This window comes from Balaenoptera acutorostrata, chromosome 4, assembly GCF_949987535.1.
Source record: "Balaenoptera acutorostrata chromosome 4, mBalAcu1.1, whole genome shotgun sequence".
NCBI lineage: Eukaryota > Metazoa > Chordata > Mammalia > Artiodactyla > Balaenopteridae > Balaenoptera > Balaenoptera acutorostrata.
Genome location: NC_080067.1, coordinates 21,597,423 through 21,669,511, shown reverse-complemented (window position 1 = coordinate 21,669,511; position 72,089 = coordinate 21,597,423).

The window sequence follows — 72,089 nt, the reverse complement described above, 5'->3', positions numbered from 1 at the left end:
GAAAGTAGTATTATCTGATACATCCTAACAGGTTGAGGAATGCATATAGGCAGACATATCCTTGTTAGCAGACCCTGAAGTAAGGATAGGCAATGCAAGCCTGCTGGGAAAATAGTTTCCCCACCCCCAAAACCCTCTACTAAGCCACTATTAATAAAAATGGAATAATATTCTTAATATATATTTGTCACCTCAATTACTACCAATTACCAAAATGTGATATATCACATTTTATTAATTTTAAATTTGTCTTCCACATATACCTCAAAGGTTCACCATTTTCAAAAGCTGCTGATCTTCTGAACCTGGCAGCTACAAGTTCAACTGAGAAGAGAGAGGGTAATCTCACTGGCCCAGTGGCCTTTTTCCATTTTTCCTCATCAATTAGGGCCAGGTAATAGGCAGTGCCTCAGGCTTGGGGAGTAGGGTTATCTCCCCCAGCACAATAGCACAATAAAGCATCAGAAGAATGATGGAGAGCCAGACTGGTGAGACACGTGAGCAGGAAGACACAGCCCCATAGTTGGTGCAGGAAAAAAAGGAATGCTTGCTGGCTTGGGTGCCTTGGGTGTCTATGAACTTCCTCCGTCTTCTTCTTCATCTTCTTTTCCAATCCTGGCCCTGATTCCAGGTATCTAGGAATTGACAGAAGGCTTACCAGGGCAGCTGGTGGGTATGGAGAGGAGTAGGGAGTAGTGGGTGTTTAGGGTGGGGGATTAGTAGCCTGGATACCCTGGCTGCAGCCCAGAGCAAGGAGGACACTTGGGGGAAAACAGGATTTCCATGGGGGTGGGCTCTGGGGAGTATGTGTATGGGGGGAGACAGGATTAAAAGGATTGTGGTCTTCAGGAAATGCAGAGTTGGGGGAATACGGAGAACCCCACAGGCATGGCCCCATGGGATTCAGTGCCTCAGTATTCCTGCTAAATCTGTGCCTGTAATCAATCCATCCTTATCTTCCAGTCACTTTCTTAAACAGAGCAGTTCTGCTCCCCTCTCCAACCCAAACCAAGCTCTAGACCCAGGTTCCTATATCCAAACACCCACTGAAGTGTCCTAAAGCACAGGGCCATATATTAGGTCTCTATACTTTCATAGTTCAAAACATTGACAGGAGCTTAAAAATCACATATTTCCTGGTTACCTGATCATGATCTAGTCTGTCTCTTCCTGCTCCTCCTTCCAGAGCCAGAACCCAGGGCTTGTGGGATTTTTTTCTTTCTCTTTTATTCAAGTTATAGAAGCATCAGTAAAAGTAGAAACCAATGTGTAACCCAGAAAGTGTGACAATACCCCATATGACAAAAGTTGGACTCAGTGAATTTGTCCTCTTTCATTTCCTCTCTTAGTTCCTTCTCTGAAAAAGATGAGCTTTCTATGTCTGCCTGAAATAGTGGGTCACATAATAGCTGCCTTAGTCCTGCTGTAGTCTTTTCTCCTCCTCCCAAGGTATTGCTGCTTCCAGCAAACCCTCAAGAACAAAGAGATCTCAGAGCCTTTAAGACTGGCAGTTTATCTCTCAGTTTGTAATCAAAAGGACACCACCACCAATGAAATCACCCCAAAATTAAATACAATGAAAAAATGTGTATTGGTAATCTGGATGCACTGTATTTAAATAGATAATTAAAACAATCAGATTTGTTCTCCTCTATGAAAAGTGTTAATATTTCTCTGAGGATCACATGGCTGAGCCCCACGGAGGAAGGCCTGCTTCAGTCCAGGATGTTGGATAGGCAGAGGCTCCAGCCTGGACCCACTCTGTGCAGCTGTTGACCCGTCTTGCTATCCCTCCCATCATCTCTCAGCAGCCTGCAACCCCAGGCCAGTGAACACTCAGCCACGCTTTGGAACTGTTGGCATCAGAGAGACAGATGACCACAAGACAGATCCACAAACACCAGCTGATGAACCCTGCATGGTCCATGACTTCTCCCAACAGCCCATCGGGGTCCCAGGGCACTGGGCATTGTGGTCACAGTTCCTGCTCACTGCATCCTTTGAGTCTTCCTTGATGGGAATCATTGCCTGACTGCAGGGGGAGGACTTTTGTCCACTTGAATCTCTTGAGATTCAGATCCTCATTGTATCATGCGCTCTCTAAACATCCTCCCCTCCCCTTCCCCCAGTTCCAGGAGAGGGCAGTTCCAAGAGGACAGAGGAGGCACTGTTGGGTGGTGGGAGGGAGAGCGTATGGAGAAGCCATCACCTGCAGTCCATCTTCTTTAGATATCTCACAGTCTGGCCAGTGTTAGCCAATCCGATATTGCACACCTGTTTTCCTCCCATCACTGTCATAACCTATTATCTCGAAAACTGTTGAGAAATGCCACTTTTGGAGACTGTGCTCAGGGACTGTGACCTTTGTTTCTCCTCCCAGCTGATTGGGGACCACCCAGACATTTCAGTTCCCATGGTTTCTAGACAGATAATGATGATTGACACCTTCATCTTGAACTCTTCTGTGCCTTTTCCTGCTTTCCTCAGAGCACCCACCTGTCTAGAGCACTTTCAGGCCTGGGTTCACCACACTCTGAATCTCTAAGTCCTGGTCAGCGTCTGGGCTCTGGGCTCCTGGGATTCCCGTCAAGACCTCATATTTTACCTCTATAAATTTTGTGCAATTCTAGTGACTATATTTTGGGAACCCCAAATCAGAGTCAATATCTGATGCGTTTCAGTAGATATATGGGATCTATAGAGTAGAATATTTCAAATGAGTGCAGACTAGGAGAATCTGTGCCCTGTGATGACGCTGAGGTCACTGGCAAGCTGGATAATAATCACAAACTCAGCAACGGGGGCTCTGCCACCGTGACCACTCCCTGATGTTTCTGAGAACCTAAAGTAGGCTGCCATTTCTGGACTTTGCACAGCTGCACATGGGCCATATGTCCCCAGGCAGGCCTTACTCTTTCTGTGACCACATACCTCACCCATAAAACAAAAGAGAGAGTTTTAGTAGAAAATCCCTAAGATCTTTCCCAACTTTAACAACTGTTATGATCTCTACTTTTGATTTATCTTTCCTCTCTCCCATAGAGCCTTGAGAAATCCCAAGAATGAAGAAACTGGACCCTAGCTGATCACTGCAACTTACCAGAATATAAAGTGTTCCACTCTCTTCTCTCCTAAGACAAATGCAGGAGATTTGCAAAAGCTCCATTGGGGCAAACTGTCTCTGAATCGCTCATGCTGTTTATTTATTTGCATTAAAAATTAGTACTGCACTGCATTTATAGAAATGATATTTACAGGTTTAGCATGGATCCTGACCATTAATGGAAAAATAAATTAAAATCCCTCTATCCTCAAGCTGAAGAATCTTGGCACACGTACAGGAAGACTAATGTTATTAATCAAGGTTTTAGAGGAGATACAGGAGACTGTGTCCTTGACATAACTGAGCTGAATGTATTTTATTGTGAAATTCCCAAGGAACTGACTTGCAAATCAGAGCTCAGAAGCCCACAATGGTGGACAACAGAGCTGTCTGGTGAGAAATTCTGGAGGATGATAAGAAGTGGGGGATGAGAGTTCTCCAGACATCAGTGACCCAGGAGTGTCTGTGAGCCATTTCTTCCATGAGATGTTCTTGCAGGCCTTCACTTGGTGGTGTCCTTCTGAGAGGGTATCCTAAGCAGCCCATGCTTCCTCCCATTCTACCAGATTTTCTGCTCTGGGAATACATGGGGGGCAGTGTAGAGTGAGGACCAGAGAGAAATCAACACTCCTGCCAGTGTAAAAAACTCTCAAGATTTGGCCCTGATTAAAAGCAGTGCACAGTTTTCCTTCCAGGCTGCTTCCTCTAGCAAAGAGGGGTAGAGTCCATACACACTTTCTTTCAACCCACATTTATTGAGCTCCAACTCAGAACTGCCCTTGTTGTTGTCACAACCTGACGGGGCCACAGACCCATCAACAGAGAACTATAATTATGCAGTGTGGTTAGGGCGATGGCCAGTTAAACACACGGGGTTGTGGGAGCACAGAGTGGGGGCCTTGACCTTGCCTGGCCATTAGGGGAAATCTGGGCAGCCTCTTTTAGGGCAAACACTGGCTCAGTCTCTAAGGACAGTGTCTGTTTGTGAGAGAAAGAGCAAGATGAAGTGAGCAAGAGGTCATTTAAAATTCTACCGTTCATAAATTTGTCCGAAGCTTTTGGAAGGCATTTCTATTTCCTGCCAGCACCACCTCTTGGGGGTGATGAATTCCAATAAGTTCCAATCCGTTTATTACTCAGTGTGAGAGAAATTGCTTCCTTTTATGTCTGGAACTAAACCTGGATCACATTTCATAGGACATCTCCTAGTCACAGAGGTTTGGAATTTGGTGAGTCCCACAGCCCTCAAGGTTCCTGGTTCTCTGGATCCAAATCCCTTCTTTACTCAACCTTCAGACTGAAGACCCTAACCTTTCAGCCTGTCTGATATTTTCATTTTATTTGTCCTTCCAGAAACTCTAATTGTCATATTTTTCTGATTTGTGGTGGCCAGAATATCCCTCAACCATTCTGTTTTACAGTAAAACAAAAATCTGCCTTGTGTAAAGAAAGAAAATTATTTTTGCTTTGTGTTTCTGATGATGCAACATGGTAACACAGGACACTGACTGAGAAACCCTCCTGGGGCAGGGCCGCCTGCATCTGAAGCATCTTTATATCCCCAGGGTCTCACCCAGAGCCCATTGTATGATCAGGGCTGGATGGGTGTTTGCAGAGGAACCAAGTGATCTGAATGCTGGTAGGTCCCCGGTGTCCATCATTACTGAGAACCCAGAACCGTTTACATGACACTTAGAGTTCTGATTTTTTTATTATAAATTTTTTTCCTAAGCTTCCTAACCTCTCACCAGAGTCGTAGGTCCTTCCTCAGTGTCACCACTTTTTATTGCCTGGTAGAGTTATTTATTTATAATGTTTTCTTTAACAAATTATTGTGTTTTTATGATTATAAAGTGGAAAACATTCATGTAGAGCATTTGGAAAATACTGAAAGGATAAAGTAGAAATGTGAAATCATCCTCAATTTAAACAACCCTCAATACATTTCTTTCCAGTTTTTTCTATGATACATATATATCTTTTTCTTTTTACAAAACTGGAATCTTCCTGAGTGTTATGCACTGATTTTTCTCATGTAACACCACATCATGACCATTTTTACAAGTTGGGGAATATTCTTTGAAAACATTGTTTTAAACAGTTGCTTAATAATCTGTCAAATGCATATAAATTTGACTAGTTTTTCTCCTTTGGCTAGGCCAATCTCTTCCAATGTTTTGTTACCACAAATATTTCTATTTTTCTTAATATCATCACAGTCTATCACATCTGATTATTCCCTGTCCACTGGACATGACTAGAATGCTTCATCTAACTCAGTGGTCTTGTAAGGGAGGTGTGTTCCCCTGCTACACAAGATGATCTGGAATGTGGAATACAATATTATAACTCTAATTTTTGTTTCTACCTTTTTTTTATAACCATGCATTTTCCTGTTGTTTTTATTTTATTTTTATTTTTTTAACATCTTTATTGGAGTATAATTGCTTTACAATGGTGTGTTAGTTTCTGCTTTATAACAAATTAAATCAGTTATACATATACATATGTTCCCATATCTCTTCCCTCTTGCGTCTCCCTCCCTCCCACCCTCCCTATTCCACCCCTCTAGGTGGTCACAGAGCACTGAGCTGATCTCCCTGTGCTATGCGGCTGCTTCCCACTGGCTATTTTATGTTTGGTAGTGTATATATGTCCATGCCACTCTCTCACTTTGTCACATCTTACCCTTCCACCTCCCCATATCCTCAAGTCCATTCTCTGGTAGGTCTGTGTCTTTATTCCCGTCTTGCCACTAGGTTCTTCATGACCTTTTTTTCCCTTAGATTCCATATATATGTGTTAGCATACTGTATTTGTTTTTCCCTTTCTGACTTACTTCACTCTGTATGACAGACTCTAACTCCAACCACCTCACTACAAATAACTCAATTTTTATATTTCTACTACTTAAAGCCAGTTTGAAAATCATCATAATATATCAGTAGAGGAGGACATGTCTATAATCTACTAGGAAGTATCCCTAAGCAGAAGAAACAGCTCAGACTTTTTTCTTTCCTAGAGGGGATTGCAATCAAAATCATTTGGAGGCAATGATCTCAACCACCCAGAAAATATGTAAAGCTTTGTTTCTCTTGGAGTTTCCCTGAAGGTTAGGAAGACCTGTATCATCTACTAAACTCCTAGTATCTTTTCTCTGTCGCTGTCCACCACGGGGTCTCTCAGATTGTGAGAGGTGATGGCAGGGTTTCCTTGGTTGATCTTGCTCCCTTTCTGAACAGCCATCAGATTGCACCCACTCCTTTTGACTACTTATGCCATCTCTTGCCTCCAGATGAACCTGAGGAAGTTAGGTTTCATGCATGAAGCCTAGGCCTTATTTCCTCCAACCCCTTGTTCCCTCCCACCTAGCTTTGAAACACGTACTTGTTTTTATACCATTCTCTGAAAATTCTTTCATGATTCCTTCACTCTTTTAAATAATATCTTCAAAAAAATTCCTAACATAACAACTAAAAGCAAAACTACACTGTTCCTTTAAACTGTTTCTGGCCCTAGTACTTTTATAACTTTTGTTTTCATTTCAAGCAGCTTTATTGAGCTACCCTTGATGCACATTTTTAACAAGTATAATTTGATAAGTTTTGATATATGTATAATCCTGTGAAACCATTACCATGAAAAAAATAATGAACATATCCATCACCCCCAAAAGTTTCCCGAAAGGGTTGTAAATCTATTCCTCTACCCACCCTTACCTACTCCCATTGTCCCCAGGCAACAACTGATGTGCTTGATGTTGTTATAGATTAATTTGCAGTTTCTAAAATTTATGTGAATAGAATCATAGAGCTTGTGTTCTTTTTTGACTCTTTAACTCAGCTTAGTATTTCGAAATTCATCCATATTCTGAGTATCAATAGTTTGTTCCTTCTCATTGTTGAGTAGTATTTTATGGGTGTCCCACAATTTGTTTATCCATTTGCCCATTGATGGACATTTGTGTTATTTCCAATTTCTGGCTTTTACAAATAAAATTGCTATGAACATTTGGTTACAGGTCTGCGTATGGACACATGTTTCATATGTTTTCATTTTTCTTGGGTAAGGACCTAGGAAAAGAATGACTAGATAGTATATGTTTAAATTTTGAAATCCTAAACTGTTTTCCGAAGTGGTTGTACCATATTACATTCTCATCTGCAATGTAAGAGAGTTCCATGTGCTCCAGATCCTCATCACCACTTGGTATGGTCAGTGTTCCTAATTTCAGCCATTCTAATAGGTATGTAAAAGTATCTCATTGTAGTTTACATATACATTTTTCTAATGACAGATGATGTTGAGCATCTTTTCAGTTGCTTACTTGTTATCTGTATATCTTCATTGTTGAAGTGTCTTTTCAAACCTTTTGGACATTTAAAAAAAATGTTTTTTTCTTATTATTGAGTTTTGAGAGCTCTTTATATATTCTGGGTATATGTTGCAAAGATTTTCTACCAGTCTGTCCCTTGCCTTTTGATTCTCTTAACAGTGTACTTTGAAGAATAAGTATCAATTTTGATGAAATAAAATTTATCAGTTTTTTCTTTTATGGATTGGGCTTTTGTTGTCATGTTTAAGAAAACATTGACCAATCCAAAGTCACAAAGATTTTCTCCTATGTTTTATTACAAAAATTTATAGTTTTATGTTTTAAATTGAAGTCTATGATCCATTTTGAGTTCATTTTTGTATATGGTGCTTTTTTTTTGCATATAGATATCCAATTGTTCTAATACCATTTTGGAAAGACTATTCTCTCCCCATTGAATTGCTCTTGTACCTTGGTTGAAAATCAATTGTCCATATATGTGATATATGGGTGGGTCTATTTTTGGACTCTATATTGTGTTCCATTGATATTGCCTATCTTGAGGCCAATATCACACTGTCTTGATTACTGTAGATTTATATAAGTGTTGAAATGAGGTAGTTTTAGTTCTCTATTCTTTTACAAAGTTGTTTTAGTTATTTTTGATCCTTTGTGTTTTCATATGATTTTTCCCCACCTTATCTAGGTATAGTTGACACACAAAAATTACATGTATTTAGGGTATACAACATGATGATTTAATGTACATGTACACTATGAAATGATTACCTCAATAAGTTTAATTAACACATCCAACACCTCACTTTTTTGTGGTGAGAACACTTAAGATCTACAGTCTTATCAAAATTAAAGTATAAGATACAGTATTATTAACTGTATTAATCATAGTCACCATGGTGTACATTAGATTCCAAGACCTTATTCATCTTATAACTGAAAATTTGTACTCTTTGATGAACATCTCCACATTTCCCCCACCCTCCAGCCCCTGGCAACCATTGTCCTACTCTCAGTTCTATGAATTTGACTTTCAAATTCCACATATGAGTCATACAATAATTGTCTTTCTGTATCAAGTTTATTTCACTTAGCGTAGTGCCCTCCAGGCTCATCCATGTTGTTGCAAATGGCAGGATTTCCTCCTTTTTTATGGCTGAATGATACTCTGTTATGTATGTATATATATATTCATTTATGTATATATATAAGCATATATATGACATTTCATTTATATGTATTTTATTTATATATAATTGTTCATACATAATACATATCTCTGATATATTGGTTTCATTTCCTCTGGGTATATATTCAGAAGTAGAATTGCTATATTATATGGTAGTTCTATTTTTAATTTTCTGAGGGTCCACCATACTGTTTTCTATAATAGATGTACCAATTTGCATTCCCTCCAACAGTACTCAAGAGTTCCCTTTTCTCCACAGCTTCAACAACACTTGATATCTCTTGTCATTTTGATAATAGCCATCCTAATAGGTGTAAGGTAATGTTTCATTGTGGTTTTTATTTGTGGTTCCCTGATAATTAGTGCTATTGAGCATCTTTTCATATATCTGTTGGCTATTTGTAAATCTTCTTTGCAAAAATGTCTGTTCAGATCCTTTGCCCATTTTAATTAGATTTTTTTCGTTTTTGCTATTTTTCACAGAGATAGAAAAAACATCCCTAAAATTCATATGGAACCATGAAAGACCCTGAATAGCCAAAGTAATCTTGAGAAAGAAGAACAAAGCTGGAGTCATCACACGTCCTGATTTCAAACTATATTACAAAGCTATATTAATCAAAACAGTATGGTACTGGCATAAAAACAGACACATAGACCAATGGAACAGAATCAAGAGTCCAGAAATAAACCCATGCATATGCACTCAACTAATCTTTGACAAGGATGCCAAGAACACACAATGGGGAAAAGACAGTCTCTTCAATGAGTGGTGTTGAGAAAACTGTATATACATGTGCAAAAGAATGAAATTGGACCCTAATCTTACACCACACACAACAATTTATTTGAAGTGGATTAAAAACTTAAATATAAGACATGAAACCATTAAACTCCTTTAAGAAAACATAGGGAAAAACTCCTTGACAATGATTTTTTTGGATATGACACCAAAACACAGGCAGCAAAAGCAAAAATAAAAAAGTGGGACTACATCAAACTAAAAAGCTTCTGTAGATCAAAGGAAACAATCAACAAAATGAAAAGGCATCTATTGAGATGATCATATGGTTTTTCTCCTACAATTTGTTAATATGGTGTATCACATTGATTGATTTGCATATATTGAAGAATCCTTGTATTCCTGGGATAAACCCCACTTGATCATGGTGTATGATCCTCTTAATGTGCTGCTGGATTCTGTTTGCTAGTATTTTGTTGAGGATTTTTGCATCTATGTTCATCAGTGATATTGGCCTGTAGTTTTCTTTCTTTGTGACATCTTTGTCTGGTTTTGGTATCAGGGTGATGGTGGCCTCGTAGAATGAGTTTGGGAGTGTTCCTCCCTCTGCTATATTTTGGAAGAGTGTCAGAAGGGTAGGTGTTAGCTCTTCTCAAAATGTTTGATAGAATTCACCTGTGAAGCCATCTGGTCCTGGGCTTTTGTTTGTTGGAGGATTTTTAATCACAATTTCAATTTCAGTGCTTGTGATTGGTCTGTTCATATTTTCTATTTCTTCCTGGTTCAGTCTCAGAAGGTTGTGCATTTCTAAGAATGTGTCCATTTCTTCCAGGTTGTCCATTTTACTGGCATATAGTTGCTTGTAGTAATCTCTCATGATCGTTAGTATTTCTGCAGTGTCAGTTGTTACTTCTCCTTTTTCATTTCTAATTCTATTGATTTGAGTCTTCTCCCTTTTTTTCTTGATGAGTCTGGCTAATGGCTTATCAATTTTGTTTATCTTCTCAAAGAACCAGCTTTTAGTTCTGTTGACCTTTGCTATCATTTCCTTCATTTCTTTTTCATTTATTTCTGATCTGATCTTTATGATTTCTTTCCTTCTGCTAACTTTGGGGTTTTTTGTTCTTTCTCTAATTGCTTTCAGTGTAAGATTAGATTGTTTATTTGAGATGTTTCTTGTTTCTTTAGGTAGGATTGTATTGCTATAAACTTCCTTCTTAGAACTGCTTTAGCTGCATCCCATAGGGTTTGGGTTGTCGTGTTTTCATTGTCATTTGTTTCTAGATATTTTTTGATTTCCTCTTTGATTTCTTCAGTGATCTCTTGGTTATTAAGTAGTGTGTTGTTTAGCCTCCATGTGTGTTTTTTTTTTACAGATTTTTTCCTGTAATTGATATCTAGTCTCATAGCACTGTGGTCAGAAAAGATACTTGATATGATTTCAAGTTTCTTAAATTTACCAAGGCTTGATTTGTGACCCAAGATATGATCTATCCTGGAGAATGTTCCATGAGCACTTGAGAAGCATATGTATTCTGTTGTTTTTGGATGGAATGTCCTATAAATATCAATTAAGTCCATCTTGTTTAATGTATCATTTAAAGCTTGTGTTTCCGTATTTATTTTCATTTTGGATGATCTGTCCATTGGTGAAAGTGGGGTGTTAAAGTCCCCTACTATGATTGTGTTACTGTTGATTTCCCCTTTTATGGCTGTTAGTATTTGCCTTATGTATTGAGGTGCTCCTATGTTGGGTGCATAAATATTTTCCATTGTTATATCTTCTTCTTGGATTGATCCCTTGATCATTATGTAGTGTCCTTCTTGTCTCTTGTAATAATCTTTGTTTTAAAGTCTATTTTGTCTGATATGAGTATTGCTACAGCAGCTGTCTTTTGATTTCCATTTGCATGGAATATCTTTTTCCATCCCCTCACTTTCAGTCTGCATGTGTCCCTAGGTCTGAAGTGGGTCTCTTGTAGACAGCATATATATGGGTCTTGTTTTTGTATCCATTCATCCAGTCTGTGTCTTTTGGTTGGAATATTTAATCCATTTACATTTAAGGTAATTATTTATATGTATGTTCCCATTACCATTTTCTGAATTGTTTTGGCTTTGTTTTTGTAGGTCTTTTCCTTCTCTTGTGTTTCCTGCCTAGAGAAGTTCCTATAGCATTTGTTGTAAAGCTGGTTTGTTGGTGCTGAATTCTGTTAGCTTTTGCTTGTCTGTAAAGCTTTCAATTTCTCTGTCAAATCTGAATGAGATCCTTGCTGGGTAGAGTAATCTTGGTTGTAGGTTTTTCTCCTTCATCACTTTAAATATGCCCTGCCACTCCCTTCTGGCTTGCAGAATTTCTGCTGAAAGATCAGCTGTTAACCTTATGGGGATTCCCTTGTATGTTATTTGTTGTTTTTCCCTTGCTGCTTTTAATGTTTTTTCTTTGTATTTAATTTTTGATAGTTTGATTAATATGTGTCTTGGCGTGTTTCTCCTTGGATTTATCCTCTATGTGACTCTCTATGCTTCCTGGACTTGATTAACTACTTCCTTTCCCATAGTAGGGACATTTTCAGCTATAATCTCTTCAAATATTCTCTCAGACCCTTTCTTTTTCTCTTTTTCTTCTGGGATCCCTATAATTCGAATGTTTGTGCATTTAATGTTGTCCCAGAGGTCTCTGAGACTGTCCTCAATTCTTTTCATTCTTTTTTCTTTATTCTGCTCTGCAGTAGTTATTTATACACTTTTATCTTTCAGGTCACTTATCCGTTCTTCTGCCTCAGTTATTCTGCTGTTGATCCCTTCTAGAGAATTTTTAATTTCATTTATTGTCTTGTTCATCACTGTTTGTTTGCCCTTTAGTTCTTCTAGGTCCTTGTTAAACGTTTCTTGTATTTTCTTCATTCTATTTCCAAGATTTTGGATATCTTTACTATCATTATTCTGAATTCTTTCTCAGTTAGACTGCCTATTTCCTCTTCATTTGTTAGGTCTGGTGGGTTTTTGCCTTGCTCCTTCACCTGCTGTGTGTTTCTCTGTCCTCTCATTTTGCTTAACTTACTGTGTTTCAGGGTCTCCTTTTCACAGTCTGCATGTTCGTAGTTCCCTTTGTTTTTGGTGTCTGTCCCCAGTGGCTAAGGTTGGTTCAGTGGGTTGTGTAGGCTTCCTGGTGGAGGGTACTAGTGCCTGTGCTCTGGTGGCTGAGGCTGGATCTTGTCTTTCTGGTGGGCAGGTCCACGTCTGGTGGTATGTTTTGGGGTGTCTGTGGCCTTATTATGATTTTAGGCAACCTCTGCTAATGGATGGAGTTGTGTTCCTGTCTTGCTAGTTGTTTGGCATAGGGTGTCCAGCACTGTAGCTTGCTGGTCGTTTAGTGGAGCTGGGTCTTGGTGCTGAGATGGAGATCTCTGGGAGATTTTCACCATTTGATATTACTTGGATCTGGGAGTTCTCTTGTGGACCAGTGTTCTGAACTTGGCTCTCCTACCTCAAAGGCACAGCCCTGATGCCTGGTTGGAGCACAAAGAGCCTGTCATCCACACGGCTCCAAATAAAAGGGAGAAAAAAAGAAAGAAAGAAAGAAAGAAGAAGATAAAATAAAATAAAATAAAATAAAGTTATTAAAATAAAAAATAAAAAATAATTATTAAAAAAAATTTTTTTAAACCCCCTCTTCTTTTGACTCTGGATCCTACTCCACTGTGTTACCTGCTTTGCACAGGTAGACAGACCCACATGTGCTGCTTCACAAAATGAATTGTTGGACCTTAAGACCTGGGTGATTTTGCAATCAGGGGTGTTCACCCATCAATGAGATGAGGAATTATTTTGGGAACTCAGTGCTTCCCCTTGACAGTCATGGGATACCTTAGGCTATAATGCAATTTCCATCTTGGACCCCTGGGAAACTTCATTTCTGAGATATTTGAGGTAATTTCTTACACAGCATTATTGCCACAATAACTAATTGATACACCATGCTTGATAAATATTGCTGAACTGCTTTCCAAAAATGTTGTACTTACATTTATACTGGACCAAGCTTGACAAACTGAATATTATTTTTATTTAAGTTATTTTTCCTATTTTGCTGAGATGTAATTGCTATACATCACTGTATAAGTTTATAGTGTACAGCATAATGTATTCCTATATTTAAAGTCTGAAATTTTAATAGGCTTAATCATATATTTGTTACTGTTTTGTTTAAAGAAACATTCCTGAACTTCCCAGGCACCTGTGAGCCATGCTGGCATGTAGCATTAATAGGTCTCATTTCCCTTCTGGTGGGTGCACCAGGGGGAACCCTGCATGGCGGCTGGTTGTAGAAGAAGCCAAAAATTGAAGTTGACAGCAAATCATAAAATCTCTGGGATGGTGTCCTATTTAAATAGATCACCTTGTTTTCAAACATTCATTTATTTCCCTTCTGACTCTTAATCCTCCATTTTCAATCTTTTATTTTCAGTTTCAGTTTTCTCCTGTTTACCACGTGCTGGGCACCGTGCTAGCCATATTAGGCACTGAATCCCATAAAAAGCAGAGTTGCCTGTTCTCATTGTTGCAACCCTCTTCTCGTTGCTGTCTGGCTGCCATCTGCCCCATTGTCAGCCAGCTCAGAATCCATATCCTGGCCCTGGGCACTGTGTTGCTCCCTGCATCTTTCCTAGCCTACTAGGGACCTGAGGGCTCTTATTCAAACTCACCTCACCCGGCATATTGAAACACAGGAGCAGCAGCACATAAGTCTTGCTGCGAGTGGGTGAGGCTGGATGAAGGGGGTAAATGACCTTTCCTCATTTCTGGACTCAGATCCTACACCTTAATTTGTTTTAATTGGTAAGGCTGGCTATTTTTTTATATTTTTATTTACTAGCTAAGGTTCTCCTTAAACACATTTTCTGTTCCTATCCTTTGTCTACTTATCTACTGAGGTCTTGATTTAAAACAAAATCAATTCATATGCATTCTTTATGGAGCAGAGGTATTAAACCATTTCTGTAATGTTTGCAGCAAAATTCTTTCTCTGCCCAATATTTGTTTCCTTGGCTTTTGCTCTACAGAAGATATGATTTCTGAGTGTAAATTTTATACCCATAAATAAGAAGGGGCCTATTTAAATGTGTGTACCTTTCTCTTATCTTTACATAGCCTATAATATGTTTTCTCAGGCAGTTTAAGTCTTATTCTGGAATGCTCAGATTAGCAGCTGGGGATGTTTTCAGAAGGAGGGAGAAATTGCATCCTTCTGTGACAGGAATGGCTAATGACATTTTCTCCCTGATGAGGCTCATGAGCCACTCTTCATTTATGCATTCTAAAATATTTATTGAGCATCTACTCTATGCCAGGCACCACCACTTGGGACATTCTGGGCCCTGATTTAATGGTTACTGAGATTTAATTGAGGTTTGATGAGATGGCTGAACTATACACCATATCAATAAAGTTGAGTATTACCTTAATCACATTCTTAAGAGTTATTGACTTTAGGGTCTAGGGAGACAGTTTTGAGTGAGCAAAGCAGATATAGTCCCTGCTCTCCAGAGGGTCACAGAAGATTGGAGAAGGCAGACAAGTAAAAGACAATTACAGTGAATTGTGGCAGGAGCCGTGATAGAGGACATGGGGTGGGGGCTAGGGGCTTGGCAAATATACAGCAGGGCGCCTAGCCCAGATTTGAGGGACCAGGGGAAACTTCTTGGAGACGGTGATGCCCCACCTGAGACGTGGAGGATGAGTAAGAATGGCTTACAGAAGAGGGTTGGAGGTGAAAGTATTTTTGCAAAGGCAACTCAAAGCAGTCCTGGGGTGAGAGAGGAAACATGTGCCTTTGAGCATCCAAGGTGCTGAAGACTGTCTCCTACAGGTAGTGTTTGAGAATGGGTCAGATAGTATCATTGTTATTCTTTGCAGTATTTGACCCCCTTTCTTTTAATCCCTACCCCTTTGTAAAATATACCACCATGATCACTTACCGCTGCAAAGGGGGTTGGCTTGAAAATCAGGATGCTTGGTTTCCACTTCTAGTTCTGCTATGAGAGAGTGAGGTGACATTGGTGAGTTTAAGGTCCCACCCTGGATCTCTGTCTCCTGTCCCATGAAATCAGGGACCAGACAGAATTACGTCCCAGCAAAACATACTGTGGGCGCCTCTACTGTCTTTGAGGTATGGCCGCTGAGTGGCCTTCGATCCTATCTTCTTTGCATCCATCATGTCTGTGTCTAATGCTCAAGAGAGGCTCCTACCTCTGAGAACACTCTCAAGGAGCTAGAGTCCAAGAAGAGGTGTTTTTCCTAAACCCAGTGAATCAAATGCCCCGGCTGGAATCAGACCAGCAGTCTCTACGCCCAGCTCCATCAAGTATTGCCCTGTGGGCTATCAGTTTCCACAGACAGGAGTCAGGATGATGAGGAAGAGCTCCTGGGAGGTGGACAGGACTGCTTTGGGGATTTTCCAGGCAGTGCCTAGTACATTATGGGTCCTCGGTTAATATTCATTGAAGTTTCATTGAGGTTTGATGAGATGGATGAACCATACAATATGTCAATAAAGTTAAGTATTACCCTAACCACATTCTTAAAGTTATTAAAAATGTCAAGAGCAGGGTGATTTATTTCCTCATTCTATGGAAATACTGCAAAGACAGTATGTATAAAAATGTTCAGGGCTTAAATGATAATGATTTATCTTTCTGGCTCCACCTCAAACTTACTGTCAGTGACTATTTCTGATGTTGCCTGCCTCTTCAAGGTCTTTGGCCTTTTGGACACCAGTTTTGGCCCTAAGAGTGATGGGAGATTGCAGTATAGGCTGGAGGTTCAGGAGCTGATGCAAATTCCTTCCCCAGCTGTCTCCCGTCTGGATAATGTCAAGAAGCTGCCTCAGTGTGACCTTTCACATTTGACATCTTGACCCCCGAGTGCATACTAGGTGCTTCAGCAGGGGGATAACAAAGCTTGGGCCCAGAGCCGAGACCTGAAAATTGTGGTTCCTGCTTTGACATAGCATGTCTCCTGAGAGAATTGTACGCGATTGCAACTGTGGGAGCTCAGGAAGGAGTGGGAATTAGAGTTATTTGCTTTGGGAGTATGTGTTCACGTTGCATCACTTGCACCTGACTTGCAGCACAGCCTGCTGTGGAGTAAGGCCGGCTTTAAGATTTTGCTTCCTGGGTCTCAGCCATAGCTTCTCCAGGGCGTGGGGGGACCCTGAGCCTCAGGGTGTGTGCTCTTGCTTTTAAGACTGCACATTCCACAGGGCAGGTCTGCACAAACAGCTCTGCACAGCCACGTCCAAGCACCCTGCACAGAGACGTGCTTGGTAAAAAATGATCTTGAAGCTTTGTAATAACTATGTGATTAAAAACCACGTGAAAAATGATAACAGCGCAAAAGCCAGCCCTGCAAGCTAACGTGCTGCTTTGGCAAAGTCCCTATCCCCCAACCCCCTCCTCAGCTGCTCTCAGGTGCCCACCCTCTCAGGAGCTCCCCTCTAGACACGCTGCAGGGGGGGGGCTTTGTGTGGGAGAACCCCCTCTGCGCCTTCCTCCAGCCCTGCTTCTGCAGGACCGTCCCAGCACTCCGTACCGTTCTCAGCCTCTGGGGGGCACCAGAGCTTGCACATAGCAAGGTGGTTGCTTCTTGAGACAAAAGAGGAGGATTTTGGCTGCCAATTTCTCTCAACATCGTTTAAGGTCTGTGTTGAGGCAGAGGAGGCCATATACCCGAATCAGGGAGCGCATTGTTCTGGCTGTTGTGATACTGCGGGCTGGGGCCTGATAAGTGGTCCACGCCCCGAGGTGATGAGAAGCCAGATTCTGGTGCCTGAGCCAGATTCTGCATGTGAGTCCAGCCTGTGGGGGCTGGTGGCTGGGGGAAGAGATCCCTGCAGTAAGGCCTTGCAGGACAGGAGGCTTCCTTCACCCCTGCTCCACATGCCGGGGAGCCGCATTCATCAGAGAAACAAAAGGTGCCAGAGACACAAGGCAAGTGAGGCTGACAGGGGGAAATAGCAGAAGGAAAGGGACAGGAAGAGAGAAAGAGAGAGAACAAGAGCTGGGGGCAAAATCGAGAAAGAGATGGAGGAAAGCTAACATATGGTGATTGTTCTAACCAGTGTTATGGGCTTTGGAGCAAAACAATTTGTAAGAAGCAAACTTCCCAAATGTGAGTACTTAATAAAGAAGAAAACAGAAGGATTGATAATGGGAATTAGGCTAATGAATAAACAAGCTGCTTAAAAAATGGGCTCCTCTCGCAGTCCGTTATTTTTAACTTAGTGGCAATTTGCATACTAGTTAATTTGCATATATTAAATACTGTTCCCCTTCTCCTCCGTCCCACCTCCTCCACTTCAGAATAACATTTCATTATGGTGCTGCTGGGCCAGAGGACTCGGAGGCTATGGAGAGTTTATTAATTTATCCAACACATGCTGTGTACATTTTTATCACTTGCTGCATGGTGGACCTGGTATCTTTGAAGTCATTAACAACATGAGGGGTGTTCTGCTCGAGGTATTCAAACGGGAGTGAGAAAAGCCAGCCTGCAAAAATGTACCCCAAACCAGGGAGAGATCATGTTTGGTTTATGTTCTGTCTAGGAAGACAAAAATGAGCAATGGATGACTCTCTCATCTGCATCAGAGAACCTCTGCTTTGTTTAATTTTTTTTTGCATTTCAAAGTGAAATAGAACTGGTTCCCAGTGGGGCACAGATGCCCAAAAAGAACTAGCCACACGTGACCTTTCTGCTGCTGCTGCCTGCGGTGGTGGAAGGCAGAGGAGAGCATGGTTCCTTGGGAGCCTCTGTTACTGCTGAGGGGAATGATGAACCAGGAGGCAATGACCGTGGGCCCCTCCTCTGCGCTCCCTGGACTCACCTCCTCCGCATCGCCCTCTCCCAGGGAGCCCTCCCTCCACTTCCCCATCCCCTTGTGACTTCTAACCGGTGGGAACGTCTAGCTCGAGCTTCTGGTGGCTTAGTTAGTTGCTCTGTAGTGGGTCGTGACACCACCCATGGGACTAGAAGAAAGCCACCATGCCTACAAGGGGGCTTGTAAAAAGTGTCCGGATCTGACCACCTGCATTAATCCTATTGTCATTTTCCAATGCCATCCTATCAGTTTGGCTGTTAGACCCCCTTTCTATTGTCCCAGATGCTTAAGCTGAAGAGAAGCCTGTGTATTTGCTGAGAGCTTGTAGAGTTTTCCCCAGGTGCCGACGCAAATTTAAATTAAATTAACTAATTTGTTTGATCATTCATTCATCAAATATTTATTGAATGCCTACTGTGTGCCAGACATTCTAGGCACTGGGGGCGGAGACAGGCAATAAACGTACAAATGACAAGAGTTATAAATACTAAAAAGAAGGATAAGGGGAATGATGGCTTAGCAAGTGGCATGAGGGAGGGGCATTAGCTAGGGTCATCAGGGAGGCCCTCCTTAAAGTGGTGGTCTTTGAGCTATGACTAGAGGGATGCAGGATTCATTCAGGGTCTCACAGCCATCGCTGTGCTTGGTCCTAGATGGTTTCCGGCCTAGCGACTTTGCACTTGGCTAAAATAATCTGCTCATCCCAATGTGCTCGCCACCACTTGGTCCCAAGGTGTGGCCTGGCCTGCAGTTCTGGGCTTGGTGAAGCAGCAGTCCTGGGAACTCTCACACCATTCAAGTGATCTGTTGTGCGGGTTCAGATCCTGTCTCCAGGAAAAAACCCCTTTGGAGGAGACAGTGGTGAAACACGTCAGGCACCCTGGGTTTGAATCTTACAAGTTTTGTGACTTTGGGTAAGTGACATAACCTCCTTGCGCTTTAGTTTCCCAATCTGCAAAGTGGGTATAATAATTGTAAGAGGCTTGACATGCAATGAAGATTCAGTAAATGTGCCCAAGTTTTATTGCCCAGAAAATATAGACTTTTCTCACTCCATTATCCCAGAGGGTAAGGATTAGTCCATGAATGGAAAGTGTGGAGACTTTTTATGTGAGATACTAAACATATAGAGAATAGAAAATCATCCCAGAGTAGTCTCTAAGTCCCTTATGGCTTGTAGTTTCTAAGCCTTTATGGCTTGAGTCAAGGAATTAGGCAGCCTGAGGTATGAAACCCAGTTCTACTAACTTACTAACAAAATTATCCCTAAGCAAGTTACTTAATCTGATTATGACTCATTTTGCTCATTTATAATATGGGGATAATAATAATGTCTACCTTATAGGCCTGTTACAAGGATTAATGAGACAATGTCTATGAATGTGTAACACATAAATGTTAGCTGCTATATCTAATATTATTTCACTGACCTGATTTGTGGCAATAAGTAGTTTGATCCTCTTAATTAACCAGATATTGTTACGTTCTTCACATATTGTATTGACTTTTTTTTTGGCCAAATTATTCTCAAACTGACTGCCCCACTGGCACTTCAGTGTAATTTTCTCCATCACCAATGCCTTTATCCCAGTCGAAGTCACCATCATTTCTCCCTGGGACAACTGTGATGGCCCTGACTTGTCTGCCTACTTTTACTTCTGCCCTCTTCTAAGCCTTTCGTCACATGGCAGGTGGATCTGTAGAATAGATATCAGCTATCAACTGGTTTCCATTCATCCTGAAAATAAAATTCAAATTCCTTACCTGGGCCTGTAAGGCTTTAATTGACCTGTCACTTGCTTCTGTCTCCAACCTTAGCTGCCCTCACTTTCCTCTGTGTCTGCTATACTCCAGTCACACTGGCCTTCTCTCTGCTCCTAAACATGCCAAGCTCATTCCTGCGTTACGGTCTTCGGGCATGTCATTTCTTCTGCCTGAAATGCCCCTTCCTCTGTGCTTTGCTTGTCTGGTATATCAGTAAGGGATTTCATTTGACCCTGCATAACAGAAAATTCTGATATAGTGACTGCAGTACATACAAGGGTTTTTGCTTGTTTGTTTGTTTGTTTTGTCATTCAATTAGAAGTCTGGAAAAAGGTAGCATTGATCATGACTCAGCAACATCATAGACAAGGTTCCTGAGGTTCTCTGTTTTGGCTTTTTCCTCATGGTTGCAAGATGGCTGCCATAGCACCAGGCATCCTATCCATATTTCAGATAAGAAGAAGGAGCTGAAGGGGAGCAAAATAGGCAGTACTTATATTAGAGGAGAAACACTTTCCTCTAAACCCCAGCTTATACCTCATTGACCAGAACACTGTCACATTTGCTATCCCTTGCTACCAAGACGGCTGGGATAGGGTGTTTTAGCTAGGTACCCTGTGCTGAGGCCCTCCATAAAGTTGTGGCTGGGTACTTTTAGCTGTGTACATTGTGGCCCTAAACCATACAAGGAAGAAGTGGGAAAGTGTTGGGTAGGCAACCAGTGGTGCCTGTCACAGCTGGCCTCTAAATTTTTAGGTCTGATTTTACCCATTTTCTCCTCAAAGAGGCCTTCTTTGAACACCTTGTCTAAGTATCACCTCTCCACCACCATTATTCTCTATTGTAAGCCCTTCCTGTTTGCTTCATAGCACTTTTTATGATATAATTGTTTAATTCCTTGTTTACTTGTTTGTCATATATCTTGCTAGAAGCACCGTAAGGGCAGGGAGGCTGTCTTCTTATCTAGCCACTGAATTCCTTGAACTCAGCTCAGAGCTGGGCATGTCATGGTTTCTCAAGAAATTATTCTTCCAGTGAATGAGTGAATCAGCTCGTAAATGAATATAGAATACTTCTAGGATGCTGGAAAAGTTCTCTGTTCTTTTCCTAGGCTTCCCCAATCAAGAGGAGCCCCCCAAAACAATTGCTAAATAGAAGTGAACACAGTAAGCTAATGTTAATAGTGACTTTGTCAAATTAATAAACAACTGAACGTCCAGAAGATGAATTGCTGGGTTCTTATTCTCACATGTTATCACCAGCACTGAGCTGTCATCGGTTGAGAGTTTCAGTAGTTGCAGGTGAATCGGGTGTGGCAAGTTGTAGAGATATTCTGAATAACGTAGAAGACGGGAGTCTCAGCTCAGAGCTGTCCTTTGAGAGTGTTAACGCATACATTTACCAACGTTTGGGTTGGGAACATGCTGCACAATGACCATGTTTTTCCTTCTCTTTAAAAAACCAAACCAAAGCACAATAAACCACTTACTCTGTATTATATGTATTAACTAATCAAATCCTCAAAACAATCCAAAGAAAGAAGCTGAAGCCCAGGGAAGTTCATGTTTGGGGAGAGGTGATGGAGCAGCCAGGCTCTAGAACCCACACTGTCAGCCAATATTACGTCACAGTGCTTACTGTCTTAATTTAATGCAGGATTTCTTTCAGGCAAATTGGTAAATACCAAATGGAAGCCCATATTGTAGCATACCTACGACCCTTCTATAAATGTCAGCAGTTGGGCAAAAGTAAAGAAAATGACTTTTTGGTGTATCACAGCAGAGACGAGGGGCACACTGGACCACAGGGAGTGGGGATGGTTCTGCAGGAGGCTGTACCAACTCCTCCGTCCTCTTCCAGCCCTCGTATCTGTAATTGGAGTGTTATCACCTTGAATTTAATTTCAGGACTAGCTACCTTGCATTGTTCTAATCTGTCTTTTCTAAAGAAATGTTCGTATTGCTAATCAAAGCCCTGCGGAGTGACATTTTTTTTCCTGAGTGTTGCTGCAAAGCAAACTTTTTGGAAGAATGAAATTCTACAATTAATTTAAGAATGGTTGCGGGATGTAAGCCTGGTAGATTCCAACTTCTTGAATCAAAAAGCCCTCGGGTGAGGACAGAACGGGCTGTAAAGTCCTGCAGACCTGAGTTCAAATCCTGACTCCAGCGAGTTCAACTTGCTGGCAGTGTCGCCTTGAGCAGGTGACTTAAACCTGTGAATCTCAGTTTCCTCCCATTTAAAAAGGATTAGTAGACCTAAGTAGACCTTGCTAATTGTGAAGAATGCATAAGATAATGTGTCACAAAAGCACTGACATGGTGGCAATCACAGAGTGGGTTCCACCCAGGCTGATTCCTCTCCCCTCCCCTCTCAGATGCCATCTGGTTCACTCACTACCCCTCTCTGATAAATCTTTACAAAGGAGACTCCTGTTTCGGAATAGCTTCAGGGAAGAGGTTTGCCGAGCACTCTTGGTCACCCATCCCACTGTCATTAGCATCCCTTATTTTCTAGCTTTCAATAAAGCACTGGACTCTGTGGGAGCCTCACAGCTAAATGAACATGGAGGGCTGGGGGAAGGGAGGGGAGCAGAGACAGCCAGGGAGAAACCAAAAAGTTGGTTAAGAAGGCCCTTGAGAAAAACTGGAGATACTGAAACCACTCAGCCTGAACCTTCAGGACCGGCTTAAAGGATTTATTAACAGTACTAGGGCCATGTGTTTAGTGCAGGCACTGGTCAGGGGCCAGAAGGGTCAAGGATGAGTGGACCAACCACAAAGACAACACTCAGTGCAAGAGAGAGCTGGTCAGCTCCGCCCACCACCACTGTGGTGATGGGCCACCCGCAGGGGAAGCGCCTTGTGTCCCAGCTGTGTCTTGGCTCAGAGCACTCAGCTCCTAGAAGCCCACCCTAGTGGCAGCTTCTCTTGATTGTGGGCCTGTCTCATCCTTGGTTCTGTGCTTCTTTGGGCCAGGTAACCTTATCTGGAAAATTGCAATCTTAGAGTCCTCCTCCTAAAGTTGAACAAAAATCTGCTTCCTTTCAACTCCTACCCACTGCCTCCCACTCTGACCCTACAGTTCACATAGTAAGAATATTCTTCATTCCAAGAGATAATCTTTCAGATAGTCAAAGGCAATCATCATCAGGCTAAACAGCTCTAGTGCCTTCATTTGTGATGCAGTTCACATGGTTTCCAGCTTCTTTTCCCCAGTGACCCTCTTAACCACACATCTCAGGGCCACTGGGAGAAGCAGACTGGACCTTGAAAACTACTCTCCAAGCTCCTATTAGCTTCCTGGACCAGAGCCCCACAGGGCAAAGTGAAGCTGCGCCACCTGCATCTAAAATCAATCCCGAGGTCTTTTCCTTGTGAGTTGCTATCAATGTACATCTCTTCATCCTCTATTTGTGCACTTGATTCTTTGAATAAAACCCCAAGGCTTGGGCTTCCCTGGTGGCGCAGTGGTTGAGAATCTGCCTGCTAATGCAGGGGACACAGGTTCGTGCCCTGGTCTGGGAGGATCCCACATGCTGCGGAGCGGCTGGGCCCGTGAGCCACAACTGCTGAGCCTGCGCGTCTGGAGCCTGTGCCCCGCAACGGGAGGGGCTGCGATGGTGAAAGGCCCGCGCACCGCGATGAAGAGCGGTCCCTGCACCGCGATGAAGAGTGGCCCCCACTTGCCGTAACTAGAGAAGGCCCTTGCACGAACCGAAGACCCAACACAGCCAAAAATAAATAAATAAATAAATAAAGTAGCTATAAAAAAAAAAAATTTAAAAAAAAAAAAAAAAAAAAAAAACCCCAAGGCTTTTGAAATAGTGAAATATCATCTCGTTGGATTTGAACCAATATATTGGTTTGTCAAGACTGCTTTTGTCTTGCCTGTTCTGCCACTCCACCCCTCAGCTTCTCCTGTCAGCCTTAAGCCATGCAGATGTCCCCTAGGCAGGCTCTAGGGGACAAAAATTTAATAACATCTGTTAAAAGTTTTGGACTGGAAAAGGCAGGGGTCAACTTTCTTCATTGTATCATTCAGAGCATCCTGTAAGATCACATCACCCATTAATCATCATCTCCGAATTCATTCAACCGGTTGTAAATCCACTGAATGGTATTATCATGAGGTCCATATCTCTATAATTTGTTCACAACAATATTATAGGAAACTCCATCAAAGACATTGCTAAAATCGATAGGCACTCTATCTACTGCATGTATTTAATTCTCTATTGTGGTTGTCCCACCAACAAGCCTGTCTAAAGTGGCTTGTTCTTAGTGAGTCTAAGTTGGTTCCAGGAAACAGCATGCTCCCCCTTCTAGGAGTTCACATTCCCCCTATTACACAATCTGCCTAACGGTCTGATAGGGACCACCTTACTCCTTTGAAAATCAAGACTTGTTCTCCTTCCAAAGAATATTAAGCAGATAAGAATGGGACAAAGGAGACTGAGATTAAACTTTGTAGAAGTAATTTCAATTAGGCATTAAGAATAATTCCCTGAACAGACATTGTGCTAAAATTCTAGAAAAATGGCTATGATGTCACTTGCACAAATTATTAATAACTTGGCTGTGCATTTGATCATTTTCTTTTGTAGACCTAGAGACAAAGGTATGGGTGAGGTCATGCAACAGCAAGGGAACTGCTACTGTGAAGGAGTCAAAGCCAAGGTTTTGCTTGTGGCCCCTCTGCTACCCACTAGCTTTATTGACATGTTATTCTGAGATAGTCTTTTCTCTCTGAGGCTCTATTGCCTGGGCTTCAAAAGGGGATGGGAATACTTTCTATCCCTATCTCATGGAGTCATTGTGAGAACTCAGATGAAATGCAGCATCACACAAGAGGAGGCAGTTATTATTATGGCTTCTGGAGGAGTTTGTGTCTCCAAGCAGGACCCATGGCTGTCAGATCCATGATTGCAGTTGTAAATACTGTGGGATGTGGAAGCACACACTGTTTGGGGTTGATCATATTCTCTAATTGGGTGTCACCTTTCATGAGCCAAGCAGCTGCCAAAACTGACTGCCTCTGATTTAGTTTCTTGGAACTGATCAGCATATTGTTTTGTTAACAACTATCTGAGGTTCAAGAAGTCTTCTGAGTGACACCACTTGAAATATAACAGCTGGCTAAGGGGCTGTCTCGTGGTACACTCAAAGGGGATTTATGTGCTATTCTCTTCTTATGAGCAAATGTGGTAACAAGAGGGGATTCAGTGATTCCCCACTGCCTTTGGTACTCACTAAGTAATTTTTGTATTTCGATACAGAAAATACATCTTCAGTTCTTTTTAGACCAGTCTGCCTCTTGTCATAAGCTAAATGGGATACACAGAGCCAAGGAAGAGAGTAAACACAAGATTCAGCATCACCTCAATAGTAAGACATCTATCCAGGGCCTGTCATTCTGCTAGTTATACTCCTGTCCACCCATCCGTCTTTCCATCCATCCATCCATCCACCCAACTACCCATCCATCCATCCATCTACCCATCCATCTACCCATCCATCCATCCACCCATCCATCCATCCATCCACCCATCCATCCATCCATCCACCCATCTACACACCCATCCATCCATCCATCCACCCATCCGTCCACCCATCTATCCATCCATCCATCCACCCAACTACCCATCCATCCATCCATCCATCCATCCATCCATCCACCCATCCATCCATCCATCCACTCATCTACACACCCATCCATCCATCCATCCACCCATCCATCCATCCATCCACTCATCTACACACCCATCCATCCATCCATCCACCCATCCGTCCACCCATCTATCCATACATCCATCCACCCAACTACCCATCCATCCATCCATCCATCCATCCATCCATCCACCCATCCATCCATCCATCCACTCATCTACACACCCATCCATCCATCCATCCACCCATCTATCCATCCACCCAACTACCCATCCATCCATCCATCTACCCATCCATCCATCCATCCATCCATCCATCCATCTACCCATTCATCCATCCATCCATCCATGCATCCACCCATCCATCCATCCATCTACCCATCCATCCATCCATCCATCCATCCATCCATCCATCCATCCACCCATCCATTCATCCATCCATCCATCCACCCATCTACACACCCATCCATCCATCCATCCATCCACTCACCTATCCATTCAACAAATATTCAGTATGTATTTACTATGGACAAGACACTGAATGAGACTTAAATCCTGCCCTCAAGGAGTTTATGACATCGTATATGAGATAAATTGTGTACAAGTCACAGTAAAAAATATTATTATAAGATCAGAGAGAGATGGCTTCCACTCAGTTGGAGTTGGGGAAGCATTTAAGCTGAACCAAGAAAGTTGGGTAAGATTTAAATACATGGAGATGGGAGGTGAGGTTTTTCCAGGTAGAGGGGATAACCAGCGGTAAAGACATGAAGGAAGTGAACTGTGGAGACTGCCTGGGGAATTCTGTTCAGTACTGGGCTTTGCAGGAGAGTGATGGGAGGTAAGCTGGGAAGGTAGCCTGGGACAGCTGGTGGAGGGCTTAGAATCCCAGGCTAAGGAGTCTGAACTTCATTCAGAGGGACATGGGAGACATTGAGGGTTTTTGAGCGTTGTAGTAAAGGTGATCAGAACTGTGCTTCAGAAAGATGACCCTATTGACCAGTGTGTTAAGTTGGAAGCAACGTGTAAAAGCCTTGCCTCTAAGTTCTGCCTTTTGACTTTCATGTGGCCGTCACTGCTGCCAATAGCAGGGAAGAAGGTGGCTCTATTTAACCCTGAAGAGAGAAGGTGGGCGCAGTGGGTCTGTGGGTTCTAGTCAGATTCTCCTTTCAGGACTGACATTCATCGGCTTGTGCTGGGAGTGCTGGCTTCTGATGGGTCACCCCTGCATCCTTCTCTGGGAATTGCCTTCTGCTGGAGAGAGCTGCCTCCCTCAAGTTTAGTTTCTCTCCTTCCATGACTGGCTGATACAGGAGGTACAAAGACCTGGCCCCTTTGCCTCAATACGAGAGACAAATCTGAAGGGCCCTGCAGGATCATCTGAGGCCTCTCTGTTTCCCGGTGCACTCCCCAACAAACCTCCTGCACACACATCTCCATCTCAGAGTCTGTTTCCAGGATCTGGACTGAAGGCAATGGGTCTTCCTCCTCCCCAGCTCCATCTGCATTGACCTATCCAGTGGATGACTTGTTTCAGCCGCGTGTCATCTCTTAATAGGGGGCTGGAAGTGGGCAGTGCTGCTCCAATTTCAAAGAGATTCCCTCTGTGAATGCAGGGTTTTGTCTAGGTTCTGAGGGTCTCTGTGCCTTCACAGGTTCTGGTCCTCAACATGTCCTCCATGGGATATTTACGGAGGTGCTCCCTGCGAAAAGTGGTGGTCAAACTAGCACTGGGTATCCAGAGGTTAGAATTGTAGACAATGCCCAGATGTATTTGATTATAAGGGCCTCTTTCTCAAAAAACATAACAGGGATTAAGCAACTGTTGCTCTGTGCCTTTGAGGGTTGTTTGGGGCTGAAATACTCACTAGTAAAGGGTGAGGCCAAGGTCCACTTGAGATGTTGGTTTTAAAGCAGCTGTTGACAACTCAGGTGACTCAGCATCCATTCAACATAAACAGTGAGACAATCAGGTGGGGACCATGGGGACCTGGAAATCAGACACATGCCCATCTGAAGGGGGTTACTGCCTCACGGCCCCAGACAGATCCTGTTGGCACGTAGGAACTCTGGCCCCTGTGGCCAGGCCTCAGATTTTGCAAGAGAAGCCAGATATTTGCATTTTTTAAATTTAAATCTCTTGAGTTTTAATTCACCTTTTAGAAAACACTGTGTTTGTGGAGCAAAATAGATCTGTGAGCCAGATGTGACCTGCGGGCTGTGGTCGTCTGCCTCTGTTTTAAACCACTGCACACGCCTCAGAGAGGACCAGAGGCAAAAAAAAATAAAAGTGAGCACATACGTGTGCTGTTCTCTAGAGGGGGCTCTGTCTGGGAACGGCCAGTCAGGGGTCAGGGTGGGCTAGAGAAGTGGGGAGAGGGCCACTGCGCCTTTGCATGAGGGGTCTGAGGAGCAGACAGCTGAGAATACGCTTCCAAGTGTGTACTGGCCTCTTGCCTTCGTGGGGACTGGGGAAATCTGCAGGTTTTAAAAAAATCTTATTTGCAAATTTACTTATTCCTTAAATTCCTTCCTAAAACATTACTTTCTGTTATTTAATCTTCACAAAATCCTGCAAGGATTCCCAGTTGTACACAAGGTAACCGTTGGCACTTAAGTCCCTCTGTATTAAGACTACACATTCGGGGCTTCCCTGGTGGCGCAGTGGTTGAGAATCTGCCTGCCAATGCAGGGGACACGGGTTCGAGCCCTGGTCTGGGAAGATCCCACATGCCGCAGAGCAACTAGGCCCGTGAGCCACAATTACTGAGCCTGCGCGTCTGGAGCCTGTGCTCCGCAACAAGAGAGGCCGCGATAGTGAGAGGCCTGCGCGCCGCGATGAAGAGTGGTCCCCACTTGCCACAACTAGAGAAAGCCCTCGCACAGAAACGAAGACCCAACACAGCCATAAATAAATAAAAAATAAATAAATAAATAAAAATTTAAAAAAAAAAAAAAAAAAAAAAAAAAAAAAAAAGACTACACATTCAATCCATTCATTCATTCGGGTGTGAATTCCTTTGTTTGACACATAAACGAATAATTATACCAGTAATTACTGAATACTGTATTGTGCAAGCCACTGTATGAGATGCTCTAGAACAAGTGAGTGAGATACTGTCTCTCCCCTCCAGGGATGCAGACGCCAGCACGGCAGGATGGGGTGATGGTGACAGGTCCCATTTACTGACCACCTACTAAGTGCCTGGTATGATTCTTATTATTCTTGAATGATAGTTCAAGTGATTGAATTCTCATATCATCCTACCAAAGAAGCAAATATTATTTCTGATCTCAGTTAGGGAGAGAAATGGAGGCACTTGGCCCGAGGTCAGAGGGTTAATTGTAGGACCTGGAGCTGACTAGGAGCCTGGTGAACACCTTCCTAAGCTTATTCTACTAGCTGCCTGGTGCCCTGGGAAGGGCTCTGAGCACCTCTGAGCTCTGGTGGAGAGTGTGGTGGAGACAGCTGGATGCCAGGAGCTGAGGATATGCCTGGGACACAAGAGGAGAGGGGTGCACAGGGAGAAAGTTCAGGCAAAGGCAGGAAGCAAAGGGTCAGCAGTGGGGAGGCCTGAGTGGGTCCTGGGACCACAGTGAGCAAAGGGAAGCAGTATCAGACAGCTGGACAGCTCCTGGGGCTACAGGGCTGACTGAACTGGAGCCCGTCATAGTAGAGGACACTTAGACCTGATCAGGAAGGAAGAAACAGAAGGATGCAAAAAGCTTCATCCTCCTAATAGATGCAAAACCACTCATCCTCTTTAGCGAGGGAACAAGGGCAAATCACAATGAAATGCCACATTTTCCATAACAGATTAACACGGATTCAAAAGCTTAATACTACTTAGTGTTGGCCAGGGCTCTTTTTTGCACAACACTGATGGGAGAGTTGATTGGAAAAGGCTTTTTGAGTGTGTTTTAGTTATAGGTGTGTATCTATATTTTTAAATGCACATACCTTTCAACCCAGAAAAACCCCTTAGGATACACACATACATACACATATATATATAGGAGTATGTATCCTATATTACCTGCACAAATGCATTCTCACACACACACATGTTAGGGTGTGGCATTTTTAGAAACAGAAATGAGAAGTGATCTTCACCATTTGAAGAGTCAGGTAAGTAAATTAATGTAATGCAAACTAGAGGAATATTGTGGCTTCCCATCACTCTGAAAATAAAACCCCAAGTCCTTCCATGGCCCACAAAGCCTGTCATGATCTTGCCACTGCCTCCTTTTTCAACCTCATTTTCCAGAACGCTTTCCCTCCCTGGCTCCAGCCACATGAAGTTTCTGGTTGCTCCTCGTTCAGACCAAGGCAGTTCCTTGGGGCTTTGCTCCTGCTGTTCTTCCTCTTGGAAGGTTCTTTCCCCAGATACTCACATGACTCACTCCCTCACTTCATTTATGCCTCTGTTCAAATATCAGTCTGTAGTAGGCAGCTTCTAGAATGGCCCCCAGCGATCCCTCCTCCTGGTATTTGTACCCTGTATGATCCCCTCCCTTTGAGTGTGGGCTGGACCCAGTGACTTGCTATTAATGAATAGAGTATCACAAAGATGGGGGGGGTGTCACTTCTGAGATGTGATTGTAAAACACCGTGATTTCCATCTTGCTGGCTTGTTCTCTCTCTGGCTCTTCTCTCTTGCTTGCTGTGATAAACCCAGCTGCCATGTTGTGATTTGCCCTATGGAGAGACCCACATGACAAGGAACTGAAGGAAGTTTCCAGCAAACAGCCAGTGAGGAACTGAGGCCCTCAGAGAACAGCCTGTGAGAAACTAATCCTTGCCAACAACCATGTGAGTTTGGAAGTGGATCCTTCCCCAGTCGAGCCTTCAGATGTCCACAGCCCTGGCTGATACCTTGACTGTAGCCTGTGAGAGACTCTGAAGCAGAGGATGCAGCTAAGCCACTCCTGGATTCCTGTCCTATGGAAACTGTGTGTTAATAACTATTGTTTAAACCACTAAGTTTTGGGAACACTTGTTACACAGCTATAGTTAATGGATACAGAACCCCTTGGAAAAGTCTTCCATGACCAAACTAAATGTGTAAACTACAGCAGGGTTCTTTGTTGCACTATGTTCCCTTAATCTGCTTTGTTTCTCTTTATTGCATGTATCTTTTGGAGATTTTATATTTTACTTGTCTGTTGTTTGTATTTTTTTTTTCCTTGCCACTAGCATGTAAAATCTCATGAGGGCAAAACTTTTGCTTTGTTTACAGTTGTGTTCACTAGTGCCTACAGCAGTGCCTGACATGAAGTGTGTTCTCACATTCAATGAGTATTTGTGAATGAATGAATAATGCAACCCATACAGCTAGTCATGCACATCCAGACATGGGAAAGGCTTCCGAGATATAACCTAATGGGGGGATTGGGAGGCAGAGAATTGTAAGGCAGTCTACATAGAGCATAACCTCCCTTTCATGTCTAAAAGTTTGTATATCCATCAAAAAACATCTGAAAGGGACACATATCAAAGTGTTAATCGTTGTGGTTTGCTCTGGAAGAGGAGATTACAGGGCTACACTGTCTTCTTAAACATTTCTATAATTTAAAAATGTTTTACAAGAATTAACAAGACCTAATTGTTGATTGGATAATTGACGTGATAGAGAAATGAGAGTTTTGAGTTTTCTGCATTGGGTAGTTAGGTGTAGAGGATAGTGCTATTGACTTATTTTAGGAATACAGAAGAAAAATCAGGATTGGAGGAGGTGATTATAAAGAGTTCAAGTAAGGACATATGTTGAGTCTAGATTTCCTGAGATTCATGACAGAAGTTTAGGCTGAAAATGTAATTTGGGGATTTTTTGATATATATGAGGTATAACTGAGAAACAAAGACTAGGTTCTTGGATTTATGAAATTAGAAAAGGGAGAGATAGCAGAGTCCCAGAGATACCTTGATTAGTTTATAGTCATGGCTATCGCCAATCCTACTGATAGACACTATCAAGTTTGTTCCCCCAAAAAAGTCATTAATAAAACATCTTCAACCTAAGACAATATAATGCATTTTTAGGAAATTAAGGGAGTACCTTTGCCTGTATATTTTGCTGGTATTTGTTTAACAGCTAAAAAACCACAGCCAATATGCAAGCAAAAAATACACACACGCACAAAATTGGGCAAATTAACATTTTAACACATTTTAAAAACATCCTATAAAGAATAGTGAATGTGTATTAATGTTTCTCTTTTAACAAAAAGATGAATTACAAATATATATAATTTCCTATGATTTTTAATATTAAAGTTGAGGTTTTTTTAAAGTTAAAAAAAAATAAATAAAAATGTTTTACAGTGATTATTTGGGATCACAAAAAAATGAAGACATTTCATATAATTTGCAAGGCCAACCAGCCACTTGCTTTGCAGCGTTCTGGTGTAGTGTCTGGGGAAGCCCAGGGGACCAGCCCACTGCTGCTCTGGACAGAGCGACCTTAGACTTCTTCCTTATGGGAGCCAGAAACCCCTCTCCCTGCACTGTCCCCAGTCAGATTTCAGTCTCTGGGCAGCGCTTAGGAAAAGCTCATCTCTCTCCCACATGACAGACTGTCAGAAATCTAGCAGGTTTTCTGCGAACATTTCTTGGCAATAATTACAGAATAGGAAATAGGAGGTTGAAAAGAAAGAAAAAGACAGTACAGCAAAAATAACTGTTTTCGCAGCTCAGCCTTGCGTGGATCCAGGCCTCTGAGGAGCTGATGGAGGGAGCAGAGGGCTTTCATCCTCCGTGCTGCTTGGGGGTGTAGTTCTCATGGGGGTGCTAAGGCCGGGCTTCGGGGAAGGCACCCGGGCTGGTTTCTCCTCGTCTGTGCTGAGTGTGTCAGTGCAGGAAGGTACCCAGAGCTGTTCCATCTAAAGCTTCAGGGTTCCCCGTAGACTCAGAGCCAGTGTGGCACAGAGAGGCGGGAGGCAGCCTTGTCATCACATCATCCCGCACATAACTTGGCTTGGGTCTAGCTTTTCACCAACCGCCATGCAATCAACTCTCCACCTCCACCCCCTAGATCCCGTGTACTCTTAAGGCTGTTGTGTGCATTGGCTGGGATAGAAGCTGAGCCTCTGAGAGCAGGGACTCAGGGTTTCTGTCCTCCGTGGTAGCCTCAGCGCCTGGTATGGTGACGGCCAGGTAGGTGCTTGACTGAATGAATGGCCACACTCACATTTGCGTTATGTCCTTTTCAAAGTGTGCTCAGGCACTGTCTGACTACTCCATATAGAGCAGGGATGTGGACACCTTCTTTCTACACTCTATACTTCATGAATGTGACCTAAAATATATTTTTGGCAGCCAAATTGAGCAGTTGTATAACTTAATCCTCTTGTTTCACTGACCTTTTCTCCTTAATTTAAAAGAGATGTTAGATATTCTTTCTTTAAATGTTGCTTTAATTATGAAATATTTCAAATGTACAATATTCCACATATTTCAAACATAGCAAATGCTCATGGACCTATCTCTTGAATTTAACTAATATTCTATTTTGTCATAGTTACTTTACTTTTTGAGAAATAAAATGCACAGATAAAATTGAAGCCAATTTTATTTTGCATTCTTTGCTCTTCATCTCTTTATCCAAGAGACAAATATTATTCTGAAGTTGGCATGTGTCCTTCCCACTGACGTTTTTTACTTTACTATCTATGTATATATCCATAGAAATAAAATGTCTTATAAAATGTATTGAATCTTATTGTCTGATGATTCTATAACTCAGAATTGTGTGTTCAATATTGATTCATGGAAACCTAATTTACTCATTTTAATTACTGACTTCTATGAGTATGTCATAATTTGCCTACTCTCCAGCAGTTGTGTATGAAATTTCACATTTCTCCATTTTCAGATCATCCCTTAGTTTTATCAGACTTTTAAAAATCTTCAACCTGATGGATATGAAATGATATATCATTTAAGTTTACATTTTCCTCATTTCTAGTGCTGTTGGACATCTTTTCATACATTTATTTGCCATTCATGTTTTCTCGTTTATCATATACCTGTTCTTCCATTGAAGTAGGTTATAAAAATAACGATAATTTCCCACCCTGAATCCACACCCTTGGGTAGTTCCCATCAGATTGGCTCTGGACTTAGATATGTGACGTGCTTTGGCCAATGAGACAAGAAACTGTGAGGCTTGAGACCCCAGAGACTTGAAAATTGCTTGTGCATTGGTGCTTGCTTTTTCTTGCTGCTCTTGGGAACCCTGAAACTACCACCATATGAATGAGCCCAGACTGCCTGCTGGGTGGTGAGGGTCTCATAGCCCAGTAATCTCCATGCCTCCAGCCAGCTGCTACACAAATGAATGAGGCTGTGGACTGTCAGCTGAATGCAAACATGAGCAGGAACCCAGCTCACGCCTTGAGGAAGAGGACCATTCCCACTGAGCTCAGCCCAGATTACCAATAGTGAGCAAATAGGCAGGTGTTGTTTTAAACCAATAAATACTGGGTGATTTGTCAAGAGATAAAGCTCATTTACGTACACATTCCGTCCATTTTCCCCACTTTTGTTTGCTTATCCTTTTCTTATTGCTAAGCTCTTTCTTAAAATGACATTTTTCATGTAACTCTGTGAGTAAACTTATGAAATACACATTATCATCATCATCATCATCACCACTTTATATTAGATGAGGAAACTAGAATTAAAGAGGTATAGTGACTTAAGAAGGATCATGTAACTAGCAAGCAGGGAAGGTGAGATTTGAATCCATGGCTATCAGACTACAGAGCCCAAGCTCTTAAGCCATTTCACTAACCTGCTTCTCTCACGTGCTGAATTCACTCAATGGAAAGGCTTCATGGTGGGGCACTGGGCCACGTCTTTTCTCATACTGTTTTGTCTTTTATTAACTCTGGTTTAGAACTTTCTGTTTTCAGTTTTCAGGGTGTACTGGAACCAGCTCATACTGGCCCATAAGGGCCAGTACTAGCAACTCTTCCCAATCGTGAGTTCAGGGACATCACATTGGTAGCTTGGCATTGGCATGGTAGGAATATTTATACCATGGAAGTCAGCAAAAGCTACAAATTAGGGCTTTCTTTTTTCCTTCCAGAGAGCTGGTTCACCAGTGCACCAAACACTGAGCTGAGTCTCTTCCTATTCTGTGTATCTTGTTATATCTGTCCCTTTCAAATTGCTTGTTGGCATACTTTTGGAACATGATTCTGTCATCTGACATATTTGCTATCCCTCCCCAATTTATACTACCCATGGATGAGAAAAGTTTATCCTCTGCATCTACATTGGGCCGTCCAATCAGCTTTAAGTGTTGGGAGTGGAGACCTCTCTCCTTGTTCACTTGCTCCACTAATCAACACTTATATTCCTCTACTAATATCCAGCATTTATTGAGCATTTACTATGTGCTAAGCAGTATTCTAAGCCTTTTAATTGCATTTAGATGTTGTAACTCCCTCAATAACTCTATGAGGCATGAATTTGAGGCACAAAAGGTGAACTATGTTCCTTAGAGGTCTACATAGCTTGCTGGTGGCTGAGCTGGGATTCAAACCCAGTTTGCTACCTCTCTTTATCCAACTGCACTTCAATCCAACCCTGGAGGTGCCCTCTGATCTACAAGGATACCACAGGGTGGGGGGAGTTGGATTCAGTGACCAGTGGGATTCGGCAGGGAGCAGAGAGCCATTGAAAGTTTTTGAGTGGGAGAGTGATTATTACTCACATAGCATTTAGAATATTTTTTCATACTAGAGTGTGACAGATTGGCCTACGTAGAAGAAAGACCAGGGGCAAGGAAAATACTTGGGGCATTACAGCGATCATTTAGAGCCTGACAGTGTCTGTGGAAATGAAGCCACTCATCCACTTGGGACTTTCGTTCCAACTGGGTCAGGCTCCTCACTGGCTCTGTCCAGTCGCCAAGGCTTTGTTCATGGTCCAGGGTATATTCCTCCATCTGCTTTATTTCTTTATATTTAAAAATAGTTTAAAAATACAGATTTATTACTATTATTATTATTATTATTATTATTATTTATTCAGTTTTCCCACATCATTCCCCTTAAATACTCACCATCTGATTCATAGAGTTTTGATTTGATCATTTCCCACATGTTTATTATTTCTCACCAGTGAGCCTTTAGGTTCCTCTAGGGCAGGGAATGCATCTTCTACTTTGACATGCTCTGCAGTGCTGAGATCATCACAGTTACCCCATAAATGCTTGTGGAGTATAAGAGTGCATAAATAACTCTCCTTTTTTTTTTTCCCCCCACTGGCAAGCTCATCGACAATAGGTGCCCAGAGTGATATAATTAGAAAGCTCCAAAATAAAATTGTGTTAAGGTACTACTTAAATGCTGTAAAGGAAAGTAGAGAAGACAGCCAATTAGTACCTACAAGTACCCATGATTTCTACATAATAGAAGAAGTCATTTATCAGATTTAGTTGACTTAGGTTCCTGGCCGCAGGCTGTCCCCTAAAGTCCTTAATTGCTTCTTCCAAAAGGAGGAAGGAAGGGGTCCCATCAGAGCCAGGTTATAAAGTATCAAGACTGAGAAACCCTGACCCTACTGGCAGATTTGAGAGTGCACCTTGAGAATCAGGGAGCCTGTATGAGGGGAACAGAGCACCCAACTGCTGAGCACCCAGTGTGTGCAGACACTACACTAAACACTTTCTTTTGGCCTTCATCACAAACCTGCTAGGTATGTTTTGTCATTCCCTTTGAAAGATGAGAAAACTAAGCTCTGAAAGGATATACAACTTGTTTAAGAGTACAAAGCTGGTAAGAAGCAGAGAAGAGATTCAAATCCACTTCTATCTAGCTCTAAAAACAATGTTTTATTGTTTACCTACAGGACTAGACTGGTGATGTAAATGTGTAAACTCGGCTGGGTATAAGAAAATTGGGAGAAGTAGGCAAGTTCCATTTAAAGACATTCAGAATCAAACTTTTAAAAACTGTTAGCTAAGAAAACAACCAAAAAACCCATGTTTGCAGACTGGATACCATTTGCAACCTTTATTTTAATAAGACACTGCATGTAGTCAAGGGTGGGAGATGTAGATCTATCCCTCCCACATTGTCTATGATGGGCTTCTGTTAGCTGGCGAGGCCAGTCTGGAGCCTCCACTAACCCAGGAGGGGGAAGAGCATGCCATGCAAATTTTGCAAGAGCAAAGTTGTTATCCAGGGATCTAGCTTAGGTGACACTCCTCGAGGTAACCAGAGCTGGGCTGTCAGCCAACAGGCCTCAGAAGAGAGAACAGGGTATAGCAAGAAGCAAGTGTGTGGCAAGAGACCTGAGGGTCCCGGCAAACAGACTATCAGGAAAGTATAGGAGCACGCAGGTCAGCTGATTCCAGAGAAAAGTACAGGTGGCCTTGGAGAGGCCAGCAGGAGATGGAGAAGGTAGGTGGTGAGGAGGTCAGCGGCAGAGATGTTGGGGGAGGGCTCCCCAACAACAGCTCCAAGGCAGAGTGTTCAAGGCTGGCCTTTGTTCTCTGGAGGCCAGAGGAGAGGATGCAGGCCCTTTTCTGGGGGTGGGGGGGTTTGGGATCAGGTGGGATTTAGACTCAGGAGAAAAAAACAGAGTTCTGGGAGTTGTATTCCAGAACTTGCCTTGGGCAAGCGAGGTCCCTGTCCCAATCCTTACGGTTTAGAGGGATGTGCGTGTCACAAGAACATACACACACAATACAATTTATGTAAGAGCACACGGGGGCCTCTGTCACTTGAGATACAGCTGTTGTTGCTGGTACATCACAATCTGTAGCCCTGAACATCGGCTCTCAAGACCAACACCGTTCAGGCCCCAGGGAAACACTTCTCCTTGTTTCCTGCTCTACGTCCTTGAAACACAAGTCAACTCCTTCAGGTCTATGGGTGTTTGGGTGTTGTCATCAGAGAAGGACCAGGGAGAACTGGAGCAGTGAAAGCACTTAGGTAACAGAAAAGGCAAATTAGCGTGTCAGCTCCTTCCTCTCAGGCAACCTGAGTGCAGTAGGTTCTGCCATGATAAAGTGTAATTTTTTAGAAATGCCACATATCCTTTTATTTATTTAATTTTTGGCTTCTCTTCATGTTCCAGTTTGTGGTTCTGGAGGTACTCAGAATTAATATGGTATTCATAACCGTTACATATAGTGAATGGAGAATATTTTGCAATACTAGACATTTCATATTGCTCTCAAATTTGTATATATGTGGGTCTAGACATAACGTGTTCCTGATATAACATCAGTAACAATAGACTACTGACGTGGTCAACTAAATGGGCACTGAATGCTCAAATTACAAAATAATCTTATTTTTATAAAATATTTATGAGGCTTTAATTAAATTTTCAAAAAGTTGAATGAAAAATTAAGATTGATTTAAATAATTGTTAAAATATTTGATATTCTTTCATTATAATTTATATTTTACCTTTTAAATTTAATAGATAACTGAATATTTTAAAAGAAAGATAGTCATAATTATTCCACAAATAAATGTAATGTTACAAAGTTTTGGACTCAATTTACATTTGAAGTGAACATGTATTCCAATTTTGTATACGCTGAATACAATTTACATTTTATTTTTTGCAGGCTGGACCCATTTCGCCCTCACAGCAGCCCTGTGAGGTGAGTGTTATCATTATCCTCATTTGTGCCAATTGAACACAAATTACATGAAATTCTTGATTATAGAAACACACATAGTGATTTCACCAAACTGAAGGCAAGAGAAATAAATTTCATGGAATACATATATAATAATTTATGAATTATTATAAATAATTGGGTAAGTATATATTTATTACTTACCCATATACTGTCAGCCCATCAATAGGTCATCACACATAAGCTATGATGACTAAATTCAGTCAACCTGGATCATATGAAACCATATGCACATATTTTTAAACTTCTGTTGTCATGATGGTGTAAATGTCAAGGTAAGAAGATGCAATAAAAGTTATTTGACAGCTTTATTTATAACTTTTACATATTTAGCCACATGGTATGTGGGTTTAGTGGTTGAATTGTAGCCCCAAAAAGATATGTCCAAGTCCTAACCCCTGGTACGTAAGAATATGAGCTTATTTGGGGAAAGGGTCTTTGCAGATATAATTAAGTAAAGGGTCTTGCGATAAGATGATCCTGGATTAACAGGTGGGTCATAAGTCCAACGATGAGTGTCCTTAGAAGAGAAGAGAAGACATAGAAACACAGGGGAGAAGACCATGTGAAGACAGAGGCAGCCCCAAGCCCAGGGCCCCTGGACCCCTTGGAAGAGGCATGGAGGGATTCTCTCTTAAGGTCTTCAGAGGGAACAGGGCCCTGCTGACACCTTGATTTCAGACTTCTCAGATCCAGAACTGTGCGGTAATAGATTCTTGCTGTTTAGAGCCACCAGATTGGTGGTAATTTGTTCTGACAGCCCTAGGAAACGAGCATAGTGGGCTCCATCTGTACTCTTGCCCTGGGCCCTATGAATCTTAGGAGTGGCCCTGGCTGCTGGGTAGGCCAGGCATGGGAGGTAGTACAAGAGCCCGAGTTTCAAGCTTGGCCCCTGTTCCAGGCCCTTGTGCCTTCTCTGAAAGACTGTGAGCTCCCTGGAGGCGAGTAGGTCTTTGTCTTCTTTATCCTCCCAACTCTTAGCCAGGTGCTCAGTATGAGTTAATGAATGAATGAATGAATGCTGGTCATTAAAATGCAGGCTCCTGGGCCAGGTTTGGCTGGATTAAAATCCAGTTACTACTGTCCATGTGACTGGGGCAAGGTTATGTAACTTGACTCAACTCCAAAGTCTTAGTTCATCCTCTGTAAATAGGAATAATAATGCCATTTGCAGCCACATGGATGGACCTAGAGATTGTCATACTGAGTTAAGTAAGTCAGACACAGAAAGACAAATATCATATGATATTGCTTATATGTGGAATCTAAATAAAAGGGTACAAATGAACTTATTTACAAAACAGAAGTAGAGTCAAGGATGTAGAAAATAAACGTATGGTTACCAGGGGATAACGGGGGAAGGGATAAATTGGGAGATTGGGATTGACATATACACACAACTATATACAAAATAGATAACTAGTAAGTTATAACTACTGTATAACACAGGGAACTCTACTCAGTACTCTGTAATGGCCTATATGGGAAAAGAATCTAAAAAAAAAAAGAGTGATATAAATATATATATATATAATTTTATATATCTGTATATAACACACATATATATATATATATAAAACTGATTCACTTTGCTGTACACCTGAAACTAACAACATTGTAAATCAACTATACTCCAATAAAAATTTTTAAAAATAGGAATAATAGTACTTACTTCATGTGGTTGTTCTAAGGATCAAATGAGTCAATCCATATAAATTATATACTTTATAAATAAAAGGTAGCTGCCATCATCATCATCATCATCGTTATCATCATCAATATTTTATAATGCCCCACCTCAGGGAATTCACTCATGCTGTTCCCTTTGCTTGAGATACCCTCTCTTCCCCCAGCTAACTCCTACTCGTGGTTCTGGTCTCAGCTTAAACCTCACTTCTTCAAGGGAGTCTCCCCTGCCTCCCTGAGTGAGTTTAGATCAGTTGTATGCTCTAGTACTTCTGTCCATATTTCCTGCAAGTCTGTGACTCAGGAAGGGTAGAGATTTTTGTTGTCTTGAGCACTAATATAATGCTGTACCTAGCAAAGGACCTGACACATAGTAAATGAAGTGGTTTTTTTTTTTTCACGTCTTTATTGGAGTATAATTGTTTTACAATGGTGTGCTAGTTTCTGCTTTATAACAAAGTGAATCAGCTATACATATACATATATCCCCATATCTCCTCCCTCTTGCATCTCCCTCCCACCCTCCCTATCCCATCCCTCTAGGTGGACACAAATCCCCGAGCTGATCTCCCTGTGCTTTGAGGCTGCTTCCCACTAGCTATCTATTTTACATTTGGTAGTGTATATATGTCCATGCCACTCTCTCACTTCGTCCCAGCTTAAATGAAGTTATTGAATGAACGGTTCAATCCAGTTCAAGATCTGATGGGAAGGATGTCTCGGAGGGAGAGGGATGCTGTCTCTGGCAAGAAGATTAATTTGACTCAGTTTCTTTACAGGGTTTTTTGGACCTTTCTCACCTTCATCAGATTTGAAAACTGAGTTCAGGCTTTCTCAGCTCTCATAGTTGCCTGGCAACCTGACACTGGTTTTGGGGAGGTGTAAGAAATGGGATTCAGGATACTCTGGGTGCGATGGGCTCCATTTTGCATATGAAATGTTTGAGCCTGGTCATAGTCTCATCCTGACCCCTACGGCATCTGTGTCAGTGCCTAGCAGGGGCTCTGCTGGAGAACTGTGCCCATCTGAACTGGAAATAAAAACCCCTGTATTTGACTTGCAGGGTGGTTTATATGCATTAGTAGTGCTCCCTGACAGAAGCCAAAATAAATGAAATATAGCATCAAGATTTGGCTGGGGTCCTAGATCTAACTTGGGGCCCTTAGGACCTTGCCAAGGGATTAGGAAGGGGTAAGCATGATATAATTATGATTAGATGATTGAATGGTGTTTGTGAGACACTAGATAGACCACCATATGCAGAGGTCTGTACTGTTAAATTTTGGGAATTGGTGCCAGGGACATGGTCCCCTCCCTTCTTGACCCGCCTTCTTACCTAATCAGCAATTATGATCTGCCTTTCCTACTCCAAAGGGCCCTGGACATCAGCCACCTGCTGCAGAACACTGCTTCAGAGCTGTGCTGGGCGCCACTGCCTTTCTTTCCTTGCTGCCAAACCAGTAAAGGCAAGATGCAGTACATGCATCATCAGGCAGTAATTGGGGGCTGGGGCAGCTGGATCACAGGGCAGATTTCAGAATCTAAACTGAGATGGAATCTGTATGTCCACATCTTGAAACAATAATCTTTTATGTGTCTGCTTGTCTTAGCCAGTTTAGAACCTTCTTCACAGAGACTTGAAACTTTATACAAAGATGGAGTCAGAAGGCTGAGTCCTACCCTGGCCCTGCCACACTAGTCTGTGCCTTTGGGCAAGTCCCTTCCTCCCTCTGGCCCCCGATTTCCTAGGGGGTAGATGATAAGTTTTTTAATATCTCATTCCATTTTAATATTCTGTTATTATATCTTATTCAATCCTGTGGTCTGGAACCTAGCAGAGTATCTGGCCCTTAACAAGAACATGTATTGAGTACTTTTTGCACATTGTATACTATGCTAAGTACTTTACAAACGTGATCATCTCAGGGCATCCTCACAAACACATGGGAAATGGGGGCTCAGAAGGATTGAATAACCTGTCCAAGCTCACTCAGCCAGTAAAGTACAGAACAGGAACTTGAAATCAATTATTTCTGGCTCCCAAGTTCATGTTTTTTACCACCCAACTGTGCTGTCTCTCAATAAATAACCTGCATAAATGGATGAGTGTTTCTTATTAAGCTAACCTAGATTTTTGGTGAACTAATACATTTAGATGGAAAATTGCCTTGATTGATTTCTTTGGATGGTCAAGGAACTGGTCAAGACAAGCATCACTGAGAAGTAGGAAACACACCATAGTCACAGAGTACATTGTGATGTAAAATCTCTTAAACGTTTCGACAGGGGCAGTGACTAACAATTTCTCTCTTGGCCCTTCTGGGAAACACAATACCTTCAAGCCACTCTTTCATCATACCAGCAATTGACAGTGCCCTGCTCTCTACATCTGGGAGCTTGACTCATAAGAAAGAAAAGAAATAAAGACATTGATTTTTCTGAAGCAGGACTCCAATCTGGTCTGAAGGGCAGGGATTTGGCCTGTTCAGTTTCCTTCATGCTGAGTTTGCCATGAGTCCTGCTTCTAAGCTCTTCCATGGTGAGCAGATAAGCAGGAGAGAAGGAATTAGCTCAGATGTAAGTGTTAAGTGAAGCAACAGGCAGGACCAACCTTCACTGAAGATCTCTGCAAAGGGGATAAGGAGAGATGGGTTTGGCCCCAGAACACAAAATGGGTCACCAGAAGCTGGTGTGAGCAGAGCAGCAGAGCAGGGATGCCTTCAGTGGTGTGAATGATCTTCAGGAAGGTCCGAGTCACTGATGTGTATCAACGGGAGTCTGGGTTTCCCTCATTGTAACAGATTTGGGCCCAAATGTGTGTACAAACCTGAGTAGGGTGGACCTTTGGTGCACTTCCCTCTCAGTATCACTCTCCCTTTCTGGGGCAAACAGGACCTTGGTTGGATTGAGAGGAATTAATCCTTGCCTCTATTCAGCCTAAGAGCTTCTGACAATGAAGGCAACACTAAAGTAGAACATAAGACCCAATCAGATCAGTGGGGGTGGGACATTCTGTTCCCCAACTCAACCTCTATCATTTACAGAGATGAACCCATAACCCAGGTCTTGCCAGACAGGATCAGTGGGCCCCCACCCAGGTCTCTGGTTTGCGCTCTAGGGGAGGTGGGCTCCCCCAGATGAGTGAATTGCTGTGATATACAAGACTGAAACTGGGAAGGGGGAACCCCCTGTACAGCCTGGATTTGGAGCCAACCCAGAGGCAGCAGAGTCGTGAGACAAACTCAGGACATTGTTTAAACCCTGAATTGTGCCCCATCCAGGGACTTTTCAGTGATGCCAGCAAACAAATTCTCTTTTATTAAAGCTGACATGGATGCAGTTTTGTGTGACTTTCACTGAAAGAGAGCCGACTGATTCACTGACCTTTAGTTGCTAGTCTACTTCCTTTTCCCATGGGCGGAATTCCTCTAACAGGTGGGTTGGGACAACATAAAAACGGAGCTGAGAAAACGTGTTTGGGGTGAGCTGTGATGGACACTCACTTTAAGGGGAAAGGCCTGCCTCACCCTTTTTGCCCAAATTATTATCCTTTCTGGTTGCCTTGATAATATCTTTTTTAAAGGTTAATACTGCCTCTGGCATCCTGTGTCTCCATATCCATGGTGGTGCCGTTTAATGACACCCTGCATGGCATCTTATATTAAGATGTTTAATAGCTTTTCTTCTTTATTGGGATATAAGTAGATGATTAGGATTGGGATTATTCATCTTCCCCAAGTTTGTTTTGTAGGATGTATGTATGTGGTCTGGTGCCCCTGCTGCCCTATGGGAAGAGGGTGAGGAACTCGGAGCCGTGTCCCACTCTGAGAAATATCTCTATTGGTGGGGGCTGTCCTGATCCAGATGGCTGTTTTTAAATCCATACATTTGGAACTCCTGAGGTCACTGGATGAGAACACCTCTCCCCATGACTAATATCAAAGGCTCACTTTTTCTATTTGTCGATGGTGGGCTATGAACAGTTACCTTGGTGATGGAGAGATTGATGGTGGTGTTGAGCTTGGAGGGAATTGTGGAAAATGCTGCAATGTGGAGAGTATTTGGGGTACAAAACCTTTTATGAATATCAACTCCCATGTGCTGGGCCTGGTTTGGTGTCTGGTTTGGCCCCACTGTGCAGATGTGTATCATGAAGTCAATAAAATTCTATGATTTCAGAAGTCATACTGGTCTCTGGGATCATAATGTTACCCAGGGACCAAGACGAGTCATGATTGCTAGGTGATTGGTTGGGGTAATCCACATCCTTTTTACTCAGAATGAGGTCCACAGACCAGCTCCATCATCAGCATCATCTGGGAGCTTATTAGAAATGCAGGATCTCAGGTCTCACTCCAGACCTACTACATCAGAATCCCCAGGTGATTTGTATGCACAACAAAGTGTGAGAAGTGCTGGTCTATACCCACTGACTCCAGTACTTCACTCAAGTCAACATTTAATGAGCACCCACTGTGTTCATTGTGCTGAGTGCTATGGATATAAAGATGAATAATGCATAGTCTTTTCTAAGGGGTTGCCCACAGCTTATTTACTTCTTAATTCTTTCTTTAGTCTCTCTCCAATCTTCTGCATTCTAGCTTTTGCCCTTTCTCTTCACTGAAATGCTTCCTTTGAAGACCACTAATGACCTGCTTGTTGTCAAATTCAATTTTCTCTTCTCTGTAGCATTTAATGCTTCTGACCAGCACCTACCACTTAAAGGCTGTCCTTTCTTGGTTTCACTGTTATGCCATCTTTGTTTTCATTTTCTCTCCTTCCCTCCCTCTGTCTCATTTACTAACATATCTTCTTTCCCAGGTTTCCCTCTCACCTCAATTCTTACTCCCTCAGCAGGTTATTTGGTGACATGACACGAATTGCTTTTATTATAGAATCCTTGGCCCTCTAGGAACCCCAGGACTGTTGATATTAAGAAGGGGACCCTGGGCCTCTCCTTCCTATAGACTCTTTTTGAAAAGTTGTCAATTGCTTTCAATAGGGATTTAAATTTGAAGAATGTCCTGAAATGAAGTGAGTAGGTTCGTGAGTATTGCTGCTGTAACAAATTATCACAACCTTGGTGGCTTAAAACTAATTTATTATCTCATAATTCTGTAGGTCAGAAATTTGATGTGGTCTCACTGAGCTAAAATCAAGGTACCAGGAATGCTGTGTTCTTTTCTGGAGGGTCTAGGAGAGAATCTGTTCCCTTGCCTTTTCCAGCTTCTAGAGGATGTCTGCATTTTTTGGCTCATGGCTCCTCCTCCATCTTTCAAGCCAGCAACAGCAAACTAAATCCTCTCAGACTGCCATTGCTCTGATTCACTGCAGCCTGGAAAGGTTCTATGTTTTTAAGGACTTGTGTGATTGGGTCAGACTCACCTGGATAATCTAGGATAATCTTCCATCTTAAGGTTCTTAACCTTAATCACATTGCAGAGTCCTTCCTGTTACATAAGGTAACATGTCCACCTTAGGTGCCAAGGTTTAGGACATTTTTGGGGGTCTATTATTCTGCCCACCACAGTGAGACTGAGGAGAGTAAAGGTTAGAGGAAGGGAAATGGAAGAGTGGCATGTTCCCTGCATGCCTAGATGGTTCCAAGATGAGTTAACAAGACACCTCAGCACCTACATTGGAAAAGTGGGCTGGGAATGAGAAAAAGGGATGGGATGGGGCAGGGAATACAGGCAAGTGGTGATCCCAGGTCACTGATGGCTACAAAGTCTATCCCCAGTCATAGAGCAGAACAGCACCTAGCATCCATCAAGTTCAGAACTGAATTCATTGTCTCCCTCATGTCAGTCTTCCCTTTTGTCTTCCCTATGTCTGTGAATGACATCACTACTTAACTTGATATTCAAGGTACAAACAGTCAAGTCATTCTGATCTCCTCTTCCCCGTCCACATACAAACAGGTTATGGACTCCTGTTAAGTCTTCTTTGCCTGTATTTCTTAAATACAGTCTACAGTTTCTTCAGTACAGACCTAGTGCAGGACCCCACCTTCCACCCAGCCCAGAGCTAAGACTCAAGCCAGCTTTCCTGCCTCTGTGACTCTCTGATTTCAGTTTACCTCCCACTCTGAAGTTGGGTGATCTTCCACAGATCTCTTTAGAATTGTCAAGTATTCTGTAGCCTACTCACTGCCTTCAGGATCAAGTCCAAACTTGACATGGTTTTCAAAGCCAGTTTGGCAACGACTTCCATATTTTGCCTTATTTTTGCCAAATTTCATCCTGTACTCTATACTCCAGCCTAACAGAATCCTTGCTTTTCTTCAGCTATGACCATTCACTCTTTCATATTTGAGCAAATGTCACTCCCTCCACCTGATCCTACCTCCTGATCCCACAGGACTCAGCTCAGCCATTATCCTGTCGGTAGACTTGGCCATGCTCCCTCCCCCAGCGTCCACAGTGTTTTGCACACATTATTATTGTAGCATCTGATGTATTGCCTTGTACTTGTTTGTGTGCATGTCAGTCTCCCTCCCCTTCTAGACTCATCGGCAGTGTTGGTAGAGTCCTTCCCTGTCACCATGGAATTTTATTCACATATTTTGATTATTAAAAAATTTATTGAGGTATATTACTGTGTCTGTTTCTTCACTAGGTCATATCATTCTTCAGAATGGTGACACATCTATATACCATGTACTGCTGTTGCTTTGTACAGTGCCTGGCATACTCTAGGTGCCTATGTTGCAGAAATGAATGCTATTTCTTTACCCAAATCTGAGGGCTAAGAAATAGAAGTCCTACTTACCCACCCAGGGGAGAAAACTCACTCTACTCTCCCAACACTGAAGACTTATTTTCCTTGGTCATGATTATTTCTGCCATGCCTCTGGCTATGCAAAGGAAGATGTGGATTTCAGTCTTAAGGAATGACGAAGGGTCAGCCTAAAAACAATGACCTTTGGGGTCTCTTTCTAACTTAGAGATTCTGGAGAGTTATGTTTCTAGGAGAAGCTGATGTTAGTTTCTTGTTACTCCAGCTCAGAAACAATCTGGGATGAATCCACTATGTCCCCTGCAGCTTTCTAGTTGGATGCATTTAACTTTAATTGCCTTTTGTTCATTTAGTTGATCAATATTGTCTCTTTTGTGCCAAGCCCCACGCAAGGCTAAGTAGAGAAGAAAAGGGAACCAGAGAGGCTTCTGTCCTCATGGATCAAGGCTACAGGAGGGGAAGACTGCACACAAGTAGTAGCTTATGATGAAATGTCATCAAGTTTCGCATTGTGTTAGAGAATAAATGGCACTATGGGGGTTCAGGAGAGCTTGGGCTATATTCTGAAGGCAGCCAAGAGCCACTGGAGGATCTTAAACAGTATACTGACATGATGTGGTCAGATGAAGATTGAGGGAAGCTTAGGAATGAGTTGGCATTTCACTTGGGCTGGGAAGTGGGGGATTGAGTTTTTATAGCTGGGGAGGGAGTAGGGGCAGGATATTCCATAAGGAAAGAATGATAGGGGTAAAGACCCAGATGTGGGGAAGCAAGACATTGGGTGTTAACAGAACAGCTAATTTCTTATGGGCATTTTGTGAAACTCCTGCACAACCAGCTTGGAAGCCACCCAGATGTGTCCATAGAGCAATAGCACAGAGTTTTGCTGGTTGCATGGTCTGTACCTTGAAGGGCTCTTCCCAGGTGAATCTACTGAAGGAGACCCTTACTCAGAGAAGTAAGAAGTCACAGTCCTACGGCATATGCTTTGTGTGCTGCTCTGTCACCATGACATCATGCTGCTCTGGGCCTGCTTTCCCTGGAGGTAGCACCATAATGATGATGCATCAGTCTCATGCTTAAGTCCCAGGTTCCAGCATCTGTTCAACCACGGGATCTATTTTCATCCAACTGCCTTGACTGTTTGCAAGAGTCAATTTTAGGAGAAGAAAAACTTCTCATGACGACGCCATGTAGTTGCTATATGTCTTCTGATTTGCAAATGCTCTGGCGATAGTGAAGCTCACTTTTGGTCTGCATCTTCTCTTCACAAGTCACATAATGCTTTCATTATTCATAGAAATAGTGCCACTCTCTGCTCTGTTCCGGAAGCCATGGTGCTGGCTCAGGGATGTATTCCAGACAGAACTCAGACCTGCCAGATATCCTGCTGGCAAAGAGAGATGATGAGCTTTCTGGAGGTTTTAACCAAGGGCCTGGCTGATGAAGACACTGCAGCTAGCGAATGAGGAGAAGGCAGGAGGGAATCACAATTTTTCAGCACAATGGGGCAGACAATGGCCACCATCTATTATCAATTAGATGGTCCTTTCCCTTGACAACCCCGGTCTTTTGTTCCACCAGAGGGTTATACATAGAGGTTTTGGCAAATCATAACATCTGGAAGTTAGACAAGACCTGAGAAAAGCTTGGGCCAAAAATTCATCCTATGCTTTTCACCCCAGCTTTGCAATTTTAACTGAAGAGACCATGATTTCTCACACAGAAACCAGTTACACCTTTGTTACAAATCAAATGACTAAACATGAATGAGTCTGTTTTGTGCCATCTCTCTAGCTTCTAGCCATCTGAATTTCACAAGTGAGTAGTTTTGGGTTTTGTTTTGTTGTTTTTAATAGGTATATGGCTTAGGGTTCTAGTTCTTTCTTTCTAAGTAAAACTTTTTTGAAGTATAACTTACAAAAGTATAGCAAGGAAAAAGCATAAGAATAGAGCTGATCAATTTTTACAGAGTGAACACACACATATCTACCACCATGATAAGGATATACAATAACAGCACTCTAAAAGCTTCTCTTGTGCCCTCTACCAGTCATTTATTGAATGTACATATCCATTCCTGTTAGATTCATAGACGTGAAATTGCTGGCATGAATATACTCAGCTTTAGTGGATATTGACAAACATTGCTGCAAAGTGGCTGTATCAACTTATACTTCCAACAGAAGTTTGTGAGAGTTCCAGTTGCTCCACATCCTTGCCAACACTTGGCAATGTCAGTCCTTGTCATTTTTGCCATTCTGGTGGGAATAGAGTAGTAGCTCATCGTGATTTTAATTTGCATTTTCCTACTCACTACTAATGCTGAGCAACTTTCCATGTTTGTTAGCTACTTGGGTACTGACCATCCTGTTCATGTTTGTTGCTTACTTTTTGATGGATTGTCTGACTTAAAAAAAATTACAGTCAGCTCTTCATATTCATGGGTTCCATATCCACAGATTCAGCCAACTGTGGATCATGTAGTATTGTTTATGATCTGTGGTTGGTTGTGTTTGCAGATGTGGAATCTGTGGGTATGGAGGGTTGATTATGGGGCTTGAGCAGCCACAAATTTTGGTATATATGGTGGGTCCTGGAACCAATCTCCTGTGAATACTGAGGGATGACTGATTAATTATATGCACATATATTTACAGATATCAGATATGTGATATAATTACACATATACTGTATATATGTGATATATTACACGTATCAGATAAGCATATTGAAAATATCTTCTCCCACTCTAAACCTTGCTTTTCAGACTGTAAAGTGTGCATTTAGATGAGTAGAAGTATTTAATTTTAATGAAGTCAGATTTATCCACCTTTTCCTTTATGGTTAGTGTTTTTTTGTGTGTCTTAAGAAGTATTTGCCTGCCTCAAGGTCATGAATATGTTCTCCTATGTTTTCTTCTCTAGAAACCTTATTGTTTTGCCTTTCAGATTTAGATGCATGATTTATCTGGAATTGTTTTTTTTTTTTTTGTAACTGGTGTGAATTGGGGTCAAGGTTCTTTTTTAGCCTTATATGGATATCCAATTGACCTGGCAATATTAATTTTAAGGACCACAATTTCCCCACAGAAATAACAGTCACACCTTGTCATACATCAGGTGACTATCTATGAATGAATCTATTTCTAGACTCTTTATTTTGTACCATTGATCCATTTGTGTACACTGGTACCGTTCCATGAAGCCTTAAATATGTTAACTTTATGAAAATCTTGCTAGTTAGTGGTGGAAGTACTCCAACTTTTGGTTTTGGCTATTTCTGGTTCTTTGCATTTCTATATACATTTTAGATTCAGCTTGTCAATTTCCACAAAAATTCATTTAAATTTTACTTTTATATTAAACTCACCCAAGATGTATTTTTTCAAGTCAATATTCATTTTGTCTTCCCACATATTTTTTCTTTTGAATTTTCTTTATTCCTTCCCACTTCACCTTTTTCTATATGAGGCAATTTTCCTTCTGCTGTAGAACTTCCTTTAGTATTTATTTCTTTTAATGTGAACCTCCTGATGACAAATTTGTTCAATTTTTGTCTGTCTTAAATGACTTTTTTCCTTTTTTGAAAGTTATATTTATTGTGTATATAATTCTGGGTTGCAACTTAATTTCTTTCATCACTGAAAGATGACATTTCATAGTCACCCTCTTTCATCATTTCCTTTAAAAGTAATCTAGCTTTATTGGTTTTCCTCTATTTTGCTTTTCCAGATTTTTTTTGTGTTTATAGCAATTTTCCTATTTTGTGCATAAGCATGCTTTTATGTATATTTAACCTGTGTGGGGTTTATAGAGATTCTTAAATCAATGGATTGATGTCTTTTAATCAGTCTTGGTCATTTTCTCTTCAAATATTGCTTCAATCTCATTCTCTCTCTTTTGGGATCTCAATTATACACATGTTATGCCTTTTAAACTTGTTCCGTATATACCTCACATACTCTTTTTCATATTTACCATTCTTTTTTCTCTCTGTTTCAGTTTGTATATTTTTATTGTCCTACTATTTCCAGTTCATTATTTCTTTCTTCTGTTGTGCCTAATTGGCTGTTAAATCCAGACATTTAATTCTTAATTTAAGTCATTGTATTTTTCAGTTAAAATTTCCATTTGATTCCTTTTGATAGATTCTGGTAAAATTCTCCATTTTACATCCATTTTCTTGACTATATTAACATCAATTATTTAAAAATCTGAATTCAATGTGTTCATATGTAGGCTTGTTTGTTTCTTTTTTTTTTCTCTTGGTTTTGGTAATTTCATCTTGACTCTTCTCATGGCTGGTTGTATTTTATGGAATGCTGGACAATGTATGAAAAACACTGCTTTAATTTACAAATGAAAAATTATAGTGATTTTGTTTGGTGTTATTTTCCGCCACAGAGGATTCAATTTTCTTCTGTCCAGTAATTAAGGGCCGATCACCTCTAATAATGGATAAAATGCTTCAAAGCTTAGTTTCATGCTTTGGAGGGCTCATCTATTCTCCTTTACTTTTAATCCTAAGGCAGAGCATTTTAGAAGACTCAGCTGAAAACATGCATTGCTTATCAGGATTTTTTTTCTCTTTAGTGGACCCTAAACTTTGACATAAATTAGCACCAGTATACAAAAGAGCATTCTGTGCTACCCATCACAGTGAGAGATGCTAACCATCCCTCAGCCTCCACACTCACCACACTAACTCCTCTGAGGATGGACAACCAATTCCTATACATAGGAAACTCAGCTGATAATCAACCCATGTCCACACATGAAAATTACATCCCCACCTTCACTAACACAGAGTCTACTTCCATTCCCATCTCCATCCTCCTCTATGGAACTATCCTTTCCTTCTCCTCCAGGTTGCTCTCATTCTATCCCACCTCCATTTCATACCTGTCCCTGTCCTATACCCTGTGAACACCTGAGGAATCTGGCTTCATTTAGTCTCTCCCTGTGAGCATTATTAGATTTAAGGAATCACACAGAGTTCTGTCTTCCAAATACATAGGTAATTGGGCCAGGCCCAGGAGACCTGCCATCCTATATGTCTCTATACCATGGAGGGATGCACTTGGGATCACAACAAAATCTGTTGTTATCTATCCTCCTTCAAGACCTATTAGTACCAGTCCCATAATTTCTACCATTCCACACATCCCTTTTATACCAGTCACTTACAAAAATCAAACCTTCCCAGGGCACCCACAATCTCCTATGTTCTCATCTCTGAACTGTTTTGTACATCTCCTAATCAGGCTCCAGATCTCTTCCCTCTCCCTCATTCTTTCTCTGTGGCTTCTGGAATGCTCTGTGCAATTATACTCTCCTGTATCTCCAACTTTTCTCAGAACATTTCTTGCATTTAGGGAACAAGGGAGTCCATTCAGACATTGAGGAGCAAAAGTATGTTATTCTTGCTATGCTTTTCCTGAATTACTGTTCCATAGAATTCAGCATATAAATAATTTTTGTTTTATAGGGTGACGTTATGGGTGGTTTGTTATATAGCATTAGGTAACCAGAACAGAGTCCATCCAGGCCCTAGAATTTAAATAACTGTTTTATGCTGAGGACTCCCACGTTTACACAATTAAGCTTAAACTTCTAAGCCACGGACTCAAGTACCCAGCTGCCTCCTTGACCTCTGCGCTTGAATTCCTAATAGACACCTCAAGTTAATATTGAATAATCTTGAGTTTCTGATCTGTAAACCTGCCCCTGTCCCCACTCCCAGTCACCTCATTTTAGTAAGTGGGACATCCAGTCCATCTGCTGGGTCTGTAGCGTCTGCCCACCTGTCTTCACCTCCACAGTCACTTCCTGAGTGCAGGCACCTCTCACCTTGACCCTGTGTTTCTGCAAGAATCTCTAATCGGTCACTGTGCTACAGAGCTCACTCTTGCTCGCCTCTCCACCTTGCTGCTCACTGAGAGATTATTTAAGATGTAAGTCTGGTAGGCTCACTGCCCAGCTTCAACACTTTGCTGGTTCCTCAGTACTTGATAAGATAAAACTTAAAGTCCCTGTATTCACATATGTGGAACTTCATAATCTGGACCCTTCATGCTCTGACCCAGCCTGCCTGTCTCCATCCTAATTAGCTAATACAGAATCACCAGGTTCCATGAACATGCTGCACTCTTTCATACTGCTGTGCCCTTGTTCATGCTGTTCCTTTGGCCTGGCATTTACTCCCTCCCCCTGCTCCCACCCTGCACCTGGAAAACTCTGCATCCTTCCAGACTCTGCTCAGGTGCCACCTTTTTGTCATGCAGCCTCTGACCTCTACAGCCTGAAATGGTTGAAAACTACTCACTTATTTCCATGTCAAAATACATCCCTATATCCCTAATTGGTTATTTTCAGTTTGTTTTTTTCTTTCTATTTTATCCCTACACCTATTTAATATATGTATGTGTATATATGTGTATATACATATATGTGTGTTTTATAATTATGACCTTTATGTCATGTTGTGCCCTGCTTCTTTCACTTAAAACAATATCAATGAAGCATTATTAAAAGAATGAAAACTTGAAAACAATACAAAGACCCAGCAAGAAGGAATGGTTAAGTAAGTTACATACCACCTCTGTTATGAAGTCATTAGAATTTATGATAATAATCATATTCATGGACCAAAGGACATAATATTGTTAAAATGTCAATTATCCCCAAATTAACCTATTGTTTCAACACAATCCCAATCAAAATGCCACCAGTTGTTTTTGTTGAAATTGACAAGTTGATTCTAAAATTTATATGGAAAGGCAAAGGACCTAGAACAATCAAAACATTTTGAAAGAGAACACAGTTGAAAGACTTACATTACTTGATTTCAAAGCTTGCTATAAAGCTATGTAATCAAGACCATGGGGTATTGTATAAAGACAGATGTACACATCCATGAAACACAAGAGAGTTAAGAAAGAATTCCACACATATATAGTCAATTGTCAACAAAAGTGCTAAGGTAATTCAATGGAGAAAGGATAGTCTTTTTTAATAAATGATTTTGGAACAACCAGGTATCCATTAGCAAAACAATGACTCTTGACCCTTAACTCATACAATATATGAACATTAATTCAGGATGCACCAGAGACTTAAATGTAGGAGCTAAAACTATAAAACTTTTAGAAGAAAAAGGAGAAAATATCTGTAACCTGGAGTTACATTACAGCATCAAAAGCATGAATCATAAAATTAAATTGGACTTCATCAACATTAAAACTTTTTTTCTTTGAAACTCGATGTTAAGAAAATGAATAGGCAAGCCATAGACTGGGAGAAATACCAAACTGATATTTGATAAAGTACGTATATCCAGAATATATTAAAAACTCTCACCATTCAATAATAAGAAGACAAATAACCTGATTTAAGAATGGGCAAAAGATTTGAACAGATATTTCACCAAAGAGTCACATGAAAAACATGCTAAACATAATTAGTAACCGCAAATCAAAACCACAAGGGGATGTCACTACACACCTATGAGAATGACTAAAATGAAAGAGACTGATCCTCCCAAGTATTGATGAGGATACAGGGTAACTGGAGCTCTCATTCACTGCTGGCATGGCTGCAAAATAATACAGTCACTTTGGAAAACAGTTTGGCAATTTCTTATAAAATTAAAAAAACACTCATAATATGACCGAGCAATCCAACTTCTAGGTATTTATCCAAAAGAAATGAAAACAAATACCCTTTTAAAGTCTTTTATGTGAATGTTTATAATAGCTTTCTCTGTACTAGCCAAAAATTAGAAACAACCTAAACATCTATCACCTAGTAAATGAGTACCGTGGTACATCCACATAGTGGAATTCTACTCAGCAATAGAAAGGGACAAACTACTGCCACACACAATAGTGTGAACAAGTCCCCAAAACATTATGCTGTGTGAAAGAAGCTAGACACAAAAAAAGCATACAATGTGTTATCCAACTTGTAGAAGATTGTAGAAAAACCAAAACCATAGTGACAGAAAGAAGATCAGAGGTTGCCAGGGGCTGGGGGTTAGAGAAAGTGAGTACAAAGGGATATGAGGGATAGTTTGGGGTGATGCAAATGCTCTACATTGTGATTGTGATGGTGTTTATGTGACTATACACATTTGTTAAAATTGATTATGTTGTGTGCTTTAAATTAGTGAATTTTATGGATCATAAAGTATACCTTAAAAAAGCTGATTAAAATATCTGAAGTACTTTAAAATCTATGGTTACAAATGTGCATTAGTAATATGGAAATCGCAGATTTTTGTGCTAGCCCTATTTCCTCTTTTGTGATCTGCTTGTGCACATTAGCTTAGCGTTTTTTCTGTGCAACTATTGGTTTGCACGCCTACTGCTGACTGTGGGTTCTTCAACGCTGGAGCTTTATTTATTTGTGTTTGTATTCCTCCAGGACCCGGCCATGGCCTAACACAGAGTATGTGCTCTGTAAATGTTCCATGCATTCAATCAAAAAATATTTATTGCAACAAATGTTTAATGATCCTCAGTTCAATAATCGCTAAAGAACTTGACCTACATTGCTGCTCTCCTCTTTTGGTCTGGTGGGAGCCTGTTCCTTGCAGATTCTATTCTTGTCTTGGTTGGAAGCTGAAAGAATAAGAAATTTTATTTTATTTTACAAAAACAAACGTAGTGCCTGTTCTAGAGGTTTTAGAAATATTAATTTAATCCTTACAAAAACCCTAGGGGGTAGGAAATATTATTCTTCCCATTTCACAGAAGAGGCAACTGAAGCACAGGGATGTTAAGAACTTGCCCCGTTTACACCTTGAGTAAGTGGTGGAGCCAGGATTTGAATCCAGCTTCAGGGTCCAGGGTCTAACCCACGACACTTGGGCATGGGGTGAACCCACGTTGGTGAAGTCTGTCCTTGAGGAGCCCCTCTGTGGACACACATCTGTGCCTCTTCCTGGCAGTGCCTGCTGTGGTCACCCGCTTACCTTGTCCTGCTGCCTTCAGTCTTCGTGGCACTTATGGTCCTCATCATGGCTCTCCGTCCTCTGTGGTCCAGTTCTCTGAGAGCTTACCCCTCCGGGGATGACTGGGGTCTGAGGCTTGGCATGTTCTGTGGCGTGGCCTCAGAGCCCTGTGTGGGGTCCTTGCCTCAATGGTGGGCACGGCCAACCTTCCACAGACTGGCCATCTCCCTTGGTCTATCCAGGAGTCTGGGGTCAGGCAGTCATGGCTGTCCACTGAGGGTCTGGGGACCTTATTACCTACAGCTAGTCAGATCCGCTCTGGAGAGGGTGACAGCAGTAGCCCGCAGGATTGGTGCTGAGGCTGTCATCACAGCGACCAGAACAGCATCTCCCTCCTCCCCACCGCCCAAAACTCAAGGGATGGCTGTGCTCTTCCCTTCAGCATCTTGTGGATTTGGGGAGGCAGTTAAGAACCTGTCTGCGGGAGGATAATGCAATGTTCACACTCTCCTTTTAGCCAAAGCTTTCACATTCATTCAAAAGCAAACCCAGCCCCTTTCTCTCATTGCAGGCATTTGCCACCTCCCAGCCACCCAATTCAGAGTGTTTACGTGTTTGGGAGTGAGTGGGTGTTGGCAGGAGGCTGGGAGTGTGGAGCCGACAATCTCGCTGTGTAATAATGGAGCGCGCAGACTCAATGACGCCCAATTCAAATTAGTCAGGAGTGAATGCCGGATCATCAGCGCTCCAGCGCTGGGGAATTCCTCCCGGCTTAGCAGCGAAGGAAAGTGTCACCAACAATAGCTAAGAGAGGATTGTGTGTTTCAAGTTGTGGGTGTGCTGATTTCTTAAACTTTTTTCCTAGAAAAGGATTATAGAAATGTAAAACAAAAATATTTCAACTTGAAAAATACTTCGTAATTGTATGTCATAAAATAATTAGGTCATGGCAAATTAGCACAAATGTTTACAGCAAAATTGCCATGTGAAACATTATCGGTAATATTATGCTAATTGCTGCAGAAGCAAAAGTTGATTATGTTTCGGCAGGATGAAAATTTGCCATGTCTGCATTTCTCTGCAGCTTCACCAGTTTTCCATGAGGGCACCAAACCTGTGATTACGGTAGGGACTGAATTGCCCATCTTTGAGGCACTGAATTTGAAAAGGGATCTTTCTGAAGACCAAGCTAAGATCATCAGTATAAGAGAGAATTCCTGAAAGTGTTCTTAGCCTCCAGCGGAAACTCAGCAAGGCTTGTGCCCGGAACCATCTTTTTCGAGGGTGGAGCATGGAGGGGGTACACAGTGTGCTCTGAGGGGCGGAGAGGACATGCGATCGGGCTACGAAGGACCTCAGAGGGGAACTCCTGGACCAGCCCCCACAAGAGTCTGTTAAAATGCAGACTCTGTTTCAGCAGGTCTGGAGAGGGGCCTGGGATTCTGCATTTCCAGGAAATGCCAGGGCTGCTGGCCCACTGCCTTTAGAGTAGCAAGGCCTTAGAGGAAATCTTGCCTAGGGTTGCAAATTCATATATATTTGGGGCCGGGTGGGCAATGGAGAGTGACAGTGATGGGAGTGAGACAGTCTGGGATGGCAGAACCTGGGGTGGATTGGAGAGGGCAAACTGGTCCATTAAGGGTATTCAAGGGCCATGGAAGGAAGAGAAGAGAGAGGAAGAGAGGGAAGGAAGAAGGGAGACTGGGCGGGCACCACCCACTAGCTGAGTCTACGCGTCTGAGACTCTGATTCTAACCCAAGCCAACCCTGAGGAAACAGGCCTGGAGAAGCAGAAGGCACGTGCCACAGGCCCGCAGCTGGCTTGTGGTCAGCCAGGGCCCAGCTTCTCCCACCTCCCTCCTGCTGCCTGGGATGGCAGTCTGTGCTGAACTCCATGTGACTGCAAGACAAAGCCACCAGTACTTGGGGAGCACACCTGTCTGTGCTCTGTGCCCTCAAAGGGGCCAGGCCTTCTTGCTGCTTGTGCAGTAGCACCTCAAGTTCATCCGGAAGGCTCCTGCCGCCCCTGTTGCCAGAGCTGTGCTCACATCTGTTCAGACAATGGGCAGAGGTCTGCCCTATCTTGCTGCTCTGGCCTCCTCGAAAGGCCTTGGGCCGGTCACTTTCCTCTGGGCCTCAGTTTTTCGTCTATGAAATGAACCACATTTAACACCAGGACAGCAGTGCTGGGGAGAAGCATCCTTCTGACCTCCTAGGGGTGGTGCCTGGTCACAGCCTCAGCAGCAGAGGGGCCCTGCCCCCATGTCTGGGTGTGGAAAGCCTCACTGCCCACAGGGACAGGGCGCTGGGTTAGACCTCAAGGGATTTCCACGTCCTGTATTACCCAGTGTTTACGGTCCTATGTAACGCCCTGTGCCCCTCAGTTTATCACTCCTCTCAAAATCTTGCCCTCAGGCTCCACAAGACTTCATGTTTTAGTTTATGAGGTCTATTCATTCTCAAAAAGGGGTTACGCAAAATGGAGTGCCCACTCTGTGCTAGGCCACTGGGCTCAGGTCTCTAAAGGGATGATACCATTTCAACCTCACAACAAGAGGAGATTCTCTTATTCTCCTCATTTTACAGGTGAGGAAACCAAGGCCTAGAGAGGTTAAGCAACTCATTGAAAGTCACAAAGACAGAGCCAGGGCTGCAATCCAATGTCTCTAATTCGAGGTCATGCCTGTGTCACCCTTAAAGTCTGCCGCTCCTTAATTCTTCCACCACAAGCCAGCGAGGCCCACGGGCGCAGGGGCTACTCCTCGTTTGTCCTTTGGAGGCCCGGTGTGCGGTGCGAGCCTGGCACTAAGGATTTGTTAATATTGCACAAGACTTCTTTTCTTTTTCTTTTTCTATTTTTTTTGGGGGGGGCGTGCCACGTGGCTTGTGGGATCTTAGTTCCCTGACCAGGGATCTAACCTATGTCCCCTGAAGTGGAAGCGTGGAGCCCTAACCACTGGACTGCCAGGGAAGTCCCACACAAGCCTACTTTTACACCGAGGTTCCTCCTTTCTCCCAAAATGACTCCTGACATCTTGCAAAGGGCAGGTCTTTGTGAGAAGAGGTGTTTATTTTCCCAAGATCAGTCCCCTTATACATATGCTGCTGCTCAGAGTTTCTAGAAGGGCTGAGGGTTCATAGAGCCAGTCTCCTGCCCACCACCTCCCCTCATTTTTGCATTTTGAGCATAAGATTCACAAAATGTAGTCCAGCTGCTTCACATTATTTTCTTCTGCTCAGAATCATAACCCTCTCGATTATGTTATTCTTTTTTATTATTTATTGTGTGCCCTGGGGAATTTTCATTTTAACAAAGACACTGGTTCAACTGCAAAATGGCAAAGAATGATTTGTAAGGAGATCAGCATTGGGAGCTTATTAAAACAAGTATTTAGGGGATGGTTTGGAAATAGAAGAGGGAAACCTCTCGGGAGAGGAGGTGTTTCCAGGAGTTGAGAGGGAATCGTGGAATATGAGGAAGGGGAAAAAAGGGGAGATGGAGAAGGAAGGATATATAAGAATAGAACTGATAGGAAAATAGGAGGTAAATGGAGGACATAAATGTGAAGAAGTCACGAATAGGGAAACAAACAAAAGTCCTCAGAGATGAAATATGATACATTTACCATCATTTGAAACAGAGTGAAGATTGTCCCCGCTCCATCCTGCAGGCTCCCAGGTGGGTTTAGGCTGTCAGCTGGGTTATTTGGATGTTTTCTTGGAAGCACTATTGAAAATCACAGCCCTAGGAAGCATCTTTGTCCTCACTTCATAAGTGTTGGAGACCAGGTACCAGGGACCTGGAGAAGCCTGTATCTGCCCTTCTGGAGTGGAGGCCTGGGGACCCCACCTGCTCTGGAGCTTGGCCAGGCAGCTCTGGAAGAAGAGCTGTGTTGTGTGGGCTTTGCGGAGGCCTCTCCTGTCCCTCCAGGCCCCCCACAGCGTCAGTGGTGCCTCCTGGATTTATGCCCTGTGGTGGCCCAAGTCCCTTCTCTCTGAGATGCTCCCGTTCCCCTCCTGTACTGTGGTCCTCAGGCCACTCCCTGCAGGAGCATCTCACTGTGCCCGTGGCATTTAGTGATTTACAGGGGCACAAGCATCAGGCCCAGAGCACGCCTTCAGGGCCTTTCCCACCCATTTTCCACACACGGAGCAGAAGAGCCTGTTTGAAAAGGCCCCAGGTGTTCGGGGTCTGATCAGAAAATCCGTGTTCACAGGCCTCAGGTCAGGCTGTGGGGACGAAAGCTGACCACGTCTGTCTCCCAGTGCAGCCAGACCGCAGTGGAGCCAGAGACAGCAGAAGGCAATTTGTTCTCCTCAGGCCTCTTTTTCTGAAATGAGCACGGGAGAGTTCTTGAATTCTTGGGCTTCTGTGGAGAAATGAATTCAGCAATGAACAGTCTTGGGAATTTGAGGTGCACGTTCTAACTATGCCATTTAATGAGAGGAAACTGCCAAGCCGCCTTCTAACCTTGCTCTCTCTCTGGGTTGCTGTTTTCAGCACTTACTGCCTTCAGAGCGTCGGATGACCACTACTCTGACCCAAGTACTGTCTACACGTGTGCACACAGGTGCATGTATACACACGCATGTGCACACACCCGCCTCTCACAGCACAGCCCCGTCCTCCCTGCGGGTCCCAGTCACTTGAGTCTCGGTCCAGGAACAGCCTGGGCTCCACTCCTGGGCAGGGTGGGCTTCCCAAGTGTGTGCCCCATCCTCAAAGCCCATGCCTTTACTTCCTGCCCTGGCCCAGTGGCAGGATGGATGTGCACATTATTCACCTGTGGTAGAAAACATGATGGTCCCCCAAAGATGTCCACATCCTAAACTTCAGAATCTGTGCATATGTCACCTTATATGGCAAAAGGGACATGGCAGATGTGATAAATTAAGGATCTTGAGATGGGGAGGTGATCCTGGACTATCTGGTCTATTATAATCACAAGGGTCATCATAGCAGGGAAGCAGGAGGGTCAGAGTGAGAGAAAACAAGACAACGTAAGTGAAGGTGAGAGCGATGCAAGGCCACAGGCCAAGGAATGTGGGCGGCCTCTAGAAGCTGGCAAAGACAAGGCAAGTATTCTTCTGTAGAGCCTCCAGAAGGAATGCAGAGCTGCTGACACCTTGATTTCAGTCCAGTAAGTCCCACTTCAGAGTTCAGACCTCCAGAACTGTAAGATAATAAATTCGTACTGTTTTAAGGCACTAAGTCTGTGGGAATTTGTTACAGCAGCAATAACAACTAGTACACACTAGTACAACTTGGGGCATGGTCCTCATGACAGGCACAGGGAAAAACTCTTCTGTCTGTGAGCTAGCAGCAAGTGGCATCTGTGTCTGACCACAGCATCTAGGCAGCAGGGGGGCAGGTAAGGAAAAGTGAGGCTCAATAATGCATCGTGGGATTCTAAGAGTTGTGGGCAGACTGCGGGTCAGGCTTAGAACTGTGGCAGAAAGTGAATGTTTCAAATTTAAAACTTGCTGGATTCAGGATTCTGGGGAAACCAATTATTAAATCCCCGAAACCCCAGAGAGTGAGCAGGCCACCTGTCTAGGTGGGGCAAGGAAGGAGCTGGTAGGGCAATCACCTCTTAGTGAGAGAAAACAAGGCCTGGGCAGGCAGGCTGGGGACCGGCAAAAAGGAGAATGGAGCTCTTTCAGACCTTCAGCTTTTTACCTCTGAGGTCCCCATACCTGTCTGATGACCAGAACCATCTGGAGTGAGTGATAAAAACACAGGTTTCAGGTTCCTGCCCTGGGGTCCTCCAAAAGCTCAAATGTACGTCTGTCTGCAGTAATGTTTGTTGTGCTGGGTGTGGTATCTTGTGCCCTCAGAGCCCCAGCCATATGCACAGGGTCCCCAAGGCTGGTTCTGCCTCACATTTCCACTCTGCCCTCCAGTCATTTACTCCCACCCCAGCCCAGAGTGCTCCGTTGGGTGGTGTTCTGACTTGTCCAGGTGATATTTAGGGGGTCACCGTCCTCGAGGCAGGCTCCTCAGTTCTCCAGCCCAGGCTTACCCAGCCTGGGCTTCACTCCTGTGTCAGTTGCTGACCTGGAGAGGTCACAGCACAACGATCAGGGAGCTCAGAGGGTCTGGACCGTTCCTGTTTCTACAGGTATACCACATCCTGACCAAGCAGACTCAGAACCTCAGCCCTTCCTTTCTGTTCCTTCCCCACCCTTTCAAACTGGGCCTTGGAACTGAGGTAGCTGAACCATTCTACCTCCAACAGACAAGGGCAACTGGGATTCTTGCACCAGTCTCAGCCTTCACTGTACTGGTAGAGACTCGTATTTACTGCCATTAAAAATATCATCTAGCTAGCTATTATATATGTATGTATCTATTTTCTCTATGCATCTATCTATCTATCTATCTATCTATCACTAACTTTCTATCTACCTATATATTTATCTACTATCTATCTAGCTAATCTATCCCTTTCTATCATCTATCTATCTACCTGTTTATTTTAGGTCTCGATCCTTGAGCTCAGGGAAGCATGACATACAAGTTAAGATGGCTGGCTGTGTTGAAATCCAGTTCTTTAATAGTTCTTAACTGTTTGACCTCAGGCCAGTTTCTTAGCATCCCTTGATCTCAGCTTCCCACCTATGGAGTGGGGGTAAGTAACAATAGTACTAGCACATAGTGTTCTTACCAAGATAAAATGAGCTAATTTTTGTAAGATTCTTAAAACAGCTCCTGGCAAGTTGTAAGGGCTCAATAAATGTTAGGTGTTATTATCATTTGGGCTAGCCTTTAAGAGCTATTTATTTGAGAAAAGGAAATTATAAAAATTCCCCAAGTCGGATTGCCCCTTTATTGTAAAACTCTCGTCTGGTCAGCTTGCCTCTCGGCAGGCCTTCAGACAAGGAGGGGAAAGAGTGATTGCAAACTCAGTCCACCTTTCTGGCCCTGCATCCTTTTTGTAGTTGAGCAAACAAGCAGGAATAAGCTCAAAAGGCTGAGAGCAGAGGGCGGGAGAGTCCTGGCTTGCTCAAGCCAAGATAACAGAGTGGTCGGAGGGCAGCCCATATGTGAATCTAATTCCCACACCATCTGTTTGCTGATTTTCCCCTCTGTCCCCCTCTTTCAGGCGTAAGACATTCTGAGCAGGTGGAATTGAAGGCCCTGCAGACAGGTGGCCCCGGCCCTTCATGCCAGAGTTTTCAATTATGATGCCAGTCAATGGGAGAGAGAGGAGGGTGAAAATGAAAATGGAATATTTGGTTAGCGCTCTGACAAGCCATGAATCAAAACCAAGTGAAATTGCTCTGGGGTCTCTGGGTCTGTCAGCCTCCCCCATCCATTCTGCTTGCCCCTCGGCGGTGTAATTCTGTGTGCAGCCAACGCTGTGCACCGCGTGGCTGGGTCTGGGTCTTTCAGCCGTGTGCTCTGCCGGGGGGCAGGCAAGGGGTGGGGCTGGGGGGTAGGGAGGGAGGGCAGTGGATGTCAGAGGTCAGGTCCAGGAGGGCCGCGGGAGAGGATGTCAGCAGGGTGGATGCTAAAGTGTATCTGACCCGTGTCACAGGGCTGGGATGCCTGCTTCCCTCTCAGGACTCTTCCCTGGGCTCGATTCCCTGGCAAGTGGCCATTCATTCTTATTTGAGGAGCTGTCTGTGCCTCTGGGGTCAAGGCCAAAGGGTGCTTCTGGGTCAGCAAGAGAAAGGGAAAATCTGCAAAGAAAGAGTGTCTTCTCCATCAGGAAGGAGGGCCCCTCTCTGCCTTCTCCCCAGTAACAGCCCAGACTGATTTAACTGCCCATCAGGGCGGGAACAGAGAGCGCTGGACAGGGAAGCCTTAACTAAGGGGTTTTGATGGAACACTGGAGCGAAGGAACGTGTGCTGAAGAGGCGGGACTGACTTCAACAGTGCAAACCCCACCCATCCAAGGTCCTGCTGTCCAGGGTGTGGAGAGCAGGACCTTGGATGCTTGCCAGTCATCTTCCGGTTTGGTAAGCGTTTACTGAGCAGAGTGAGTATTGTGACATGATTTCAGCTCTCAGGACTCCCAGGTTTGGGGCGACTCAGGCAGCGATGTGGACCAAAGGCAGTGGGGAGGTCAGCTCTGGGTTCTGGCAGGTCCTGTGGGGAAAGCCTGTGGCACTGGGCCCCTGTGTGGTCAGTGCCAATCAGGGAGATGCCAGTCAGGGCTCCTGCTCACCACTGAGCAGGTTGCCCATCGACCAAGGGAAAAGTGTCTGGGAGGACTAAGGTCCCACACACTTCACTCACCAAGCCACGTGTCCTGGCACGGCTGTGTCTGTCCAGAAGAACGGGAGCCTTCAGATTCACACAAAGGCCTCAACGAGCCAGAGGAAGCCCAGTAGTCAGACGGCAGAGAAGTCTGCTCCACTGGAGCAGAGAATTGTCAGGAGCCTCTCTAGCTGCAGAACAAGGCAGAGTCAGGTCCAGTGATGCCAGAACAGAGCCAACAGCAGCTGAGGTCAAGTTGGAAACTCAGAGTAGAATCGGATTCCAAGAGGCCAATCAAAATCCAAACTGTCAGCAGTAACTAGAAGGTGGGGAAAAGCCAAAGGTCTGTTCTGGGGCCTGGTCTGCGATCCGTCTTTCTGGAAGGCCTAGGGCCATGGTTAAAAAGCCTGATGCGCTTCACAAGTGTCTGCCTGGCTGCCATTCGTTATTTCTGTCTCAGTAGCACCAGAGGCGGGGTGGGGAACACTAGTACAAGCCCAGGGGGCTCAGACCATCCTGGGGGCAGAACCAAGATCAGTGCTGGAAGTTTCTGGGTGGTAGATTTTGGCTCAAGATAAGCTGCTATGAAAAAGCTGCTTTGTGTGGTGGTGAGCCCTCTGTCACTAGAAGCATTCAAGGGCCCATCAGGAAGCCTGCTGAGCGGATTCCATGTGCTGGCTGGAAGGCTGGGCAGGACATCTCAAAGTTCCCCTTTCAGCCCCACATCATCTATGAGTCTGTGAGACTTCAGCTGGCTTTCCTCCCTGTCAGAGAGGATGGATTGCAGAGGAAGTTGAAATGAATGATTAGCACAAGTTTTTAGGTTTTCATTGCATTTATTTTTCTCTCTCTTTCTGGCCCCCTCCCACATCCTCAATGCCAAATCCATTCCATGGATACTTGCTAGTAAACTGCTGAGACAGGAAGCTGGAAGGAACCTTGTGATGATTATGCAGACAGCTCCTGCCCATCTCCAACTTGGGTGTTTCTTCAGTGCAGCAGGACAGATGACCATCTTGGCTATGAGGGACACGAGACATAGGGGCTAGCCACACTGAACATGGTACAAAACGGAGAGGGTCCCAGTGCAGGGCTTTTTCTATCACTTCTGCCAGGCTACAAAGTGAGGGCAGAGTCCAGCACAGGCCCTACAAGCTGTGTCAGCAAAGAGTATTGTAGTGGGATGTTTCTGGAAATCCAGTATCCATTTCTCCTTCTGAGGCTGGATCCTGGTTTTCCTGTGAGGAACTGTTTCTCCCCCCACTGTCAGGCCATGTCATTTGGAAAGAGTGACACCCTCCTTCTTCCCCAGCATATGTCGAAAACCCAAACAATCCGTGTGTTCTATCCCCCTAACCACAGCGATTGGTTCAGGGTTGGGTAGGTGACATCCACCAAACCAATGAGGTGCAAATCCAGGATTTCATAGGCAATATGAAGCAGTAGAATCTCCATATTTATTAATGGGGATTATTAAGATGGCAGAATGTAAACCTGGAGCTTCCAAGTGGCAGTGCAAAGAAAGAACATGTGTAAGAATGCAGCTAACACAGGGGAAAGCAGAGTTGAGAGATGGAAAGAGAGCAAAGCCCTGGATCCAGCTTTTCCTGAAGCTAGACCTATCCCTGGACTTTTCAGTTACCTAAGCCATTAAAATCCTTACCCTACTTTTCTTCTTGAACCAGTTTGGGTAGAGGTTCAATCCTTGTCACCTGAAAGCATCCTGGTTAATTCAGGAAAGTTCCTGGGGAAGCCCTACCTCTAAGCTGGTGGCTGATTGAGAGTAGGAGTGGAGCTAGGATCCCAGGTTTTGGGTAGCTAAGGACACAGCTTTCCGTGACTTGGTCTCAGTGGCAGCCCCATCCAAGGCAGCCATGTTCTGAATCTCATGACATTAATGACATAGATGATCTCTGAGTTTGGGGCATTTGGACTGGAGACCTAAAGTGTGCTCTGCAGAGATAGTCCAGAGAGATAGTCCAGAATAAAGGGAGCTGTATACACAGGAGTTTGGGAAGTGGTGTGTCCAAGGCCATGCCCCTGGGCTCAGTTAACAACTGGTTGATGCAGGAGCCTAAAGGTCTGGATATTGGGGAAACTCCACGGTGTTATTTTAACTTCAGTGGTCCTCATGGTGTTGGTTGAGGCTGTCGTTGGGCCTGTGTCCCTGTGTCATGACTCACTTTCTCCCACTGCCCAACCCACTTCTGTCCTCTCACTTCCACAGATGTCAATCGCAGGGCAACTCCTTACTGAATCCTGCCCGATGACTCCATCCCAGAGTCCGCTTCCCTGGGCAGTATTCCAGCTGGGTCAGGTAGGCTTCCCAGCCCCAAAGCTTCCCTCTTATTCTGTACTCTGTGTCTCTCCTACACCATGAGTGGCTTGACCCAGGTGCTCTGCTTTGTTCATTTTCCAAATGCCCAGGGCCTAGCACAGAGCCCGAGTGTCGTAGGTACTCAACAGGTCAAGGCTGGGGATATGAGTGGATGTGTCCCCATTCAGTGGGAGGAGTCAAGGGGTTTTCAAAGGCCCCTGAGCTTCTTTCTCAGTTTTTTCTTCTTCTTGGAGGCAGTGATTCTGTGGGCAACGGGGTTGGGTCAGGGTGCTGGCAGGCAGCAGTGATCCAAGAAGGACAAGGGCAGGAGCCTGGGCAGGGGAAGCTGGAGCTTCTTCTAAAGGGAGTGGCCCTGGCTCAACACAGCATGAGGGCAGAGGGGTCCTGGTGCAGGACCCCCACGGAGGAGAGGGGAGTAAGTGCATCTAAATGTGCCACATCCCAGGCAGCTCAAGCTCAGTGGTGGGTGGTGGGGAGGAGTGGGCCTGGCTCTGGGAGGGGAGCCCCCAGCCCCCTGAGGCTGGATCATAGAGTGTCATCTCCTGGGGAGGCTTCCAGGAGCATTAACCTGGCTCAGCCATGCTACTTCCAATTCAAGGTGTCCTCTCCCTACCTAGGAAGCCTGTAAAATCCTCTCCTGTGTGCTTCCCAGGAGGCAGGGCTAGGACACAGTGCCTTTTTAAGCTCCTTCCCATCTCAGGATAGGGATGCTTATGGATGCATTTTTAAGTTAGGAGCATTTGGATGTTTTGCTTTATTGCTTCAAACAGTCCACAGATAAGCAGTGAGGGATGGTGGTGGGGATGAGATGTGCATCAGAGATAATGGTTTGCAGGGCTGGGCCCTTCCCTTCCACCTGGAACACTGAGGCTGGAGAGCATCCTTCAGGAACAATGTGCCCATCAGTCGCAAAATGAAAAACGTCGATAATACTGGAATCCATTATGTAATGCCTTATATTTTTCTGTTTAGTTACAATTCTTTGTTATTTCCTTGGACTTTTCTGAACACATCTGTCAAGCAGACCTGAAGCAAGGTGCCTTATGTACATGGGTTGAACCTAAGAACTAAAACATGATGATAACAAAAATAATAAATGTAATAACATCACCCCACTTCTGTTCTAAAGCTTTGCCCACATTATCTTTTTAATTCTCACCACAGCCCTATGAAATTGATGTTAGCATTTTGCCAGATGAAGGAACAGATGCTTGAGAAGTTAAGTTGCTTCCTCAGCACTGGTAAGTGACAGAGACGGAGTAAAGCCAGCTCCCTCTGGCTTCATGCCTGTGGCCTTCAGCCTGCTCTAACCACTGTGGGTTAGAACCACAGCAGAGGGATGGAGACTGGTTCTGTCTATGAAGCTGGACTTCAGCGCTGTGCTATGAGGGGATTTCAGCAGGCAAGGGACCACTTCAAACGCCACCCAGAGCCTCCTAGGGCAGGCGACAGCTGCGGTTCAGGAGAATGGACACTGTGCAGGGCAGGGCCATCGTTTTCACATTTTAATTTCTTTTAGCAGTGGAATCCTCTATTTCCCTCAAATGATAAAAGAACCCTGATGTAAAACAGATAATGTTTGTTTGATTGGAATGAATTGATTTTATAAGTTCACATGTGTAATAGTTGAAACTAGCTAGTAAGAAAAATGAGGCTTTTTAGATGAACAAAGCCTTTGAAATCAACTTTTTTGGCTAATATTTGTAGTCTTAATCAGTCTCAACATTCCACTTACGTCTGCATTTTGCTAGGTCACATAATATTGGAGAAAAATTCCTGATTCACACAGATATTAGTTGTACATATAAATTCCTGAAAGCTGGCCTTATGATCTCAGTATTCTCTTTTTTTTTTAATTAATTAATTAATTTATTTATTTATTTATGGCTGTGTTGGGTCTTCGTTTCTGTGCGAGGGCTTTCTCCAGTTGCGGCAAGTGGGGGCCACTCTTCATCGCCGTGCGCGGGCCTCTCACTGTCGCGGCCTCTCCCGTTGCAGAGCACAGGCTCCAGACGCGCAGGCTCAGTAGTTGTGGCTCACGGGCTTAGTTGCTCCGCGGCATGTGGGATATTCCCAGACCAGGGCTCGAACCTGTGTCCCCTGCATCGGCAGGCAGACTCTCAACCACTGCGCCACCAGGGAAGCCCTCAGTATTCTCTTAAATGCAACTCATCCAGAGGTTTGAAAGAGAAGTGGCAAGATATTTTTGTTCCAAAGTTGAATTACTCTCTGTGCCTAGGAACTGCCCACTTTCCTTAATTAGTAAATGTACAAGCTGGAAGGAGGTGATGAATGAGTTCTTCAGCTGGTATTAAATCACAACCTTACCTTACTGGTAAAAAATACCAAAACCTTGGCACTTCCATGATGTAATGACTTTGCCCCACTTCTGTTCATGTGCACAATTTTCTACAAAAGAGGGTAAATACATTAATGAGATAATAAGGAAACTTTATTTTGAGGTCTATATGCACTAACCTGGCAGCACAGGTTACCCATATTTGGTGTAAAACACACTGACTTTGCATGTTGCTTTAATTTGTATAGTTTTATAAAAATGCTTAAGATATATTCAAGCACAAAATTTGCACAAAATATTTGTAGTGTTTTAAAATCATCTGCTCTGGACTTTAAATTCCTGGGGAAGAGTCTGAAAACCACAAGTATGGTGGGTATGGGGTGGGTGTGAAAGTCAGACAGACCTGTCTTTGGCCTCACCAAGTCTGGTTTAAAATTTGATTCTGCACTCATAAGTTGTGTGGCCTTGGGATTCTGTCTAGGCCTCAACGTCTTCACCTATGAGGCAGAGAGAATTGCCTCCCCACGTTGCCTGGATGCCTGAAACATCGACACTCAAGACATGATAGATTCCTTTTCATTCCAGCCAAAGCCCAGTCTGGATCGCCTTGGGGATACCAGTCAGCAAGGAACAGGTCTCTGGCCAGAGGAATTGGTTTATGCTGGGGCTCCAATCTCTGGGGCGCAGAGGTCAGGGGCCAAGAGTCATTTGGAGGATGGGCAAGGGGTTGGGACAGACACTTGGGTGCATAAAGCAAACAAACTAGGGACACAGTGACCAGAAAGGGGCCCACCATGGTCAGTGCCTCTTAGCAATGAGTTAGAAGCCAAGGGGTCCCAGGTGTGGGGAGGAAAGGACTTTGGAGACAGAAAACTGAGCAGGACTGCATGGGCAAAGGTAGAAGGGTATCTTTTAGACTTCAATCACCAGTCTCCTCTCAGAAATGGTCTCCACATTGAACCCCACCTCTGGTTTATCTTGGCTGCCAGGGCTTGGAAGTAGGATGTGGTGGCCATAGGTGTTGGCAGTGGTGGCTGGAGCTGGCTCTTGGTGGCTCAGGGGAGCTGACTGTGCCCATCACTCCCCAACTCCATGTTCAGTGATGGCACATTGGTATCTTACAGTCAGATATAGTGGGGAAATTTACACCACAGAGCTTGGCAAAGGCTACGAGTCAGGGCTCTTCCTCCAGAGAGCTGGTTGTTAAACGCTGGATGCTGTTGACTTCACCCTTGTGATAAAGATTACATGTGAAGTTCTCAATTTACAAACTACCCAAACATGGATGAGTTTACCACAACACTTCCCCGCAACCCCATCACTGACTCCCTTGCTGCTGACTCCGCCAAGAAGCTAGAGAGAATCCACAGGTTCAGGAGTGGAGAAGCCAGAAGACACTCGAAGGAGGGCTGTTTTGCTTGCTGGTTGGTTTTCCTAGTCATTTTCACTTCATGTAGCCCAGCAGCCTGAAATCTCAGTAACGTAAATAAAGACAGAAAGAGCCAATCGACCATTTATATATTGGTGAGAATACATTTCCTGGGGAAGTGGAGGTAAGAAATTAGATAAATAATATTAGAGCATGCAGCATGGGGGTGAGAGGTGCTGGAGTGGAGGGCAGACCTGGATGTGATTCCACCATCAGGGAGTGACCTGGGGGGTCCTGGAAACTGGCGAGAAGGGATTCTAAGGTACCAGAGGGATGAAGACAAAGCTACACCTTCTTACATTTCTTCTGGGGCTGGTCCTACTCCCAGGGAAGAGAGAGAATTCTTTCTTCATCCTTCTTCCCCTTCATTAGCTTGCGCTCCTGGCCCATGGGGCCCACAGATTAGATTAGTGTTATTAGGACTAATGCCTAGATATTTGTGGAGAAATATATTCTAAGTTACAAATGAGCATTCAGAGGACATAGAGTTGACAACTGTCTTTAGCTCTCTTTAGTTAATCAGTCAAGATATTTTTGAAGTTTCATGTAGCACAAGATGGATTCACTTGCCAACTCACATGACAATTTCAGAAATATCTTATTTTAATTTCTGATTCCTCCTCTGTGGGTAGAAGCTTTTAGTCTGTTAGTATCCTCTGTACTCCAAGCATCCCTGTCAAATGGTTAATGATGTGAAAACAAGTACCTAAATACGCTAGGGTCACTTGGCATTTAAATAAACACTTTCATAGAGATTGAAGCAGCCCTGCATGGCAAGGGTGCAGACCATGTGGATTTCCATAGAGATTCTGTGGAAGAAAACATGCCGTGGTTGTAAATGGGTCCACAGGGGTTTTCCCAATGCTGTTGGCAACATTTGCCTGAATGTTCAGGCTGCATAAAAACTACTATAAAATTAGTGGCTTAAAACAATAACCATTTTTACTCTATCTCATTTGGTGGGTTTGATATTCAGGCAGGATTTCACTGAGTTATTCTTCTTCTCCCCATGACATGGACTGAAGTCACTCAGTGGTTCTTAACTGGTGGACTGTTATTCTGGAAAGTCTAAGACAACTTATATATCTGACATCTTGGTGGGATAAATGTGATATTGTGGTTTATAATAAGAAATATATATTTGGTCTTTGTCCCTGTTTCTGGCACAGAACTCCTAAAACCATTGGAATTTCCCAAGTGATAAGAGCAATAAAGATGTCTTTTGTTAAGTTAATGAGGTGACTTTGGAAAGCACCTAGGTCACCTAAAGATGGGTGCTAGTTGTCAGGGGACCCAACCATGTGATAAGATGATAGGAAATTTCAGTCCCACCCAGAACCCCCCACCCCCAACCCCTCAACTTCTGGGTAAGGGAAAGAGGTTGGAGGATGAATCAATGACCAATTCTTTAATCAATTATGCCTAGGTAATAAAACCTCCATAAAAACCCAGAAGGATGGGGTTTGGAGAGCTTCCTGGTTGGTAAACAGGTGAAGATTCAGGGAGAGTGACAAGCTTAGAGAAGCATGGAAGCTCTGTGCCCTCCCCCCACCCCATACCTTACCCTAAGCATCTCTTCCACCTGGCTGCTCCTGTGTTATACCCTTTTATAATATACCAGTCATCTAGTAAGTAAAATGTTTCTCTGAGTTCTGTCAGCCATCTTAGTAAATTAATCGAACCCAAGGAGAGGCTTGTTGAAACCTCCCATCTATAGCCTATTGGTCAAAAAAAAAAAAAGCACAGGTGACAATCTAGACTTTCCACTGGCATCTGAAGTTGGTGTGTGTGGCAGGGAGGGCATTCCTGTAGGACTGAGCCCTAATCCTATGGAATCTGATGCTATCTCAAGGGAGATAGTGTCAGAGTTGATTTAAATTGTAGAATTACTTGGTGGTGTGGAAAAGCTCCCATACATTGGAATTGGGTGCAGAATCAGAATAGATGAAAGCTGGGCTCAGCCGGGACTTTCTAAAGGAACACCTACCTGTGGCCTTTTCAAGTGATGGTCTCAGAGTAACTGGATTTCTTATATGGCAGACAGTTTCTCCCAGAGTGAATGTCACATGAGAGCCAGGTAGAAGCTT